The sequence below is a fragment of the Arachis hypogaea genome, chromosome 17, assembly GCF_003086295.3.
Source record: "Arachis hypogaea cultivar Tifrunner chromosome 17, arahy.Tifrunner.gnm2.J5K5, whole genome shotgun sequence".
Lineage (NCBI taxonomy): Eukaryota > Viridiplantae > Streptophyta > Magnoliopsida > Fabales > Fabaceae > Arachis > Arachis hypogaea.
Genome location: NC_092052.1, coordinates 28,924,418 through 28,984,748, shown reverse-complemented (window position 1 = coordinate 28,984,748; position 60,331 = coordinate 28,924,418). Strand labels below are relative to the sequence as shown.

The 60,331-nt window shown below is 33.2% G+C and overlaps 3 protein-coding genes and 1 long non-coding RNA gene across 5 annotated transcripts; 1 reads left to right on the top strand and 3 right to left on the bottom strand.

The window, feature by feature from the left end:
- Positions 1–9,639: 9,639 nt before the first annotated feature.
- Positions 9,640–10,253, bottom strand: LOC112764785 (uncharacterized). Its single transcript, XM_025810561.3, has one exon. The coding sequence runs from the start codon at positions 10,061–10,063 to the stop codon at positions 9,782–9,784; it is 282 nt and encodes a 93-aa protein (XP_025666346.1). The 5' UTR covers positions 10,064–10,253; the 3' UTR covers positions 9,640–9,781.
- Positions 10,254–36,838: 26,585 nt separating this feature from the next.
- LOC140181128 (uncharacterized) lies at positions 36,839–40,143 on the bottom strand. 2 transcript variants are annotated; one of them, XR_011875789.1, is made up of 5 exons: positions 39,684–40,143; positions 38,853–39,056; positions 37,980–38,529; positions 37,279–37,350; positions 36,839–37,142 (listed from the first exon to the last, which is right to left on the bottom strand). It is a non-coding gene; the product is annotated as an uncharacterized lncRNA (long non-coding RNA). The 2 variants fall into 2 exon arrangements; XR_011875788.1 differs by having other exon boundaries at positions 37,279–38,529.
- Positions 40,144–47,487: 7,344 nt separating this feature from the next.
- LOC112766291 (cytochrome P450 86A1) lies at positions 47,488–49,398 on the top strand. Its single transcript, XM_025812200.3, has one exon. It carries the CDS (start codon positions 47,537–47,539, stop codon positions 49,085–49,087), a length of 1,551 nt encoding a protein of 516 aa, XP_025667985.1. The 5' UTR covers positions 47,488–47,536; the 3' UTR covers positions 49,088–49,398.
- Positions 49,399–55,277: 5,879 nt separating this feature from the next.
- On the bottom strand, positions 55,278–55,715 carry LOC140180551 (secreted RxLR effector protein 161-like). Its single transcript, XM_072221774.1, has one exon. It carries the CDS (start codon positions 55,713–55,715, stop codon positions 55,278–55,280), a length of 438 nt encoding a protein of 145 aa, XP_072077875.1.
- Positions 55,716–60,331: the final 4,616 nt, after the last annotated feature.

Here is a 60,331-nt window from a genome sequence, read left to right as displayed (position 1 = left end):
TATGAATGTATATGGATCGAATTTAGTTAGATCTGAATTTAATATTAATATTAATATTTTATTAGGTCTATTTAAAAAAATTCAACTCAACTTTAAATAGATTCGAATAAATTAAACTAAACCAAATTGGCTCGATATAAAATTAGTATATAAAATTTTGTAAAATTTTTATAATAAATTAATAAAATTTTATTTTAAAATATTAAATTTAATAAATAATATATCACATTTATATCAAAATAAATTATTCTAAAACTAAAATAATATCATCTATTATATACTATTAAAATTGAATTTCTACAATTAATAGCATAATTGATGTGACATATTTTTAAAAATATTTTTTGATTTATTTTTTTGATTTATTTAAATGTGTTAGTTAATTTAATTGAGATAAATATTAAACTATTTAATATTTTATTTCTTTATATTAACTATAACTATTTAATTATATTAATTATTTAATTTGACTAGAATAAATTAATTAATTTGTATTTTTTTTGTCTTATATATTTTAATTAATAATTTTTAAGAGTGTCATAATTAATTATTTATTTAATTTGATTAAAATAAATATCAAATTATTTAATATTTTGTTTGACTACATTAACTATAACTAATCAATTATATTAATTATTTGATTTAACTCGAATAAATAAATTATTTTTATTTTAATTTGCATTAATTTTTCATCTTATGTATTTTAATTAATGATTTTTAAAGTGTTAGAATTTTTACATGGTATATATATAAAATATCTTTTATTTATTTAACTTACTTTATTGAGCCAAAAAATTATAATTAATTTATTATATCAATTATTTAATTTAATTAATTCAAATCTATATTATTTAATTTAATTTATTGTCACGTTAATATATATTTAAGTCATTGTTTACCAAAAAAAAAATTTTTCTTTGATCTTAAATATTTTGATTTTAAATTTTATATTTTTATTAATTATTTATATTTATATTTTAATATTAAATCTAATATTTCTATTAATATTTTTTGTAGTTTATTGTCTAATAGTTATATGTCCACCATAAATTATATGATAATGAATATTTCTTTAATTCATTAAAAAATATAATTTCATTCCTTCCTTTTATATTTTAGTTATTTTTGTATTCCATAAATTATTCACCATAAAAAAATCATATATCTTAAAAGAGAATTTCATTTTTTTACCAATTGTTCTTTCATTCGGTAATATTTTTTTCCCCTCCTATGTGATGCATTATTTCTATTCTATGATTTTTTTTATAAATTATCACTTCTATTTCTTTTATTTTGTTTCTATTTATTTACATTTTTATAATTTTTTATTATAATTTTTATCTTTTTTTTTATCTCATACAAGTTAATTTATCATAACTCTTTATATTTTTAGTTTTTTTAATGTTTAAATTATATTCTTTATGTGATTATTTTATTTCTAATTTGGGGATTGAGTGATGAAATAATATCGATAAAGACTATTGTGTGTCTTCTTCTTCGTCTTTTTAGCTTACCTACTCTCTTTTTGAAAGGATTATGATTAATTATATATACAACTGTATTTATGCAAAGAGGGTAAGTATAAATCGTATCCCATCTTCTCTTAATTAAATTTTTGTTATCTATCTTGAAATAGCGAAAAAAAATTATAAATTACTTTGCACCAATAAGTCTATCATCGTTGTGACAAGATATTGTGTATTCATCTTATTTTTAGAAGTTTTGGTAGGTATTTAAACTAATAAAAAAATATAAAATCATTTTTAGGTACAAATATAGTTACTTGAACTCAAGAATAGACAAAATGTGTTAGTAAATTTTAACATGTAACAACTTTGATCATATTAAGTTGATTTCAATAATGAATATAATACTATAATATATAAAAAATAGTTTTAGGTATATTTTAACAAATACAGTTCTCCATAATATTTTTTCTGTTATGATAATAAAAAAGGTAATTCAAAAAAAATTTCATGTCATGTTAAATTGTACTTGCTCAAATCGGATTTAACATAAGATTAAAATAATTTGAAAATTTTACTCATGAATTAGGAAAAAATATCTACAAATTCAACTACTAATGTTATTTGTAGAAATTTTTTAAAAAAGATAGCATTCTAATGTAGATATTCAATTTAATCACAAACTATATATTAATATTAATGAATAATTATTATACTTTAGAAATAAGTAAAATTATTACTTATTAATTTTATTATTTTTTATATTAAAAATAATTAAATTTTAAATTTAATTAAATTTATAAAATTTGTTAACAAAGTTACTATACGTATTTTTATTTAAAAATTTCAAATAAAAATACTTTATATATTTGAATGAAACTTCATTCCGACTCCTGACAATTTTACGAAACCTCTTTTCACTACTTAACGAAAGCATAATCTTATCGCGACCCCTATCCATCACTTTCGTCAGACATTTTGGCCCTTTCGTCAAAGTTTCCGTCAATAGGAGGCGGAAACAATCCTACGTGTCAGGTAATATTCCTACGTATAACAGAACGTTCCTGTCTGTCATTGGATAATTTGTTTAGGACAAATCGACCCCTGATATAGTAAGCAAAACGCCAACGTTTTGAAGAGGCCAAAACGATGCATTTAACACCAACGACGTTATATAGGAAAACTCTTCCATTCTTCTCCCTTCTTCACATTAACAATTACAAAAAATCCTAAGTCAACACTCTCTTTCACGCCAGAAATTATCCAGCGAGGGACACCGTGACAAAGGGCGAACCACGACATGACAGTGCAGTGATGGCGAAGAGCTGACGTCATTGTGACATTGTGGTGACGAGCTATTTGAGAAACACGAGGTAGGTTCTTTACTTTGTTTTCTAACATTTTTCTATGTTTGGTTGTGGTCCTGTGAGTGTGGTCCTGCTAGGTGGTCCTCCTTTATAGCTTCATTGCGTGCAATTTGGAGTTAATGACTTGTCTGGTTGTTAGGGCTACAAATATTTTTTGTTTTAGAATTTAGTAAGGAAATCAAGTAATAAAAATAAGTTAGCAATTTCTAATTAGTGTTGAGTGAGATATTATGTGTTAATTAAAAATTGGTTTTATTAGAGTTTAGTTTAATTTACTATTACATTTGCTACAGATGGCTTATGAAATTGTGTCTATGTTTTACCATGGAGAATGGTTTGAAAGAGATGAAGAAGGTGTGCTCAACTATATGGATGGTAAGGTTCATAAGTTTCCTAAATTGGATATAGACTTTGTGAATTTGAAAGACTTTGTGAAAATACTTAAGGGATTAGGTTACAAACTTACAAGAAGATGTACTGGCTAGACCCATTGCAGGGGATATTGAGTCTAGGCTCTACATTTTCAAAGGAGACAAAGAGATTAAAGATATGTGTGATAACAAAATAACTAACATGGAGACTAATGAGCTGTATATCTATTATGATCATGATGAAAATAATCCTGAGTTATTGGAGGCTACCACTGATATGTGGGAAGAGATACTGACTCATCCAGTGATGATGATTATGAGAGTGCAGATGATGAAGCTTACAAGCCTCCTCCACCCGGGTTTGAATTTGATAATAGTAGTAGTAGTCGTGAGATTTTGACTCCAAAGAAGAAGAGATTAATAACAAAGAAAAAAAATTGACTCCAAAAAAGATGAATATTACTGCAAATAAGAGAAATATCACTCTAAAAAAGAAGAATGTGACTCCAAAAAAGAAGAATGTTAAAACAAAAGAGGTTGTGGGTCACTCTCCTAGTACTTAGAAGAAGAAGGCAATAAAGAGATATGTAGGTAGGACTAAAAAACATATTTCAGCTCAACCAGATATTATGGATAGACAGAATGTTGGGTCTACAATAACAGCAAGCCCAAATGTTATGGAATGCGAAGATTGTGAATTATCAAAGCAAGCCCATTCTGACCATGTGTGAAGATCTAAGGTGTTATCTTACGAGAAAGATGGCCTTACATAAGAAGTTGATGAACTATACTGAAAAGTTAGCTCCAGTTTAACAACAGAGGCTAGATGAAATTAATAAACCAGAAAGTAACAAATAGAATGCTAAATGGACATGTGATGATGATAGAGTCATATTTGAAGTTGAAAGAAGGAATCACAAAGTTGGTGTCAACCTTAGGGAGAAAACATGCACTTGTAATGCATGGCAACTAACAGGTATGAAATTAAGATTTTGTAACTAAAATTCATTATACATGGATTGAAATTGTAGTTTGCTAAACTGTTGATTTTGTTTATGCACATACTGATTGTTTAGGTTTGCCATGCAAACATGCTGTAGCTGCTATTTCTAGACTTCACAAGCTAAATCTTAAACCAGAAGATTTTGTTTATGAGTGGCTTACCATGAATGCCATTCGAAAGACTTATGAGATCACCATCAAGCCTGTGAATGGTAAGGAGAACTGGTAAGAGACATAATTAGCTGACTATAAGCCACAGGCACCATTGATCAAAAGACCTCCTGGACGTTTAGCACTAAGAAAAAAAGTGGACAAATTATTTGAAAGTCAGTTAGTTGAGAATAATGGCACAAAAGTAAAGAGGTCGTTCCAGGTTACATGCATTAAGTGTGGGAAAAAAGTCACTATTACAAAACATGCAAAGAAGCTCCAAGGGATCCAAACTGACAATAAAAAAAGAAAAAGCAAAAGCAAAGAACTACTGACAATCCATCAGGACAGCAGTAACCAGTCCACCAATTGAATAGTAGGTACCATGTAGTGTTAGTATTTTTAGTGTTAATAGTTTTAAGTGTCTTTGTATGAAATTGACAGGGGTTTAAGAGTCAATTATCAAAATCTTTAGGGGTTTAGATGTCTGAACAAAAAATCGATAAGGATTTAATTATCATTGTTTAATCTGTTTGCAACATCAAGATGTGCCTCCAGCAGGCAATGCTTCAGGGCCACACAAAGTTAATTCAGATGTGATAAATGGTGCATTACTGGAGAGTTAAGCAATTGATCCTGTTGTAAGTGCTACTTGTATATAATTTTGCATTTGAAACTTTACAAACATAGCGAGCCTAAACTTTAAGCTTGGTTGTGCATATAGGCTAAGGCTAAGAAGCAGAAAAAGAAACAACAGAAAAAAAAAAAGAATTACAAAACCATCACAACAAAAAGAAAATGAGATTTCACTTTTTCAATCTGCACCACCAGCTGAAGTATTGGAGTATAATATATCAACCATAGTGTTTGTGAATTTAAGAATTAAAATTGTCATTAATTTGACTTGTTTACCAGGTTCAAGAGGCCAATATTAATCCACAACCTAATTCCACAACTTATAATGACATACAACCAAAGATCACACTAATAGCAAGACCATGGAGAGCAAAATAGCCCATTATAAGGCCATGCTTGCCCAATTTGAGCTTTTATGGTGTCAATTTTATTGCTAAATCAGTTGTGACTGCAAAAGCATTCATATCAGCACCTCCCAAACTAAGTAACAACAATAGAGTTTCTATAAAAATATTGACAATCACAAGCTCTAGCACAACAGTAACGCTTTTCCAATTTATCCCAACTTCAGCCCTCAATGAATCCTCGGGCTTAAAGGCACCAACTAACTCCAGTGCGTCAGCTGCTGTCAATCCTCTGAGGAAGAAGTGAAGACTAGAACCTACTTAATTTAAGTTGTTATTTTGCTTTACTAGAATGATGTAGTTGTTTGTATTTATTTTGGATGGTAAGCTATGACCTTTATTGTCATGTTCACTTATGATCATGCTTATTAGGCATTATAACGTAATACTATGGATGCTTATTTTAGTATGTTTAAGTTTTGTGACAATGTAAATTGTCAAAAACTAATGGCTAATGATGTATTGTGCTTTTGGATTATATTGATATCTATCAATGTTACAGTTTAAAATATTGGTCTATTGAGTAAGTTGAAGCAACATTCAATGACTTCATACATAATTCAATTCAAATTACATAATATTGTCATTTGATCAATAACTCCCCAACAAAGTTACAACAATCTTAAATTAAGTCACAAAACTCATACAATTAACATAACACAAACTTCATAGCAACAGTAAAAAAGATTATAAACCCCAACACTCTCTAAAATCCTAACAATGAAAATCTTGTTTCGATTTGCACTCTATTATGTAGCAGCAACTCTAATTTCATGAGTCTCTCTTCTATCTCTGACAATTTGCTTTGCACCTCAAATTCTTGTCTTCCCATGTCAACACCCTCCAATTTGAAATCAATATTTTCTGCAATCATCTCATCAAGCCATTTGAAGTACTTACAGTGCTGTTGTGGAGTCTACAAATATAAAAAAATAAATCTTCTAACATAACACAAGTAGCAAAAATTAGATTCAGAATAATGGTTACTTATCTTAAAGTAGTAGCACCCCAAAACAACCTATTAGGGTTTAATCTAATTCTAGATTCGAACAAGATTGCATAACATCCACAATTGCAATGTGGGTGTTAGAACTTCTTCTTCCTCTCCATTTCAATGGTATCCACCTTAGCTTCTCCACAATACATCAACCTTTCGATAGTCCTCCATAAACGTCGATTCAAAGATGATGATAGCTCTGTGTAGTCCATTCTTCCTTGTTGGGGTTTCAAATCTGTCACAGGAATGAAGACAACGAAGAGAGTATAGTGATTTTAACCCCTTTTCATAACAACAAAATGCAAACATTTTGCTGATTGTGCAGGGGCTAACTGTCCCAAACAAACTGCGACTGACACGTAGGAACATCGTCGCCTCTTATTGCCGGAGAGTTGCACACAAGGGCTAGAATGTCCGATGGAAGTGATGGATATGGGTCGCAATGGGATTATGCTTTCTTTAAGGGATGGAAAGGGGTTTTGTGCAATTGTCAAGGGTCGGAGTGAGGTTTTACTTTATATATTTTTGTATGTTATTCTGTATAGAGCACGAATATATATATTAGTATAATATAAAAAAAATTAATTAAAATATAAAAATATAATATATTATTATGAATTTTACTTTAAAATATATTTTAATTATAAAATATGACATCAAACCAGGTTAGATTTATTCAAATTTAACCCGAATTCAATTCGAAAACTATATTGGATAAAAATGATAAATCTAAACTCGATAGAACATCTTTCATATTCGGATCAGATTTCAGACTCCGTTAGGACTTAAACACCCGTAAATAAGTCTTTATGTATAAAATTTATATAGACATAAAAAAATATTAGTATTTTTAATTTCATAAATAACATAGATAAATTTGTCTAATACAAAATGAAATTATTCTTGTATATCAAATTTTAATGGACTATTTTTTTTTTTTTTTTTGGTAAGATTAATTTTAATGGACTATTTTGTCTCTAATACAGTTCCACCCTGATTATTTTAATGTCAAGTTCTACGTTTACCTACAACTTTAGACCATGACCCCTTTGGCATTGTTGAATGAGGAACTATCATATGTCAGGTCAACTTGTTCACACTAACTAATAGGATAGGAAAAATTTCAAGTCTACCATAAAACACTGATATTTCATTGTTTTAATAGTTGATTTCAATTAATATATATTATATATATTTTTTATAATTTAGATCGACAGTTAAAACAACTGGAACACCAATATTTTCGGTATACTTAAAATTCTTCCAATAGGATATACTCTTTTATAGATCAGATATTTACTATTTGGCAGTAAAAACAGTTGGCAATGCATGTTATTGTACTGTGAGCTTTGAGAAAAGAATGAACAAATTAACAATGGTGCAAATTCTAGTGTTGGTTTCAGTTTAGTGTGAGTGGGTTCAGTGTGATTGTAGCCCCCACCTCACGTTTTTAAATTAGTTTTTCTTACTTCTTAGGGTGTGATGAAGTTTGGACAGGAATGATGAAATCATTCACTTTAGACCAAAAATATATTCCTTCTACAGTTCTACTTATTTTATTTCAATTTTTTTAATAACGTTTCTGCTATCTTTGGTTTTACTCAAACTCAGATACTACATCTACATTACATGGAAAGCATAAAAAAAAGGTGTTCTATGAAAGAAAATGCAGTGTTAGTAATAAAGATGTCAAGTGTTTGTGCTATTTTTTCCACTCCTTAAATGTGCCTCTTTTGGACTTTCTCACCCATCTTTCTGTCATTTTCATCAGTACTTAAATTTCTTCTCTTGTGAACTTGTCTTTGCAATTTTCCCTTTTACAAAAGCTCTTTCATGATTCACATATGCTCAGACTTTGGTACGGAGTAAGAATGCATAGAGATACAAAAAGATAATGTAACTCTCTTTTATTTAAATATCTTTACCTAATAACATTCACAATTTACAGTGTCTCTGTTATGTAAAATTTAATTCTGTACCATAGTAATCACCCCTATAAAAATGCTTTGTTTCTCACTCAAAAGCACACAAAGACACTCCCTCATTACTTAGTTCCCAAACTTCTCCAACATTTTCACCTAAAACTCTTGCAACTCCACATTCAAAGATACAGTTTCTCATTACTACTATCTTCTCTATTTCCTGTAACATATTATCATCATCATGCAAACAAGAATAAGGGCCACAAAGGGAGAAATGGATGAGAAAACAAACCAGTCCTGCAAAAATTCTAGCCAGAGAGCGTCCCGAAACCGGCAGGTAAGGAGCTGCATGTGCAGGATTCCTTGGCAGTCTGAATTCTCCCCTGCTGAGCTTGTCAAGGACATTGCAGAAAGAGTAACGAAATCTTTGCGCTTCGTTCCTATCAAGAAATCCTTACATCGCGGTTCGTCTTCCTTAGGAAGATCGAAATCAGAAAGATCCTCTGTTGATTCTTATAGAACAGCTGCTGTTGAGGACTGCATTGAATTCATCCACTCTTCATTTTCTAGATCCAATTCTTCGACTGCCACGTCTCGCCAAGATTCTATACATGCTCCTTGAGACACTTGATCACAGACCAATAAGGTGAAGGTGTGCTTGCTACTGTATTTTAGCATATATCTTCATGATTTGATTTCTTCCCATAGATAAAAAAGAATGGGAACTTCATCTACTATGTGATCCTTTATCTTTCTGTACAAACAGAAACACTGTATATTCTTTTGAAGGATTTATAAACATGCTTAACACATGATTGAATATCAAGTGTAAAACTCTTTTCACTAACCAACAGTGCATAAAAGTCATTAGTTGATAATCTGTTGGAAAGCCATTTAGTAATTACTCCTAGATGCTGGGCCGAAGCCTTAAACTATAACTTGATTTTGTTGAGAGTGAAACTAATATGCAATGATTCTTTGGGATCTTTATCAAATACCTTTGTCATATATACATAGTTCTTTAGTCTTTGGATCTATTGGAATTTATATTGAATATCAAAGTCATGGACTATTTTGCAAATCTGAATGGTTTTATTGTGACTGTTTTTGCAACAGAAAATAGTACTAATGTTACTGAAAGCAGAGGGATCTTTCATTTCAAGTACAACATTACTTTCCAGATTGAAACTCCGCCCCATAGATGAAGACATTGTATCTAGTTTAGTTCTTAATAATTTTGGGCTTGGTTCAATTCAGTAACATCTATTATTTCATGGAATTATTCCATAAATAAATTGGAGTTCAGTAAAGTAAGGCCAAAACAAACACAAATTTAACAATTTATAATGGTAAAAAATATAAGATTGAAGTCTAAATGGATTGACATGAATATATATAGATAGATACAAATTGCAAATTGCAATGCATGCACTTGGAATTCTTAGGTACTAAAATTTCTTGCTTTCTTATTCATTCTTGGCAAAGAGACCACCAAAGCCACCCTTCTTCTTGGGTGGCGGCACGGCGACGGAGTTCTTGCGGCCGCTGGTGGTGCCGCCTCCGGTCTTTCCCTCCACCTTGTTGAGGATAGGATCAGTTTCTAGAAGCTGGTCCTCCTTCTGCAACCCTCCAAGGATCCAATCAAGAAGACCTTTCTCTTCTTTGCTGCCACCAGCACCCTTTGCTGCTGTTGCTGCATAGACTCTTACTGTTGTTGCTGGTGCAAATGACATGATCATTGAAGCCATTTTTAATTAACAATGAAAGAAAAACTAGAATGAACAGAGTGCCTTATAATGTTTTGGTTTGGATTTTGATTAGTGTGTGGAGGGCCAAGTGCCAATGATAATATATATCACTTCTTGTGGTTCCTTCTCTCAAGTGAATGTGAGCCTTTGGATTGGTTTTTGAAGATTCTTGTATTTTCAAGTTTTGGGTTCTCGCATAATTCTCTAACCTAGCGTGCTAAAGGACTAATCCATGGTAGATCTAAATTTCATTTAAGGACTTGTTATTGCTAATGAATTACTATATACACAAAGAGAATTTTAAATTCTCGAATCCTAACACTTATTTAAACAAATTAGTGAGTTAACTATTAGACTAATCTAACTTAATTTTGTATTTACAAGTTTATTATGTTTTTATTTATATATACTCAGAATAAAAATAGATTTCGTTAAATACATTCATTTATTTATGGTTTAATCCATTTTATATGACTTCATCTAATTTGTATAATTATATTATAGTTAACCATTAAAATAGATTTCGAATAATAATAGCATTATAAAAAATGATCCAAAAAGAAATTGAAATATACAAAGCAGTTTATCTAAATTGTTAAATTATGAATAAATTTAAATAATTGTTTAATAATAATTCACTCATTTTGACTATTTTATCAAACACCATGCATTTTTTTAAAATATTTATCAGTGCCAAAATTAAAAAAAATATCAGTACCAAATCTTTCGCACTCTGTTTATACCATATTTTTTCTTGGTTTAATTTTATTGCATGGTGACATGCGATAGTGGGTAATGAGTAGCATGAGTTCTCCACAAGTGTCTTATCTTGATTGTGTGTGTGTGTCTACATATACATAATTATATACACACACACCCCACTAAAATTTCTTACCGATGAAGGGAAAATGTGTATATGGCAGGATGAGGGGTTCATCACTTCATCCTTACATGTGAGGCCTGAGGTTCTGGATTTGACGTGTGGCACACCAAAGGCCATGGTGCTTTTGCTTGACTGCTAGTGGATACTGGATAGTGGCTGCTATTCTCCTTTTTTAACTTTCTTTTATGGGGTGGGGGTTGGGGCTACTTAAATAAAGAGGGACCTCTAATTTAGATGTTCTCCAAGTCCATTAGAAATTAAAAACTAACAAACGCCACACTTTTGGGTCCGAAAATGAAATGGGTTATGTCCTAAATTGAATATTTAATTAACTTACATAATTGTGCACTTGAAATTATACGGTGGTGGCCTGGTGGGCGATTAATTTTATACTTGCAATCTTGTTCATTTCGTACTTAAGAATACAATTAGTATGACCAAGAAAAAAAAAAGAATAAAATTAGTAACGTTGAGGGAGAAGATCAATAATTTGTTTTGAGGTGTTACCTTGAATTGTTGAAGGTAAATTGGATTTGGAACGAGAGTGATTTAGAGCTCTAGTGTACAAAACAGCGATTGAAAGATAATGTCTATAAGAAATTTCGATACTAAGATTAACAGATGTATAAGTAGGATATTCGTAACATGGTTTTAGACCTTATCTAAGATATTTATAGATGAACCTAATAGGGTTGGCGATTAAGTAGAGTGATCTCCCCTTGAAGTAAATCATGCAATGGCTATCCTGGTGTGAGGACCAAGTCCAAGGCGAGTGGAGAAGGCAAATCCCATTTGACGCACAGAATCTTCTAACGTGATCCCAGAGTCGAGGTTAGGTGATGAGTAGTCTTACTGGAATGATACTCTATTTCTGAAAATTGTGTAATAGATCCAATTTTGTAGGGCTGCACACGGATTGGATCGGATCGGATTGGATATAACCTAAAATTCTATTCAATCCGCACTGTACTCATCGGATCGGATTGGATACAATATCTGCATTTTTTCAGATCAGATCTGATTCGATTAAAAAAATATATTTTAAAAAATATATTTTAAAAAAAATATATTTTAAGATTTTATTTGACTATTTTTACAAAAAAATATCCATAAAATTTATTTTTCACTGTTTGAGCCTATTTACTCCTAAAATATTATCAATAAAAGTTTTCTTGAATAACCAAAAAAAAAATAATAACACAAGATTTAAGTTTAATTATTCTAAGTTGAAGTACAACATAAAAAATTAAAAACAAGATATCATAAAATTCATAAAACAACACACTAAAATTCATATCATATTAGGGTTTACTTTCTTAAACTATGCTATTTATATGAGACGTGCGGATATGCGAATTTGCGGATCGGATCTGCGGATATCACTGCTAAATCCGTAATCCAATCCTACCATAGTACGGATCAGATAATATCTGCAAAATTCGGATCGGATGCGGATAATTACCGCGGATATGCGGATATTATCCGATCCATGTGTAGCCCTACGAATTTTTAGTATGTTTAGACCATCTGTGGAGTGCCTTGCTAATTTTTACTGACACAAATGAGTTCCTGTCCTTTGGAGCAAAATAGAATTGGACCTTGCACAAGGACCAATGGAACAAAGTTCCTCTGAATAGTAACTCTGGAAGTAGCGAATAATAATTTACTAATTGGCAAGTTATTATTTAAATAAATAATTATATAAAATTTTAATTAATTATATTAAATAATTATATTAAAATAAATAATTATATTTTTATTTAATTAATAATTTATATTAATTATTTAAATAATAATTAAATTGTAATTAATTCATTAATAATTATAATAATTAATTAGATTAAATAATTAAATTTCTATTTAATTAATGATTCATATTAATTATTTATGTCATAATTAATATTGAATATTATTTATATTATTATATTAAATTAGCCGTTGTAAAATTAGCCATTTTAAAATTAGTCGTTGAAAATTAGCCGTTATTATGTTACTGTTATTATTAATAAATTAATATTTTATTACTCTATATATACCAGTTAGATACACTTCTATTCTCACACTTTCTACTACTCTTCTTCATCTTCTTCCAAGTTTACGAAATCAAAGCTCTGGTAATATTATTTTTTGTTCGAAAAAATAGATCCAAACCAACTCAACTCTTTTTTCAATTACTTACAAATTTTTTCTCAAATTCCAAATACCCAACCATTGATAAACCCCTTTTTAGGGTTTATCTTGTGTTGAATTTAGAGTCTTTTATCAATCTTTTCTCACATTTATTCAAGGAAATAGCATGATTTTGTGATTCTCCCTTAATTTGTGCTTAAATGTGAAAACATGCTTTTAGACCCTTAATTTGATAATTTTAATCTTTCTTTGGTTTAACTAGATGCCTTGATGTGTTTGCTAGTGATTTCAGGATTGAAAAGGCTAGGAATGGACAAAGGAGTGAAGAGGAAAGCATGCAAAGTGGAGAACACATGGAAAAGCCAAAGAATTGGATGTGCTCATCCACGCGCACGCACACTAGACGCGCACGCGTGGATTGTAAAATTCCCAGGGACGCGCGCGCGCTGTACGCATACGCGTCGGTGCTGGCACGTGATTTTTTAGTGAAAACATGCCCAACAAATTCTAAGAAGCTGTAGGGCCCAATCCAAACCAACTTTGGCGCCAAAATGCTTTAAAGGACCAAGGATTAAAGGGGAATGCATCATCTATCATTCAGTGTGGGGGGTTCCATGATTAGGCACATTAGGATTAGTTTAGAGTTAGTTTTAGAGAGAGAAGCTCTCACTTCTCTCTAGAATTAGGATTAGATTTAGGTCAATAAGCTTAGATCTAGGGTTTAAGTAATGCTTTCTTCTACTTTTCCCTCTCAATTCCTTGTTGTTACATCTTGTTCCTCTATTCTTTGTTGTAATTTATCCTATTTTGTTTTCATGCTTTGTTGTAGATCTACTCTTGCTTCTTCTATTTTCTTTCAATTCAATTTGAGGTAATTCATGTCAATAATGTTCTCTTTTGATTGTTGATGTTAATTCCTTGCAATAATTGTTGTTGCCAATTTACTATGCTTCCCTTTTATACCTTCCAAGTGTTTGTCAAAATGCTTGAGAGGATGTTAGAGTAGAATTTTATGCTCTTGGCTTGGGAAGGTAACTTAGGAATTCTTGAGTTGCTAATGTCCAAGTGATTGATGGTTGGTAGCCATTGACTCTAGCTCTCATTAATTCAATTAGTGAATAGCTAGGACCTATGGACTTGGATTGATATAGCTCATTTGACTTTTCTTTACTTGTTAGAGGATGACTTAGTGGGATTGATCCTTGCAATTGTCATATTGTGGTTAGTGATAAGGATAGAGATCCTTGACCACTAAACCTTGTCAAGACCTTTTTGTCATTTGATTTCCATTACCATTTATTTTTCTTATCTCTCATTCAAAACCCCAAAATGTACATGTCCATAGCCAGTAACAAGAACACTACCCTGCAATTCCTGTGAGAGACGACCCGAGGTTTGAATACTTCGGTTTATAATTTTAGGGGTTTGTACTTGTGACAAACAAATGTTTGTATGAAAGGATTATTGTTGGTTTAGAAACTATACTTTGACGAGATTTCATTAGAAAAATTCTATACCATCAAAATTCCGTTCATTAACCATCTCAAACTTCAAACTCTCAAATTCCAAATCAAAACTTCACACTACTGAATACATTTCAAAATCCAAATACACAAAATCTTTCTAATTTCAATTTTCAAGCTCCTTATAATAATCAATTTCCTATATTCTAACCACAAAATCAAAATTCACAAACACCACATTTTTCATTTTCTTCCATATTTAACCCCTCTATTGGAAATGTTAGTCCAACTTCCTTGCCGTTTCCAAGTCAATTTAGTGCATCAAGAAATAACTCATCTGGTGTTGGTGGCTCTTCTAACCCATCCTCTCAGACTCCTATACAATCTAGTCCAAATTTGCAATATTCAGATTTTGCCAACCCTCGTAGATTAGATGCTATCGACCTCAATGATGATGATATTGAAGATCGGAGGCAAGATAGTATTCAACACTGGCAGTGGAAAGAGGATGAGATGCTGATCAGTGCATGGTTAAATGTTTCAACTGACCTTATAGTTGGTACCGATCAAAAGGGAGAAATATTTTGGAGTCGAATTCATAGCTACTGTGTAGAATTTTGCTCCGACATGACAAGGGGGATAGTTGCATGTAAGAAATGATGGTATAAGATCAACAAGACTGTTGCACAATTTGCTGGTTGCTACGATCAAGCTAGTCGAAACATAAGGAGTGGTTCGAACACTGATGATATAAAGGAGTTTGCCTATAAACTTTATTCCACAAATTATGGTCAAAATTTACTTTTGAGAGGCATTGGAACATGCTTCGGTTGGAGCAAAAATGGAGAAGCCAACTACCTACACAGAGTGGCGGTTTAAAGAGAACCAAGGTTAGTGCAACTGGAGCATACTCATCCTCATCAAACCCAGAAACACCATTGGCTGACGAACCCGGTGTGGACTCTCCCGTTCGCCCACAAGGATAAAAAAAGAGCAAGCGAAAAGGTAAGGAAAAAGCACAAATGTCTGAATATTTTTGCGAAAAGAAATCATCAGTGGTTAAAAAGTTATCTCTCATGGAAGATATTAAGAATGTTAGAGAAAAGGAACTAATGGATAGGAAAAAAGAAAGAGAAGATGAGAGGGAACATAAAGCAAAGATTATGGCAATCAAAGAGAAGGAGTTACAAATTCAAGCGGCAATGAAAGAACAAGAATTACAAACTCAGAGGTATATTAAAGAAATGGAGACAAATGCAAAAGAAAGGGAAATGGAAAGGATGGCCAAGAAAAGGGAAAGGAAAATGGATATGCAAATACTTAATGCTGACACGTCTACAATGAGTGAAAAACGACGAGCTCTTCATGAGATTGCATGTGAGAAAATAATCGCCAAGTGGTTTACTTAATGGTTCCTTGTATTCGTAGAGTCATGTAGTATGTTCTTATTTTTATTGCGTATTACTGGTATGTGATGTAGTTTATTTTATTTATTTCTGATGTAATTTTTTAAATTATTCAATATTATTGTGCCGTTATTGTTCATGAAAGTAACCATTGCAAAAGTAGCCGTTAAGTAGCCGTTGCAGAACTAGCCGTTAAGTAGCCATTGCAAAACTAGCCGTTAAGGAGTAGGTACTTATTGCAGACACACTTATAAATATCAACTATCAATGACTCTGCAACTCCACTTCAACTCTTGTTTCTCACCTCGAAAGAGAACTAAAAATTATATTTCTAGATATGGCTAGAAATTTTGATGATATGTTTAATGAGGCTTTGTATGGCAAAAGAAGACTGCAAGATAACACAATCATAGATAATTGGATCGATGAGTGTTTACTCGAAGATTCAGAAGAAGAAGATATCGATAGAAGCTCTATCCCAACTCCTCATAGATAGATCAATAGAGATCGAGAAGCAGGACATAATCGCCTTTTCCAAGATTACTTTGCAGACGAACCAGTGTATAATGCTGACATTTTCCGACGGAGATTTCGAATGAGAAGACATGTGTTTCTTTGGATAGTAGACGCTCTCTCAAACGTCTATCCGTATTTCCAACAGATGGTTGATGCAACTGAAAGAAGAGGCTTGTCACCACTCCAAAAATGTACCGCTGCGATACGGATGTTAGCATATGGCGTAGCAGCTAATGCTGTTGATGATTATGTGCGCATAGGCGAGAGCACTACAATCAAATGCTTGGAAAATTTTGTTGAAGGTGTCATTTCGGTGTTCGAGGATGAATACTTATGAAAACCAAATCCAAATGACGTACGATGCCTGCTACAAATGGCAGAGGGTCGTGGCTTTCCTGGCATGTTGGGTAGCATTGACTGCATGCATTGGCAATGGAAAAATTGTCCAAAGGCGTGGAAAGGTATGTACATGAGTGGTTATCGTGGGGTTGCAACCATTGTACTTGAGGTTGTAGCATCTTCAGACCTTTGGATATGGCATGCGTTCTTTGGAGTTTCTGGTTCAAATAACGATATCAACGTGTTAGATCGTTCTCCAGTGTTCGATGATATTCTAAATGACCGTGCTCCGGAGGTAAATTATACTATTAATGGTAATAATTATACCATGAGATACTATTTAGCAGATGGTATTTATCCTGAATAGGTGACGTTAGGATTTTTGCCAGTAAAGAATGTCATAAAAACAGTCGCGTTGTAGATATAGTCTCTAAACCGACAAAAATCCCTTCGTACAAACGTTTTAGTTGTCACAAGTAACAAACCCCTTTTTAAATTGATAACCGAGTATTAAACCTCGGGTCGTCTTCTCAAGGAATTGCAGGGAGGTATGTTCTTATTATTGGTTATGAGTTTGTAAATTGAGGTTTTGGAAGTAAGGTGGGAATATGTTATATGACAAGTAAAATAAAATAATAATAACAAAATCTCTTGGCAAGGTGTAAGAATTGGAATTCCTATCCTAGTTATCCTTATCAGGTGTGAAGAAAGATTGGGTTTTAATCCCACTTGGTCATCCTTTATTAAACAAAGGAAGGTTAAGTGGACTGATCAGCTTGATTCTCAAGTCCTAGTCAACTCCTGTAGAGAGACTAGTATTAGAGCAATCCTAGCTCAAGCAAAATCTGCCAATTTCAACCACTTGCTGAGTTTGATAACTCAAGTATTACCAATCACTTGACCAAAGCCAAAAGGGAGAAAAATATCTAAATTAAATTGAAAGCAATCTTAAACAGAGCAAAGCAATCTTAAATCTGAATTACCTCAAATAACATTAATTAAGAAAATTATATGTAACACGGAAGAGTTTATAAATTAAATAAAAATAAATAAAAATAAAGAACCTGGGATTGAGAGCTACTCCTAAAACTAAGAGAAATTCTAAATCATAATCCTAAGAGAGAGGAGAGAACCTCTCTCTCTAAAAACTACATCTACTCCTAAAATGATGAATATGGAAGCGTTCTCATGAATGGATGCAATCTCCCACTTTATAGCCTCTAATCTGTGTTTTCTGGGCCGCAAATTGGGTCAAAAACAGTCCAGAATTCGTTGGTTTCGAATTTTGCCACGCTGGTTTTTCGTCACTGCGATGCGGCCACATAGATCACGCGGTCGTGTTATCTAGCGTCAGGGAAACTATATTATATTATATATCAAATCGAAGCCCCCGGACGTTAGCTTTCCAACGCAACTGAAACCGCATCGTTTGGACCTCTGTAGCTAAAGTTATAGCCATTTGAGTGCGAAGAGGTCAGGCTGGACAACTTAGCAATTTCTCCAACTTCTTGTATTCCTTCCACTTTTGCATGCTTCCTTTCCATCCTCTGAGCCATTCCTGCCCTGTAATATCTGAAATCACTTAACACACATATCAAGGCATCTAATGGTAATAAGAGAGGATTAATAATAAGCAAATATAAGATCAAAGAAGCATGTTTTCAATCATAGCACAAAATCAGGAAGGAAATATAAAACCATGCAAATATTATGAATAAGTGGGTAAAGAGTTGATAAAATTCACTCAATTGAGCACAAGATAAACCATAAAATAGTGGTTTATCAACCTCCCCACACTTAAACATTAGCATATCCTCATGCTAAGCTCAAGAGAAACTATAAAGATGAAGAGGAATGGTATGAAATGCAACCTATGAATGCAACTACATGCTAAATGCTTTTACTTACTTGGTTAAGAGTAAATAAGTTCTCCAAGACAAATACAAACCAATTTTCACTAATTCAAATCAGACAATAAAAAGCAAGTGAACTTGTTAGAAGACAGCTCATGAAAGCAGGGAACATAGAATTTAAGCGTTGAACCCTCACTGGAAGTGTATATCACTCTAATCTCTCAAGTGTATAGGGTTATTCACTCTACTCTTCTCTAGTCATGCTTTCTAAACCTTGTTCTTCATCTAACCAATCAACAAAAATTTAATGTACCAATGCAAACATCATGAGGTCTTTTCAAGGTTGTAATGGGGCTAAGGTAAGGGTGAGGGTATATATATATAAGGCTAAGTGAGCTAACAAAGTGAATCCTTGATTAGTCTAAGATCTCACCTAACATATACATACTTTATATAATTTAAAAATACTTTACCTAGCTACCCAAAATTTTCCCACTTTTGTATTACATGCTCATGTATCAAACTTATTTTTTGAATTTTGTCCCATGTGCATTGAATTTTTTTTTATTTTGCATTTGGGGTTTTTTTTTTCATTTTTCTTTTCTTCTTTTTTCTTTCTTTCTTTTTTTCTTTTTTTTTGTATCCCCTTATTTAATTACTTAATATATTTTTCTTCAATGCGCATGGTAATTTAATTATTTTGATTTCACATGAGCATACTTCCCAAATTTTTAAATAACTTATTCAATTTAATTCCCTACTTTTTCATATCATCCCATGTTCCCATAAAATTTTCCACACTTAAATTTTACACAATATCTATCTTAAGCTAACCAAGGATTCAACTTGGGATTCTTATTTTGTTTTTCTGCTTAAGGCTAGTAATGTGGTTATAAAACAGAAGGGATTTAAAAGCTCAAGGGGGCTAACAAGGGTAATGTAAAAGGTAGGCTAATTTTGGGATAAGTGAGCTAAAATCAAACAATGGCCTCAATCATATGCAAGCATGTAAATACACTAAATGTTGGACATATAGAATGGAACAAGAAAATAGATTACAATTATAGAGAAGGAAACACACATGAATAAAATATTTATGGTTAAATAATGTAACCATATAAATAAGCTCAAATCTCACAGGTTGTGTGTTCTTTGGCTTAAAAACCATGTTCCAAATACAACTTCAAACAAGTTTTAACATAAATTTTTTTTTTCAAATTAGTGAAATGCTATAAAATTTCTTGAAAAAGAAAATATTACTTCAACCAAGTAGTAACTAAATGCATAAAATCAAATAAACATGCAATTAAATATACAAATGCAACAACTAACAAGAAAAAAATAAAACATTGGTGTTTGAGATAGGAAGGTACTAACTCACGGAGATCGGTATCGACCTCCCCACACTTAAAGATTGCACCGTCCTCGGTGCATGCTAAGATGTGCAAGTGGATGGGGGTTGTGGTTTCTCAGCTGGGCTCTTTGTTGTTCCTTTTCTTGCCGGCGGTTTGGGAGTAGCTTTCTCCTATCCTTCCTTAGTGGCCATCCTGAAGAAGGGAAGAGAAAGTAAATTAAATTCAAATAGATATATAGCAAGGAAGAGAATGGAAGAGTGGTGATGGATGCACATTAGGATGTAATTGACATTAACACATGCTCTCGAGTACATGTGAAAAGCCAGGAATGAAAAATTGCCAGTGCATCGAAAGATAAGTGGATGCAGGGTGTTTATTGGCATGCCGGAAAAGGGCATGAGTAGCATAGACCAAGCATTACTTGTAATAAATTACCATGTTTGTATTGACAATTATATTCAATTAAAATAGTAAAGGGGGTTTATGAAAAGCAAGCATTAAATAGTATAAAGTATAAAAGAGAAGTGCATAATGCCATATGGGCTTTTTCACAAACACATAGCATGTATGGTAAATAAGCTATTTGAAAGTATTAAATTGAACATGCAATCATCCTTTAAAAAGTAATATATAATTGTCAAATAATTATGCAATAATCCACAATGACCCAAATAAAATTCCAACACCAGTGAAAATAATGCAATGAATGAAATATGCAAATAAATAAAGTAAAATAAAATGAAAGATAAGAAGAATGAGAAGGGAAAGAAAGAGAGGAGAAGTAAGTAAGAAATAAGGAAGGAAAAGAGAAAATAGGATTTGGGGAAGAGAAAGACAAGATATTTTGGCATATGAGGTTAAGGTGTGCGACGCTGGCGACGCGGTCACGTGGGTGACGCGGCCGCGTGATGCGCAATAAGGTCAGGCGACGCGGACGCGTGGGGCACGCGATCGCGTGACTTGATTTGTGCTAGTGGCGCGAGTACAGCCTCGCGGTCGCACAACTCTCTGTTCAAAACTTAGTATTGCCAAAATCCTGAGTGACGCGATCGCGTGGTTGACGCGATCGCGCGGGTGGCCTTATTTCCAATATGACGCGGACGCGTGGGTGACGCATTCGCGTGGCAGGGCTTGTGCTACTAGCACGGGTCCAGTCCAATTCCAGCATAACTCTCTGCCATACACCCTTTTTACGCCGATTTCAGGTCACGCGGCCGCGTGGGTGACGCGGTCGCGTGGGAGGCCATTATTCCCATATGACGCGGTCGCGTGGGGTGATTTGTGCCATTGGCACGCCTCCAGCGCTGCTCTTGCGAAACTCTCTGTTTATATTAATATTGTCTTCCATCTCCTTGCGACACGGACGCGTCGCGTCGCGTGCTCGCTTTTTTTTTTTTAAGTCTGAAAAGATGCAGAATGCAGTGTTAATATGAATGTGATGCAGAACTCCAGGTTCAATAAAATAAAATAAAACTTGAAAACAAATAAAACTAAATAAAAATAAAAAATGAACGATCATACTATGGTGGGTTGTCTCCCACCTAGCACTTTTAGTTAAAGTCCTTAAGTTGGACATTTGGGGAGTCCTTTGTTATGGAGGCTTGTGCTTGAACTCATCCAGGAATCTCCACCAATGTTTGTGATTCCAATGGCCTCCGGGATCCCAAACTAGGCGCAGAAAGCCTTCAAGCAAGTTAAAGCAAGTGACAAGGCCCCAAGAGTGTTGATTTCTGGGATGAATTCCGGGGTCCCAGACCTTACCTTTGCACCCATCTTCTTGTTGATCATCATTTTTCCACTTGGGTGGTGAACAGTCGGAATTCTCACTGAGACATCCAAACAGCTTCCTAGACCCATTCAGTTGAGTTTTATACCAACCTTTGCATTTAAACTTAAAGCTTCCAACCATAATGAACCTTGCTCGACAATTCTTATCATTGGCCATCTTCCTCTTACTCTTAATGCCACAAAGAGCTCTAAGTTGACCATCCGTCTCCAGTAGCCCATATTCAAGTGGGATTAGAAAGCTATGGGATATGAATTTTACCCACTTGAATGTTGTGAAGGATGATGGCAACTTAGAGGGAGGGGTCTCCAATAACTTTGGCAAGGTGATTTCAAGCTCCACTCCCTTGTGCTCTTTGACTACTTCCACCTCTTTGCAAGTTTCTTCAATTTCAACCTCTTCCTCTTGGTAGCTTTCTTCCAATTCAATCTCTTCTTCATTGCTCACCAAGGGCATGGGAGGTTGTGCTTCTTCTTCTTTAATCTCCATCTCTTGATCAACCTCTACAAAGTCTTCAACCATGATCTGCCTGGGAGGTTGTACGCTCTCTTCAACATCAACATCAAACACCATGGAAGGAGGCTCTGTGACTGGACTTTCCAATGGAGGTACAACATCTCTTAAGTCTGCAACCACTTCTTCCTTTTTAATAATTGCTGCTTTGTCCAGTTGTTTAAGGATAAAATCGTACTCATCCTCGATGATTTTCTTTCCATGACAACTCCTTTCAACTACTCCTTTATCTTCAAGGGTCTCTCCTACCTTTACCCCTAAGGCCCCCTCTAGCTCCTTATGAAGTATAGATTCGCGAAGATGATTCCTTTTTTCCTGTTCCATATCAATAGCATAATTGAGATCATCTTGCTCTTGGATTGATGGATGTGGGTGCTCTTCCATGGATGGTGGTGATGGGATGGAGAGATTATTCTGTGGTTGACAAGGAAGTGCACTAGAACTTGAGGGTTGATTGTTGAAGGTATTTGGTGGTCTGATTTGGGTGAAGAGAGCTTGTATAGTAGAGTTTAGATCGGCAAGTGCTTTCTCCATGGAGGTTTGGGGTGGATCTATGTATGGTTCATTTGGTTCATAAGGTGGTTGGTATGGTGGATGTGGGTTAGGGTCATATGGAGGTGAATGGTGTAAAGGGGCTTGTGAATATGGTGGTCCCAAGTTGTGTTGAGGAGGTTCATAGGCATATGATGGTGGTTGTTGATAGTCCATTGGAGGTGGTTGTTGCCATGAGGGTTGATCAAATCCTTGTGCCTCCTCCCATCTTTGATTGTTCCAACCTTGATGCCTGTTCTCATTGTAATTTCTTCTTCCTGCAATATAATTGTAACCAGACTCATAGCCAAAGGGGTGAGAGTTCATAGTAGAAAATAAAAATTAAAAAATGAAAATAAAAATAAATTTAAATTAAAAGGTTATTTAAATTTTGAATTAAATTTTGAAATTTAAATTTTGAAAATTTTTAAATTTGAATTTTGAAATTTGATTTTTGAAATAAGATAAGATAAGATAAAAATTTTAAAAATAAAAATCTGAAATTTTTTTTCGAAAAAAATTAATTAAAAATATTTTTGAATTTAATGAAGAAAGAAAAAAACAATAAAATGGCACCAAATTTTAAATTTTTAGATCAAAACGAAGAAAACAACTAAGAACAGCTTGAAGGTCAAGATGAACGTGAAGAACAACTTGAAGATCAAGATGAACACTAAGAACAAATTTTTGAAAAAAAAAATTTTTAATAACTAAATAAAAACAAATAACCTCTTAACTTAAGAAAAAAAAGCAAAAATAAAAACAAAAATAAAAACAAGCAAAAATAAAATATTTACAATAACCAATAATAAGGCACACGTTTGCAATTCCCCGGCAACGGCGCCATTTTGACGTTAGGATTTTTGCCACTAAAGAATGTCATAAAAACAGTTGCGTTGTAGATATAGTCTCTAAACCGACAAAAATCCCTTTGTACAAACGTTTTGGTTGTCACAAGTAACAAACCCCTTTTTAAATTGATAACCGAGTATTAAACCTCGGGTCGTCTTCTCAAGGAATTGCAGGGAGGTATGTTCTTATTATTGGTTATGAGTTTGTAAATTGGGGTTTTGGAAGTAAGGTGGGAATATGTTATATGACAAGTAAAATAAAATAATAATAATAAAATCTCTTGGCAAGGTGTAAGAATTGGAATTCCTATCCTAGTTATCCTTATCAGGTGCAGTGGCGGAACCAGAAATTTCATAAGAGGGGCCAATTAAATATAAATATAACAAAAAATTAACAAAATATGATTTGTAGCATATATATCAAAAAAGTAATTATATTATATAAAAGTCAATGTTCAACTACATACTTTAAGATTTTGATATTTTTAAACTTGCTCGACGATGCTTCATAGAACTAAAATCATCAATTATCATCTCTGAAGTGAATTTTGAAGCTATTTCCTTTTCAATATATACAATCATACAATCTGCTAAAAATTCATCTTCCATCTTGTTTCGAAGCCTTGTTTTAATAATCTTCATAGCTGAAAAGGCCCGTTCAGTTGTTGCTGTTACGTTGTCACAGGAAGAGTCAAAACAAGATGAATTAATCTATCAATTAAAGGATATATATTTGATTTTCCTGTCTCTGTCAATTTTTGACACAATTCAGCAAGAGTAGACAAATTCTGAAAATCTGGAGTTTTAACCACATCAAGTTCATAATGTTGTAACTCATAATCCAATTGAATCTTTTCTTGCTCAGAAAAATCTAAAGAATAGAAATTCTTTACAAGATTGCATATGTTACAAACACTGAATAACTTGAAAGCATCTTTAGGATCTAAAGATGTACTCAATATGAGGAGCTCGGTTGCTTGCTCACTAAATCTACTATTTAGCTCTTTCAATTGAAAATCTATCACGCTAGTAAAAATGTCAACACGATAGTGGTGTTCAACAGTGACAACATCCTTTTTACGGACGCTTTCTGGGATCACGCATCAATGTATCAATATTAACTTGATCTATTTCAGTCCTTGTTATTTTGGAAGCAGGGGGTTGAATATCTTGCTCAACAAGTTGTGTCACAGGTTGTTCAATAATATTTTGAACATTACTCAAAGAATCTGAAGCTGAATTTTGTTCATCATATATTCTCTTTTTTCTCTTGAAAAATGAGTGAATTGTTTTCATCTTTGACATTTTTAACTTAACTTGAACTATTTAACAAAAAAAAATAAAAATAATTGCATATATATTATTTTCTTAAAAAAAATATTAAACCTATTGAGCAATAACAAATAATTTTAGAAACACAAATATATAATAACAAAAAATAAAGTTATTGATTTACCTGATTATTTTTTTGTTCCAAGTCTCACCAAAAAATAATTCTATTGAGTTTTGTCCTCACTTCAATCTTTGAACACTGTCCATTATAAAAAAAATAAATTAATTATTTTAAATAAATAATATAAATAATACTTGACATTGTTATTAACTTAAAAAAAATTGAAATATACCTCTTTGAATCTTTGTTGTGCATTCAATGGTTAATATTTTGCTGTTCATTTCTCTTCAATGGTTTTTCTTCATATGTCTTGTTTTAGTATGGAAGGAAAATTAGAATGAGAAGAGTAGAAGACCAAAAGTTTGGGAACCACTAAAAGAGAGAGAAAAGTGGCGCTGATGCCTCTGATGGTTTGAAACAAATATTTGAAAAATGTACTAGGGTTACTTTAATTAATAGTATGGGTTTGGACTAGTATAATAGAACTATTTTTATTAATTATTAGAATGGGCTATTTGTTAACAAGAGCAACAATAATTCAAATATCCAATACATAGTGCATTTTTTAGTTATTTTAATTTATAAAATTTTGTAAAATATTATATATAAAAAAATTTAATATTATTAATTATTACTATTTACTATTTTTTTTTTAAAATTTTGGGGGGGACCATGGCCACCTTAGGTCCCCCCGTGGATCCGCCATTGATCAGGTGTGAAGAAGATTGGGTTTTAATCCCACTTGGTCATCCTTTATTAAACAAAGGAAGGTTAAGTGGACTGATCAGCTTGATTCTCAAGTCCTAGTCAACTCCTGTGGAGAGACTAGTGTTAGAGCAATCCTAGCTCAAGCAAAATCTGCCAATTTCAACCACTTGCTGAGTTTGATAACTCAAGTATTACCAATCACTTGACCAAAGCCAAAAGGGAGAAAAATATCTAAATTAAATTGAAAGCAATCTTAAACAGAGCAAAGCAATCTTAAATCTGAATTACCTCAAATAACATTAATTAAGAAAATTATATGTAACACGGAAGAGTTCATAAATTAAATAAAAATAAATAAAAATAAAGAACCTCGGATTGAGAGCTACTCCTAAAACTAAGAGAAATCCTAAATCCTAATCCTAAGAGAGAGGAGACAACCTCTCTCTCTAAAAACTACATCTACTCCTAAAATGGTGAATATGGAAGCGTTCTCATGAATGGATGTAATCCCCCACTTTATAGCCTCTAATCTGTGTTTTCTGGGCCGCAAACTGGGTCAAAAACAGTCCAGAATTCGCTGGTTTCGAATTTTGCCACGCTGATTTTTCGTCACTGCGACGCGGCCGCATAGATCACGCGGTCGTGTCGCTTAGCATCAGGAAAACTATATCATGTTATATATTAAATCGAAAATCCGGACGTTATCTTTCCAACGCAACTGAAACCGCGTCGTTTGGACCTCTGTAGCTAAAGTTATAGCCGTTTGAGTGCGAAGAGGTCAGGCTGGACAGCTTAGCAATTTCTCCAACTTCTTGTATTCCTTCCACTTTTGCATGCTTCCTTTCCATCCTCTGAGCCATTTCTGCCCTGTAATATCTGAAATCACTTAACACACATATCAAGGCATCTAATGGTAATAAGAGAGGATTAATAATAAGCAAATATAAGATCAAAGAAGCATGTTTTCAATCATAGCACAATCAAGAAGGAAATATAAAACCATGCAAATATTATGAATAAGTGGGTAAAGAGTTGATAAAATCTACTCAATTGAGCACAAGATAAACCATAAAATAGTGGTTTATCAATAGGCCACATTTGTCAAATCAATCTCAAAGCCACAAGGAGAGAAACACAAGTTATTTGCACAATACCAAGAAGGGGAAAGAAAAGATGTGGAGCGAGCATTCGGAGTGTTGCAAGCACGCTTTGTAATTATACGTGGTCCAGCTCGCTTTTGGGAAAAGAAGAAGCTTGCTAACATAATGAGAGCTTGTATTATATTACGTAATATAATTGTTGAGGATGAAAGAGACACTTATGCAGGAAATTTTGCTCAAGATTTAGAGTATGATGATGTCGAAAATGGCTTATCACAACCACAGCTGGGAGAAGAAGATTTTGCACCATACCATCAATTTCTCCAAAGAAATGCCCAACTTCGAAATAGGCAGCAACATAGACAATTGAAAGAGGACTTGATTGAACACATATGGCAATTTCACAATGCTTGTCGTCAACTATAGAGCTTAATTATATTTTTCATTGTATTAAGTAATTTTACAAATTAGTGTAATCCTGAATTATATATTGTGTATTATTGTTATATATGAATTTATTTAATATTAATATCTTTTAATAGTGAATTATTTTTAAATTCCTAAATTTAAATTATATTATTGAAAAAAATTAATTACATTAATTTTAAGTATTTTAATTAATTATTTAAGTGGGACCACAACAGGGACTAAAGTTAGTTCCTCCTAATGGAGAAGAGAGAGATGCTTTGAGTTCCTATTTACTGTTTATGACGCTGATAAACCCCATTTGGAGGGTTTATCTTGTGTTGAATTTAGAGGATTTTATAACCTTTTAACCCACATTTATCCAATGAAATAGCATGGTTTCATGATTGTCTCCCAATTTATGTTTAAGTGTGAAAACATGCTTTTTAGTCCTTAATTAGCTAAATTTAATTCATCTTTGATTCCACTAGATGCCTTGATCTGTTTGTTAAGTAATTTCAGGTTGAAAAGGGCTAGGAATGATCAAGAAAATGGAGAGAAAAGCATGCAAAGTGGAGAACACATAAAAAATCCAAAGATTTGGATATCTTCATCCACACGCACGCGCACCGTACGCACACGCGTGGATCGCGAAAACGCAAGGGACGCGTACGCACACTGTACACGTACGTGTCGGTGGCCGCACATGATATTTTAATAGAAAACGTGCCCAGCGATTTTGAGGAGCTGTGGGGCCCAATTTGCAACCAACTTTGGCGCCAAAATGCATTTAAAGGACCAAGGATTGAAGGGAATCAACACTTAGCATCATTTACACTCATTAGGATTAGTTTAGAGTAGTTTTAGAGAGAGAAGCTCTCACTTCTCTCTAGGGTTAGGAATTAGGATTAGGTTTAGATCTTAGATCTAGGTTTTAGTTCATGCTTCCCTCTACTTTTGCTTCTTAATTCTTTGTTGTTGCAATCATCTTCTTCTACTCTTTTGTTGTAATTTTCTTTATGTTGCTTCTATACTTTGTTGTAGATCTACTCTTGCTCCTTCTCTTTTCTTTCAATTCAAGTTGAGGTAATTCATAATAATTGTATTTCTTTTGATTGTTGTTGTTAATTTCTTGCAATAATTGTTGTTAGATTTCATTCTTATTGTAGATTTCATATGATTCTTTTTATGCCTCTTATGTGTTTGATAAAATGCTTCTTTTAGCTTTAGTATAGATTTTGTTCCTCTTGGCCTAGGTAGAGTAATTAGTGACGCTTGAGTTATCTAATTCCTTTGTAGATTGATAATTACAAGTTACTAATTGATTTGGATACCACTAAAGCTAGTCTTTCCCTTGGGAGTTGGCTAGGACTTGTGGAATCAAGTTGATTCATCCACTTGACTTTCCTCCATGGTTAGAGGTTAACTAAGTGGTAGCAATGGACAATTGTGGTCACAATTGAGGAGGATAACTAGGATAGGACTTCTAGTTCTCATATCTTGCCAAGAGCTTTTCTAGTTGTTAGTTTAATTTCCTTTGCCATTTACATTTCATGCCTAAAACCTCAAAAACCCCAAACATAGCTCCATAACCAATAACAAAGCACTTTATTGCAATTCCTAGGGAGAACGACCCGAGGTTCTAATACTTCGGTTTATAAATTTAGGGGTTTGTACTAGTGACAACCAAATTCTTGTATGAAAGGACTATTGTTGGTTTAGAAACTATATTGCAACGAGATTTCATTTGTGAAATTCTAAGCCACACAAAAGTCTAATCATCAGACGCAAAAGCTGTTGTGGAGTTACTTTTTATGACAGGTGGGCCATAAACAGGAATTGGGATGAGTTCCCTATTGGAGATGGTCTTATGATCACACTAAAAGTTATGCGTTACTAACTCGCTTCTCTAATTATTACCTAATATTTAACATATAATTCAGATTCGTTGTTAAAACGTAATTGTTTATATAGAATAATTAAAATTTTTTTGAATAACATTTATTGATTTAGCCTTGTAAGCCATATAGGAATAATTAATATTTGAACATAAATAAAAATAATAGAATATACACATCTCATATCATACATTCAAAAGATATACAATCATCAGTAAAGTGTTTACAGATCCAGTCAGTCTACACCCATATTATAAATATGTACATAAATAAACATAAGACATCCTAGGTTTTGGCCCATATAATAAGCTGCTAACTGGTATTCGAACTAGAGTAGTATTCTAAACTCTCCTAACCTCTCTATGTGCTACAAAAGTGAGAGATTATGCAGAAAATTGTACTAAGCTAGAATGCTGCCAAAAAGATGCCAACAGATGTCCCCTTAGCCGGAATCATATATCGTCGTTCGGCAGACCTCTGTGTGGCTGGCTTAAAAACGCATGCTCCCTGAGGAAGGTAACTCCTCCTCCAGATCCTCCTCTGGATCATCCTCTTCTGAATCTTCTTGAACCGCTACTCTACTAGAAGAATTACTGCTTCTGTTTCCGCCACCCAGCGGTCCAAACTGAGCTTGCAACTACTCTATTGGGGAGAGTGGTGCCTGTAGCGCTGGAGGTATGATCACGTCTGAAGGTGGATCAGGTATGTACGCCTTATCTACATCAGGCTCAGGAGCCGCCTGATTGAGAGGTTGAGCTGGGATAGGTGGTCTAGAAAAAGGATGGCCTGGTGCGTCAGGATGAAGCCAAGAAAGAGAAAAATCATATGACATGTCTAGGTCGAAGTCTGGGCTATCCAACAGGTGCAAGAAGGGTCTGTCACGCAGTATGTACAAGCGGATACAAGGCTCCCTACAATAAATATAGTAACTCCCGAAGGTCGGGTTCTCGTATATAAACGGATGCTCCACCTCATAGAAGAGAACTCCTGTCTCCATCTAAAGGGAAGAGTTGGGGGTAAGAACTTGTGGGTTCTTAGTAAGATTAGGGTTATTAGTTAAGCTTATTAGTTCTTTATTGTTTAGCACACAAACAGCAGAATACAAAAATATTATACAGATAGAGAATACAGAAAAATATCACATAGAAAGAGAATATAAAAAATACACACATCCATGCAGAATACATAATAGAAAAATATGCGCAAACTGTAAGACCCCGGATATTTTGGAAATAAATTAATAAATTATTTATGACTTATTTTATTTATTCAAGAATATATTTTTAGATATTTTTATATTAATTGAGTACTTTATTATTATTGATTTAAAACTTTAGAGATTGAAAAATAATGAGAGTTTTATCTGCTTTAATTTGAATAATTATATTTTAAATTTTATTTTATGATTTAAAGAAAATAATTTAATTATCTCTAGTTATTGAATAAGAGTAATTATTTGAAAATAAATTTATAAATTAATAATTAAATAGTATTTTTATAAATATTAGTGTTGGATTAAAATTGATTTTTAATTTACTCTATTACCCCTAAATTTTATTAAAATTACTTAAACTACCCTAATCCTAATCCTAATTTCAAAAACACACACACGAAAAATCCTAACCCTAGCCGTCATTCCCCTTTCCCTTCTTCCTCACAGCACACACGCACACACTAACGCATAACACACACACAACAGAGAGAAAGAGAGAATCAGAGGAGGAGAAGATTGCGCCGACCAGGGAAGGCCGCCAAGCACTCTACCCTGTCTCGCGTCGCTGCCAATCTGCCTTGAAGTCGCTGTCGCAAATCAGAACTGAGGTGAAAGAGAGCTCACGTTGAGAGAGGAGGAACCGTGGAGCTGCCGCGTCTCATCCAGGCATCGCCATCATCGTGGTCGCTGAGAGGGATGACGACGCACAGGGAAGAGAAGGTCATGGGCCTTGAAATGTTGCGCCACTACTGCGAGAAGCCGTGCTGCCGTGTGCGGTCGCCATCGAGCTTCGGGGAGAAGAAAGGGCTCGCAGAGAGGGAGAAACACGATGGTGGTGGGTTGTTTTATCCACCCCTGCTGCCGTCGCTATTGAGCCACTACCGAAGCTCTCTGTCGTCGTTAGTCTCACCACCAGACGTTACCGTCGGAGCTGCCACTGATTCGTTCTTGGTTCCTTTTTGTATGGTAGGTCTTTTGCTCTAAAAACCCCTCTTTATCGTTGTTCTGTTAGATTATTGAGTTTTACACGACGTTAATGTCTCAAGGTTGAGCTATGATTCATGCGTGCTGTGCTTAGAAGCTGTGACTGTTGGGGGGATGGTTAGATTTGACATCGCCACTGCAAAATCAGAGTTTTGTTGAGTTGGTTGTTGTTGGACTGGTTTTCTTGAATTTGGTTTTTGAATTATGATAGAATGATTTGAGAAGATTGGAGTTGATTTTGTTTGATTTATCGAAAATAATTTTGAGAATTGAAAATGATTTGAAATGGATTTGAGGAATGTTTGGATGGGACCTGAAAAGGGTGGCAGAATCCGAGTTTTAGAGGAGATGCTGCCCAAATTTTTATAAAATTGGAGATTTCGTTTGAAGTGCTTATTAGAAAGATTTGGATTTGTTTAAGGATTTTATAATTTGATTTTGAGTTATTCGAAAAGGATTACGTTTTGAGTTTACTTTATTTAGAAAAGAATGAATTGGGGTTGAAGAAGTGCGAAAACGATGATGTGTAAATGAATGAGATATGTGACCCTGGGTAAGAGGCAGTGGCGTTGTCCACTTGCTCCGAGAAAGAGATGAGAAAAAAGAATGATGAAAACTGAGTTTGAATTATGAAATTGAATGAATATGATAAATGAAACATGATTGTGGTTGATTGATGATGAGTATGTCTGTGTTTTTTCTCTGGTTATAAGGGTGACAGGGCACCTATTCCCTCTAATAGTGATAGGGTACGTAATCCCTCTAATGGTGACAGGGCACTCTCCCTCTAATGGTCAGTCGATGTGCTGAGATATTTATACACAACAGAGAGACAATGCCCGGTTTAGCTACCCGGCATGTCGGGTTGGCTGTATAACCGACAAATGAGCTCATTAGCCATAGGACAGATATGCATCATATGCATTTGTATGTTTTGTTTGAGCTTGAATTTGTTTTGATTTGCCTAATTGCTTATTTGTTATTAACTGCTATCTGAGCTATTTGCAGTATCTGCTTCTTAATTGTGTTTTCTTTGTTTGCATTGTATGTGTTTGAACAATTGAGAGATCCCTTACGTTGGTGGTGGTGAAGCTGAGGGTTGTTTCCGAATGTGATGTTGATTGTTATTGTTGATTTGATTGAATTGCTTGGGTCGAAGGCCATGGTTGATTATGTGATGGGCCGGAAGCCGTGATTGGTTTTTGATTAAAATTTAGTAAAGTATGAAATATCAAGCCGGTTATTATAGACTTAATGAACATATGTTTGAAACAGGTTGGTCATTCATACTGTTAGAAAAGGCGAGTTTTGGATTTCTGAATAATTAACTGATTTCTTTTAAAAAGGTTTTAAAAATTTTTTGGATGGTTTAGCTGTCGATTTTCAAAAGATTCACAAGACAACAATAATTACTGAGCTTGAAACAGTTTTCTTAATAAATATCTTCTTATGACAATTCTGAAACTCCGTGGTGAGACCGTGTGGTTAGGTTCTCACCCCCTACAGCTTTGTCTTTTCAGGAAATGGATGAAGAAGCTTACGAAGAGTTTAATTGTGTTTTGCTTATGCAATTTTGTTGTTATATTAGTTAATTGTTCTTTATTTATCCCTCGCTATTAATATTGTATCTTGTAAAGAGGGTTAGGAGTTTAGAGTTGCTAATGCTTCACTAAATATTTTTTAATTCCTAAGTTACTAATGTCATTTATATTAGTAACTCATATATATTACCCGTATATATTATTACTTGTGTTTTAATACATTCAGCTTTTATAATTATTCGTTTAAGATATTTATAACTTGAGCCACTGATTCAGTAGCTCCAAAACTTAACACCTAGCCTATGATCACCAATAATTATAATCATAATCTTTGTTCCATTTAATTTACTTGGCCGAAGCCATAAAGGAACCAAGAGAAAAGAAATAAGAAACGTGGCTTATATGTATACATATATAACCGTGACACCTAATAAGCTTTAACACCCTAAATCATCAAATAATTACCATCAGCCTTTAATTATCTTCATTATCACCACCGAATTGAACTTGGAAGGGAAAAGAAAGAGAGAAATTGAGTGTTCTTGAAAAAGAACCGTAATACCCATGATTTTTGGCTTCGATTTCTTGTGATTTGTAACTCCAATAAAAAATCTAATCCAATAAAGGTATTTTTATCTTTCTCTTCTACAAGTTGGTATCACTTTTGATCGGTAAAAATTGACAGTGACGTAACTTTCCTACTCCTTGAGCTCGGTCAATTGAAGTTCTAGGAGGCACAGACGATTTCTGACGTTCTCTTCTTCAGCAGCTCGGTCAAAAAGCTTTTCCAAAATTTTCATTGTTTTGATTTTGTGCAGAAATAGGATTTTGGTAAAATCTCACCGATTAAATTTGTGCTGAATAAGTAAATAGTTGTTGTGATTGATTATTGATGAAATTTGATTGACTTTATATTGAATTTTATTGATATATTGTTGTATGTGATTAAGCTTGTGGTTCAGTCATTTTGGTGCTGCCCAAACCGTGATGATGAGGCTGATTTGGGACTGTCATTGTGTTAGCTTTTGAATAAAATTGGTGAGGTTTAATGGCCAAAAGATTATATTAAAATTTACGAAGAATTGGTGATCGAAATGCTCGAAAACGGATAAAATCTCAAGTTAGTATTTTGATAAAAATTGAAATAATATTTCGGTTTTGAGAAGGAGAAGAATTCAGTTAGAAAATTTTATTTTGAAGGGTATAATTGTATTTTTATTGAGATATTGAGGTTAAATTTGTAATTATATGAATTTTTGGGTATTTCGGATAATAAATAATGTACAGGGATAAAATGGGTATTTTATAAAAGCTCGGTATTACTTTTATAAACATGAAATTCAATGAGGTTCAAAGTATAATTTTATAACAGTCTTGGGTTAGAAATAAAATATTTTAAAGTTTGTGGTTTAAATATAATTAATAAAAGTTTTGGAATTATCGTTAAAAGGAGTTAAGTTTTCAAGCAAAGCTTTACATATTAAATATTAGCTTATCTAAATCATTTTAAAGTAAGTTACTATTATTATTATTATTTAGTAATAATAGCATTTTTTCTTAATAACAGAACAGAGAACAGTAAAGAAAAGCACCCTTAAAAACTTCAGAAAATATAGAACTAATATAAGAATCTTTTCATTCCCATTCTATAAAATACTCAGAGGAAGTTGTATAAAGATGGGCTTGCCCCTTAATGAAAGAGAAAAAATAAATCGACACGTGTGATTATGAGAATGATTGAAAGGTCATGAGAGGGTGACGAAAAATAAATAGTTATGGTGCCGATGTAAAAATTTTAAGCCATGGGCTATGTATATGAATGATTGTGCGGGGATGCCCGTAAATATGGAATGGCTTCCAAGAGAAGGGGTCACATGCTTCAGCTGGAGAAACAGTGCCTGCAAGTACTTGCAGAGAACATGTTCGACATACTTCAGCTGGAGAATCAGCGCCTGCAAGAAGTAGAAACTTGCAGAGGTTATGTCGCTGGAATGTCTTATCTGACTTGCGAGTTGGATTGCGTTGGGTGCGGGTCGAAACCGACAAATGAGCTCATTAACTGCAATAGGATTAAACATGCATCATCCGTGTTGTGCATTTGCATTTTACTTGATAATGTGAAATTGTTTATGATTGTCTTCTTGTGTTTGTGCATTCCTTAATGGTATTCTGAATTGTTGTGACTGGCTATTTTTCTGTGATTCTTGTATATTTGGCTGTGAATTAATTGAACTATGATAATCCTAACTTAACTAACTACTTCCGACCCTACTAAGAACCCCTCAGTTCTTACTCCTTCCTTCCTTTCCCATTAGATGTGATTGTGTTAGCCTAGTTTTTGTATTTAGTCTCTCACTATTGATTAGACTCACTGAGAGAGTAAGATGTATATAGTGGACTAGGTTAGTTTTTGGGCGCCAGCTTAAAGGCTTCCTGTGTGTGTGCGTGCGTGCGTGTTATTTTATCATACTTACTTAATTATTTCAGTTTTCTGAAAATTTGATCGCGCACTAATACTATTACGGGCTTAAAAATAAATAATTAGTTAATGTGTCTATTATCTCTATCTCTCATATTTGTGTTATTTTATCGTACTTACTTAATTATTTCAGTTTTCTGAAAATTCAATTGCGCACTAATACGATTACAGGCTTAGCTTAATAATAAATAATTAGTTATTCTTTAGGAAAGCAAATTGGTGACGCTTGATTTTCAGTATGATTATGACGTACTGAAAATTGGATCGTTACATATTGAATCAACAAAACCTTTTTGCATAAATAAGAATCTCTAACAAACTTCTATGATCATAGCATCATTGAATTTCATTCATTCAAAATAAAAGATCAACATAAAAGTGTTGCATGCTTCTCCATAAAGAATAAAAGAGAAAACAATGGGATGATCAACATAAATCCAAAATTAACTAAACAAAAACCAAACAGAAATATCAACTTTCTTAGCATAGCATGTAGGATGGGTATCAAATCCCATAGAGACATTTTCTTTTTCGAAAGTTGAGTTAGTTTATTACTTCCTTAGAGATGGAGTGAGCAGCAGACTAGCCTTTATTTTAAGGGTTAGAGTTTAATTAAGAATCAAGATAGTTAGTGTTAATGTCACCTACCTTAGCTTCTTCCACTGGAATTTTTCAGATAATACTACTTTTTGCAATTTATTGAATTTTCTCTTCCTCATTCAAATATTCCGACTAGCTTAAAAAAGGACATGATCCTTATTTTTGTTTATTTGAAGCTAAATTTAAATGACATATACCTAATTTCTTTGTTTGGTGCTCTCATTTTTAGTTAGAAAATCAATATAAAGTACTAGCTACAAACAGTTTAAACTATATAAGAACGTAGAAAGGCTAACCACATCGTAATGAAATGTTATTTCCATCAAATAATAAAAACTGAAATAGAAAAATAGAGAAAAAATAGCAGACTGAGACTTGAACGTAACTAGAGATGACATTGACAGAAATTTAATCATGTAGAACACAAAAACAAATCATATAACACTACAAGAAAATAAGCTTTCTGCCACGCTTTTAAAGCGTGCCGAAAAGTGCTTAAAAACGTGCCGATAGCTTTTCGCCACGCTTTTTAAACTATCACGCCACGCTTTTGTAGATCTATCGGCACGCTTTTTTTTGCCATATCTATTAGCGTGGCCATATCTATTATCCTATAGCCACGCTTTAAAAGCATACCGAAAAGTGTACATATTGCCACACTTTTGAATTGTGCCTATTAGGTTGATTTTTAGTACGCTTTGAAAGTGTACCAATAGAGCACATACAGTCACACTTCAAAAGCGTGGTTTGCCAGCTAAAATCTTTTGCCACGCTTTCAAAGCGTGGCCTATTCCTTTGTCAAATTAAAAAAAAAGGAAACAATTAGAAGGCATAAAAAATTAATTTTTTATTGATTTACATAAATTATTTACATGCTAAAATTATAATTAAAAAATTACAATACTTTAGCAAAACTAATAATTGAATTAGGACAAAATAAGTTCATCATTAGAACTTAGGAGATCATTAGAACTATAAAATTTGTGGCCAATTCGCAACCATCACAATACATATTTAATAAGCTAAATCTTGATTGAGAAGTGGTGATTCAGTAATGGTTATGTACCTGAACTCTTCCTTCATAAGAAATCAAAGTGCCACCCTTCACATCAGCCAATGTTTTGGGAGTCACCTGCATAACAGGCACCAAAAAATATAAGTAAATTAATCAAAATAGGGATAGTTACAATTCTTAAAAAGAAAAAAAAGGGTGAAATATAAGACTTTGTCCATCTATAAATAAAAATAAATTGAGTTCTAGTATAAACCTGTGACAATAGTGCATCAAGTTTTTCACTATTCAGTAATGATGGGAAGACATCTCCATGGCTAAGAGGTACCTATGCATGAAGGAATTACTCATAAACCAAGCTTATTAGGAAGCTATGAGCAAAGACATGCTCAAAGGCCAAAGTTATGGCGGCTGATTAATGAACACATGATACATTCCACAACAACAACAAATACACTTGTTTAAGATGTACTTGGAATATGATATTACTTAAATTTGATAGATATTTTATGTCAAAGTTTGTGCCTAATTGTGTCACATCATATACAACTCGGGGTACACTAATAACAGCCTTGAAACAAAGATGACTGCCAAAACAAAACAACTATATAAACTATAAACGTTTCTTCCTAAGCATGAAAAGTCAATTTAATTCAGATTGTTATTTCTAGGATTGCTGAAACATGACATCGAAATGCCCTAGACAAATCACATACCAAAGTGTAGTTAATTGACCATAGATTCATATCCTTCTGAATCTGAATAGCGATCTAAATGGTAGTTTAAAGGATAGTTATGCTGTGTAAGTATCTAAATCAACCTTTGATTCATCAACAAGCTATATTTATAGCAGTCCTGGACTTCCAATTCAAAGAGAGAGAAATACATGACTCGAGTGAAACTAGTTACATCAATGCAGTTGAATAACAAAGGCAAAATACACAAATGAAATCATACCACACGTCTCTGCCAGTCTGCCCTTTGGATGGGAATGGCAAAAAGTCATCAACAAATAACCAAGCTACAAAACCAATCGAAACGCCTAGTGATATTCCAAATTCTAGTCAATAAAATTTATCAAACTGATCATTGCGATAAGCATCAAAGAAGCACGTACCAGTAAACAAGTAATTACATACTGAAAATTCCGCATCTAAAGTAAGCATAAAAAAATACAAATAATTACAATAAACAAGTAAAATAATAAAATCAGATTCAGCATACTTTGGACCAGTGCAACCCATAATTGTCCCCAAGCCTCCATTGAGCTTAAGCACCACAAGCTTGTCCCAGAGGCTCTTCACATCGGAAGAGGTTGCACCAGTTTCAGTTCAGGCAACAAATACATTGATTAGTTACATTAGATTTAGACCAACCAATCAGACAAAAGAAAAATGCAAAAAAGAAACTTACCTTTAGGAGTTGGAGCTAGACTGTCATAAGGCACAACGACTTCATCTGTAGGCGCCTGGATCTTGCTCCACTCAAACCAGAGAGCGGCATTGACCTGAATAGAAATAAAGCTGGCAGTTACAAAAATGAAGCTGTAACAAGAAAAGCAAGCAACAATCATAAAGGAAAAAATTTGTTGAAGGTTTAAGAAAACGATGTATCCCATGTTTGAAAATTCAGAAAAGTGGAACTAAAAGGTGATTTAAAATGGAAATGTAAAATTTTCACATAGCATACTTGTGGCGGTAAAATTCAGGGAGTAATATACCATATGATATCTTTTTTCAAAATAAAAATAAAAAAATATCACTATAAAGTTATAAAAAAAATTTTACCCAAATGCAGCCATATTCAGTATAAAATTTTAAACTAAGATACCTCAATAATTTGTTCACCGCTCTTGAGACAGTTTCTACCAATTACACAAACCGTTCCACCAGAACCTCCACCAGTGATCTTTGCTCCACATAATGTTGTATCTTCTGCTTTAGAGGCTGCACTATGTTGCACCTCCTGCAGTAAGTGTACAAGCCTATCTGTTGCGTCGGAGCCAAGTCAACAAGCACTGTAGCTATAGTGACACTGCAAATCATAATTAGTTAGAAGCCAAACTATACTCACACTTTTTATTTTAGTTTTCTTCAATTCAAAATTGAAAATCATCAACTAAAGTCTCATTGTCTCATGTAACAAGTAACAACTCTCAAGTCTCAAATACAACACCCAATCAAAACATGTACTTCTTCTAAAATATTCCTATTCATATCCGAAAAAATTAATTAAGAACCTAATAAGATGTTGACCCGTATTATGTTAAGCAAAGTAGTTTAGTCAAACATATCAAACTATTTAACAGGTATTAGCTATCATCTTCACAAGTCACCAACTTGATATTCTATAGCATAACACATTTGCCACAGCAGAAAAGCACTCCCCCAAAACCCTAAATTCAATGCACCAAAAAAAATCATCTGACAATTGGATCCAGTACCATCCCTTAAACTATTATAAGTATAAATCTCTATACAATGATTGTAACCATATCAATAATATCATATCATAACAAAAGCAGCAACAATAAATCAATAACAGATGAACACTTTTAACAAAAGAAAATATAGATTAACAGCAACAACAAAAAAATTAATAAGAACTTAGGAAAACCTAAAAAAATAAATCAACAGAAACAAAAATTTTTAAAATACGAACCAGAGGAGGTAGCAGAGTAGCAATGGCCAGCAGAGCAGTTTAGCAGCGGAAAAAATAGCAGTGGTGTTTTTCGTGTAATAAAGCCTAAAATTAAAACAAGTCACCCATAGAAGGTCACTTCCAATATCAACTTGCACCCAGTAATCAGTACCAGGAGTGCCGAGCTTGATTTTCATGTAATAAAGCCTAAAATCAAAACAAAAACAGAACAGAATAGTGTCGATGCGTTGATGGTGCGATAAAGAGAGGGCGAACGATTGAGAGGGTTGGGTTGATGGTGCGAGGGTTGGGTCCCAGGGTTACGATGGTGGCGACAGAGAGAAGGCCGGGTGCAAGGGTTAAATGAAGGCTGTGCGATGGTCATTGAGGGCTCTGCGACGTTCGTTGATGAAGATGGCGATGAAGGCTGTGTGATGGTCATTGAGGGATGGGTGCGATGAAGATCGATGAATAGCGATGGCGCGGCTTCACTTTTATTTATGGTTAAAAGGGAATTTGGAAATTGAAGGTAAAGTATGATGTTGTTATCACTTTAGTTTAGGGTTAAAACTGAAAACTTACAAAAAAAAAAAAAAAGTAAAGTGTGGACAAAATAGGTGGAAAAATAAATTTTAGGGGAAGGAACTCTATCGGCACGTTTTTGTAGGGTGTCAAAATAAATATAGGATATGGGTACACTTTAAAAAGGTGACTATTGGAAGACAAATTAGTCACGCTTTTCAAGCATGCCAGTTTTCCTCTATGACCACGCTTTTCAAGCGTGGCAAAAAAAAGCGTAGTCAAATTTCAAATTAGTGGACACCCTCGAAAAAGCGTGCCAATTTCTCTCAAAAGCGTGGCAAAAAAAAGCGTGGCCAAATCACAAATCAGTGGCCACTCTTGCAAAAGCGTAGTCATTGACTACTTTTTGCCATGCTTTAAAAGCGTGGCAAGAAAAAAGTGTGTCGACAGACCTTTTTTCTTGTAGTGTAAGCATCAACTTGCCACAATGGTAAAAGGAACCGAAAATGCAATAACATTATTTACTTTTTCTTGAATTTGGATACATTGAGAACACAATGCGTGACTATGGATACTATGGCAATCCTTTTAACAAATGACACTAAGAGAACTTAATTAAAAAGGTGAAAAAAGCAAGACTAATTAACTGTAAAGAGTCTAGTAAGTTCATGGTGAGTGATATAAGTAGTAAGTGCAACTGTTGATCCACCTCATTACAACTTTAGTTTTGATGATAGACTAAAGCAAGGGAATTACCAAAATCAACTTAAATTTAAGTTAGAAGGATACTTAACCTATTAAAGAATGATTAGTTAGTCTAAGATCAATACAACTTGCTAATTAGCTTAAAGATCCTAAAGCAACTAATTAAATAAACAGTTATGCTACGTGTACATTAAAGTCAGCCACCAAAGTTAGCCACTAGTATAAAATACATGCTGGAATATAAATATACATTAAAAATAAATTAAACCACACATGTATTCAGGGACGGATCTATATATTGTGTAGTGGGGGCAAGCGCTCCCACTACAATTTGAAAATTTTTTGAGTAGTATATGATAATAATATTTATTTGTCCCCATTAAATTATTGAATTTGATCCCACAATAATTTTTTACTCAACTTTTGGTACTTAATAGTCAGTTTAAGAATTTCATATTAGATGTTTATTAGAATAATCAATTCTCAATTTAAATAAGATTGGTGTTCTTTTTTAGAAATGAACTCAAAAGATATTTTTTTTAATTAATTTTAGTTTTTTCTATAGTAACTACATTAATTGATGAAAAAAAATTTTCAACTATAGATATCAGTGAGAGTTGACTTTTGATTGGATGAGAAGTGAATTTCAAATATATATATATATATATATATTCAATTTTTTTTAAATATGAAACCTAAAAAATAGAATTATAAAATATATATATTATTTAAATTATTATTTTAATATTTTAATTTATAAATTATATATTTTGAAGACTAATAATATTTTATAATAATAAAATATAATTATAACAATAATTATGCTATATGTACATAAAAAGTAACTATCTGTACAGAATACATATTGAAATACAAAATATATATTGAAAATGAATTAAACAATAAATATATTTATACACAAATATGTAATGGTTAATGAATAATTTTATAACTGATTTTTATGCAATATAATATTTTTATTATAAAAATTATTATAGTTTATTTATCTTGTGTCCTAAAGGCACATATTTTAAAATTACAAATTGAGAATATTTTTGTTAAAAATACAAAAAAATTAAGTTTTTAATGTATTTATCATACAGTTATCAAATGAAAAAATTTAAAATACTCTACTAATAATAAGTTTGTCATGTGTCTTTAAGACACATATTAGTTAAATTTAAATTAGTATTATTATGTTATATATATTTTGTCCTCACTATCAAAACTTTATGAATCCGTCAGTGCATATATTTATACACAAATACATTGGTGACTGATTTTAGTAACTAATTTTAATGTACAAATAATATTTTTGTTAAATAAATCACTAACTTCTAATAATCTTGAAGTAAACTAACTGGCACAATATCCAAAATTACCACCGATAATGTATGCTCATGAAATTATCTACTAACAAATATTACTTCATGACCAAATCTGCCTGGTTCTGAAAATTTGAAGTTCATAATTTGGGAGAATTTAATTGTGCAACCCCTTATATCAGAAGTCCTTTAAAGTAATATGTGATTTTAATTAAGGGTGGCAAGTGGAGAAGCCCCTTTTTTTTATGGACTGGTCCTTTTTGCCTTGTCTAATGAAGTGGTCCTGAAATCTCACCTGCCTTGCTTAATAGCGGGCTGGCGGACCAAGTTCGCTAAATTTTTTTTTTTTTTTTACTATTAAGTATTAAATAATATATAATTTAACAATCATTTTAATAAATTTATAATTTCTAAAGACAAAAAAAAATTATAATTTCTAAATTCACAAATATTAAAGTCTTTATAATTATAAATATATAATAAACATAATCATAAACCAAATTTTTTGAAACAAAATAATAAAACCAACATTATCTAAAGTAAAATAAATATTATCCAAAACATATAATTAAACATCTACAAGTTTAGAACATAATCAATCAAATGTAAAACATAATTCAAAACACTAAATTAGAACATCTTCAAAAAAATTCTGAGTCCGGCGGAAAAGCCCGCCTCGCTCCGCCAAAGCCCACAGTTTAAGCAGTGTGGGTTAGACGGACTTTTGATGTGTGACGGTCTCAATTTTCCATCCCGACCTGCCTTTTTTAATGGATTACGCAGGCTAGACTGGCAGATTTAGACCCGTTTGCCACTTCTAATTTCAACCTTCTTTCCAATTATCTATTATACAAATAAATAGAATGAAAACACAGTTATAAGAATTAATAACTAGACAGAATGGCCAGTATATACTGTCTTTAAAAAGGAGTCACGATTTAAGGATAACAGTTTTCACATAAGTTCCATGAGTTATGGGAAAGCTGAAGTGTATGCCTATTGTGTGACTAAGAGAAAAAGTCGACAATAGTACATGATTGAAATTATATTGAAAAATCAAAACAAGAAACAATAACCACTAACATGTGCATTGTTGCATTATGAAAATCAAAATCAAATAATGTATAATTTGAATTCTGTCTCTATTATGAAAAATAGAAACAGCATGCTTTGCAAGCTCAAAAATTTGTAATCATAATCATCATTGTGTTCGTTGATGCAATACAAAAATTATTAAAAAATCATAAAATTAAAAGAGAAAAAAACTGCTTACTTTAATATTATATTCTTGTAAAACTAATTCCACCATTGACATGGAAAGAGAGAGTAAAATTTTGAGTTGTTCTACAGGCGAGAAGGAATGAACGACAGAAAAGAGGATTTGTATACAAGAGTAAAAAAAATCGATAACTTGTGGGAATGTCACATCCTACATTAATCGAGACCTTCATCATTTTTCTTTTGGAAGAGTGCAAAATAGCAGTGGCATCGACGATTTAGAAATCGAACAAGTCAAGTAGAAAAATTGCGATCTTAAAGACGTGAAATTTGATAACCTTTGTCAACGAAACTGCGAATGTAGAACGATGCTAACTGTCGACAAAGAGGCTACAAGCTGAGAGATTCATCTAGTACCTTGGAGAGAATCATAAGAGAAATCTATTTGTATTATCGTATCTTTTAAACAACATAAGTGAGACTTTTCATATTATAATGGTATAAAAATACTTACTGACTAAATGATAGATAAATTTTTATATACTTGCTTATTTCTAAAAATTTTTACATTTCTAATATTATAATATACTTTAGGAAAATTTTCAAATGATCCAGTGACCTTTATTGGTTCACCAAAGATCCAGGTACGGTAAGGTAACAGGTTTTAAATTTGTCTCGTAGCACGCTATATAATATCGTTAATGTCCCTGAAATAAAATGAAAAGTCACCATAGGGGCAGTACGATGTGATCAGCTTAAAGGAAAAAGATAGCCAAGTTGCATTTGAGCCAGCTGCTATATGATTTGGCGTTGTTGGGCCTTAGGTGAATTTTTTTGTTCAGTGAGGCAATGGGCCTAACATGTGCAACATTTAAGGAATTAGCGCTGGCATAAAATTTGAGAATGTTTTGTTTAGTGTGGGCCTTTAAGAAATCTTTGTTGGCACTGTTGTAGTAATAATGGGTTTAGTGATATAGTTAGGGAAAGTAAGTGAAGCCCGTTATACATATGACACATGGAGGGTTGGTGGGAAAAGTTGAAATTGTGTTATAGGTATGTAATTCAAAACGTGGTCGTTTTGAAAACCCGAAGTTCCGAAGGTGACGTTGCTGGCCTCACCCCCCAGCGTCTCTCAGTTGCGTTTGTGTCTTACTTGACACTGGCTCCCAGAACGTATGTGACGTCTATGTCGGCGGCTATCAGTGTCGCATGCGGCTATTGGTGGCTCCAACAGATTGCTTCTTCTGACGGCGTGATCCCCCGCTCGTCAGTGAAGGTTGTCATTCGCCGCGGTCGAGTGAAAGTGGGCGAGGTAGGTCGTCAGCGTCGGATGGTCAGTCGCTCCCTTCCTGCGGTCGATTTCCTGTCAGGCGGCATTCGAGAAATCCAGCAAGGCATCGTTTGGGTGTTGGTCGTTGCTGTCTTGTGGCCTCCACCGTCAGTTCAATAGGTCAGGTACTCCGGCCATCAGGTGGTTCCGATCCAAGTGAGGGTCCTATGTGGAAGTCTTCGTTACTTAGTTCCGATTGTCAATCCTGTGTCTTGAATTGGTGGGTGAATGTTTAATTTGTGTAATGACATGTCGTAGTTGAATTGGGTAATTTTTGTTGTGGTTCAACAGTAGCATAAATGAAGGTGTTGAAACTTGTAAAGACCTGATTTTGTTTCCATGAAATAAAATAGTGAAACAACCATCAATACTTAAATCTCACAAAGCCCAATCAATCTCTATGCTTGTCAAAAAAAACAAAGACCCATGCCTTTTAGTCCAAAAAAAAATCCCTGACTACTGCGGCTCCATTTGTCAACCGAGCGCACAGTTGCGGCTACATATATTCACAACACATACAACATCTGCCTTCTATGTCAATATCCCAGTTGTTTTTCAGGTCAAGTTTTGAATAGGTATAAGGAACAGAATAGACTATTCTACTACGATTTTAGTGTGTAATAATTACAACAAATCTAAACCGTCAAGATTTTTAATTATTTATCTCTACAGTACTACAGGCTGGATCTTTGGTGAACCAATAAAAGTCACTGGATCATTTGAAAACTTTCTTATACTTTAAATAATAATATTCAATCAAAACATCATCCCCATTTTCATATTAAAAATAATTTTCGCGAGAAGTTTTCGTTTTTTGGTCGATGCAATTGATTGATGCGCTTTATTTTCATTATTATTACTAGCCCCTCTATATCTGCCACGATTCAATTAATGAAAGTAATGGCAAACCCAAAAGGAGCATGCAGAAAACAAACCGATATAACTGAGAAACATATGAGGATGGTAACGTACACTTTGGTTTTTACTGTGCCATGATGATGATGAATTGATGATGGTAAATATAATTAAATAAGAGATTTTTCGTTTAAGATCATATTTCCTCTTTTTAAAATATATATTTTTTATGATAAAAAAATTTATGTTAGATATACATTAAACTTAATCACCAAAATCAATTATATAGACAAATATAAAATATATATTAAATACAAAATAAACAATAAAAATAAACAGTAATTAATTTTAAAATACACATAATATTTTGTAAAAAAATATATTAAAAAATGTAATGAAATGACAAAATTAACTATAATAACTTAAAAATTTAATGAGAGAGTCAATTTTTTTTGTCAATATCAACCAATTTAATTATTTAAATTTTTAATTTTTAATTTAAATTTTAAATATTAAATTCTAAATTCTAAAAAATAATGCTACATAATTAAAAAAGAAGCCACTCAAATAAAGACGTTTAAAATATTTTTTTTAAATATATTTTTTAGTAATTAAATTTAACACATATAATTGATTAAATCGTGTTATTTTTGTTAAAATTAGGCCGGACAAATTAATTTGACAAAAAAATGGTGAATTGAATCTTGAACTGGTCTAAATTAATATTATTTTTTTAATAGAAAATGACTATAGTTTAGACCAGTTCAAGATTCGATTCACCATTTTTTTGTCAAATTAATTTGTCTAATTTTGACAAAAATAATACGGTTTAATTGATTATGGGCTTGTTTGGATACTATTTTTAAAAAAGATTTTTTTTAATGATTTTTTAAAAGATCTTTTACAAAAGTAAAAGTGATTTTATGTTTAAATATCTCATATAAAAAAATCTTTTTATCTATCAATTATGTTTGGGTAAAATAAGATAAAAGTAATTTTTTATTCATTTATTATGTGAAAAATATTTTTTTTAAGGAAAATAGATCTTTTAAAAAAGATATAAATTGTAACTTCTTAAAAAAGATCTTTTTTATTTATTTTTCTAATACTTTTACTATTAGAAATTTGCTAAACACATTAAAAAAAATATTTTTTATTGAAAAAGATATTTTTTATCGATTTAATGGTGCCCAAACAAGCACTATATATGTGTTAAATTTTAATTACTAAAAAATCTCTTTAAAAAAAGATATTTTAAACGTCTTTATCTGAGTATTTTAAACGTATTTATCTGAGTGACTCCCAACCAAAAAAATAATCAATTTTGGCCAATATTTTATCAATACTCTAAATTTTAATACTCTAAACTCAAATAAGTACTAATTTTTTAATCATAAACTCTAAATTTTAAATTTTAATATTATACAAACAAAGAAATTAGTTAACTAATATTAATTAAAAATATGGCCTCTTAATATTTTTTAAGCCTAAATTCTAATTTTAAATCTTAAATTTTTTAAAAATTAAAATAAAATTTAAAAAATATTTTACAAAAAAAATGAACTAATATTAACTAAAAATTATGTGACTTAATTACATAATTAAATATTTAAATGATAATACAAAAATATATATTTACCATCCTATTTAAATTAAATCATAAGAATATATATAAACTTATTTGCGTGCAAGAAACTCTTCATCTAGTAGCAATACTACAAGTACCGTCACTATTGATCAATATCCGAATGATCCACCTAATATTGACCACTCTACTAGACAAGAAAGAAAGAAACAAAGATTCCTAACAACTCTTCCTAAACCTTCTCATATGTCACACTCCCAAAAATATATAAACAAAGAGTGTTCTTCATGCAAAGTCCAACTTAATTAGTGTCCTTTCATTACTGCATCATATCATGCAAATGGAAACCCTCCCACTCCTCCTCACCCTAGCAGCAGCACTATCAGCTTACTTCCTTTGGTTCAAACTCCTTTCCCAGACCTTAACCGGCCCGAAGGCCTGGCCATTCGTGGGGAGCCTCCCGGTCCTCTTCAAGAACCGGAACCGTGTCCACGACTGGATAGCCGACAACCTCCGCGCCACCGCTGGAGCCACGTACCAAACATGTATCATACCATTTCCTTTCTTGGCGCGCAAGCAAGGGTTCTACACGGTCACCTGCCACCCGAAAAACCTTGAGCACATACTCCGAACCCGGTTCGACAACTACCCTAAGGGCCCTAAATGGCAAACGGCATTCCACGACCTCTTAGGACAAGGGATTTTCAACAGCGACGGTGACACGTGGCTCATGCAGCGGAAAACAGCTGCCTTAGAGTTCACAACACGAACCCTAAGGCAAGCGATGGCACGGTGGGTGAACCGCACCATCAAGAATCGTCTATGGTGCATCCTAGACAAAGCGGCAAAGGAGAAGGTTCATGTAGATCTTCAGGACCTTCTCCTTCGCCTTACATTTGACAACATTTGCGGCCTTACTTTCGGGAAGGACCCCGAAACCCTCTCACCACATTTACCAGAAAACCCTTTTGCCGTGGCGTTCGACACCGCAACGGAAGCTACAATGCACAGATCCTTGTATCCAGGTATCGTTTGGAGGTTCCAGAAGCTTCTGTGCATCGGACAAGAAAAACGGTTAAAGGAGAGTCTCGAGATAGTTGAAACTTACATGAACGACGCCATTTTGGACCGCAAGGAATCCCCTTCGGACGACTTGCTCTCCCGTTTCATGAAGAAGCGTGACGCTAACGGAAAACCGTTAAGCCCAACTATCTTGCAACGGATCGTTCTGAATTTCGTTTTGGCGGGAAGGGACACGTCATCCGTGGCGCTCAGCTGGTTCTTCTGGCTCGTAATGAACCACCCCAATGTGGAGGCGAGGATCGTGGCGGAGATCACGGCGATACTCAACCGGAGCCGCGGCGGAGACCGACGGCGGTGGGTGGAGGAACCACTGGACTTCGACGAGGCGGACAAGATGGTTTACCTGAAGGCAGCGCTGGCGGAGACGCTGCGGTTGTACCCGTCGGTGCCTCAGGATTTCAAGCAGGCCGTCGCCGACGATGTGTTGCCAGATGGCACGGTGGTTCCGGCGGGTTCGACGGTGACGTATTCGATATACTCGGCGGGGAGGGTTGAGTGTGTTTGGGGAAAAGATTGTTTGGAGTTTAGACCGGAGCGGTGGCTTTCGATTCGTGAAGACCGGTTCGAACCGCCAAAGGATGGGTTTAAGTTCGTGGCTTTTAACGCTGGACCGAGAACTTGTTTGGGGAAGGACCTGGCTTACCTTCAGATGAAATCGGTGGCTGCGGCTGTGCTTTTGAGGTACCGGCTGTTGCCGGTTCCCGGTCACCGTGTGGAGCAGAAGATGTCACTCACTTTGTTCATGAAGAATGGGCTCAGGGTGTTCCTGGAACCAAGGAAGATTGAGGCTGTGAATCTGTGATGTTAGGGGTTGGTGCCACGTAAGCACATACATGGTGACTTGGTGAGGGATGTTTTCGTCATTCAGAAGGGTGAATTTATATTTATATTTTAATTATGGATGAAAAACTGTATATGTTGGTTTACTACATTTTACTTACTATTTGCATTTTGTTTGGGGGTTGGGTCTGTTGGATTGGGTGAGTGGAAAATTTGATTATAGTATATAGTTGCTCAGCTAAAGTGGGGGGAACTGGTGTTTGTTTATATTTCTATATATGTTGTGTTAATTATTGTCCTATATCAGGATATCAGAGATTTCACCAAAAGAAACATGAGAGATTTAATCTTGTTTTCTTTTTATTTGATTAATTATCATGATAAATTGAGAGTTTGTGCCTCTGTCGTATAACTATTGTAAAGCAGGAGTAGCCTTTGTTTATTTTTTTAAGTGCTTGGAATTTAAGTAGGAAGTCAAATTATTGTAGTAGACCGATAAAGACATTAAAAATATTTTTTTAAAGACGTTTATATGTGTCATAATATTATTAGACATTTTTATTAAATCGATTAATAATTTATTTTTTAATAAATTAGAATAAAATCGGTTTATTATAGCAACAATAATAAATCTAACAGTCTGTTTGGACACCTTTAAATGATGAAATTAGAATTCAATTCCATCAAGAAATGAATTCCTAAAGAAATGGAATTCAATTTTATAGTTTGGAACAACTAACTCATTTAATGAGATAGAATTGAATTCCATTATTTGGAATGACTTGTTGATGAATTACATTATTTCTCTAAGATATTTTTACCCCTCAATAAATATTAAGTATAATTTTATTTATTAATTAAATTAGATAATATAATTATATAAATCACTTATAAGTAAAATTAGTCTAACACAACTTCACCAATTAGATCCATCTCACCCATGAATTTCACATATAATTAAATTCTTTCTCCCACTACTAAAATCCAAAAACCTAAGCGAATTTCACATAGTTTTAAATAACAAAACTTCACACTTTCACCCTTTCTATATACATATCCAAACACCCATAAACCTGCCCTCTCGTCTTATAAACTAAATCAAGGCATTGAAGAAAACAACGAATGAATGAAAGACATTCAGCTTCACAGAGCGATTTCCAGAAACCCAAAAATTTCAATTTCATTCAATACGTTGTCGTTTCGATTCACTTCAACCTTAAAATATTCACAGAGAGAGAGGAACCTGTAATCGAAGGGAGGGGGAGGTTGGCGTTGTTGAGAGCTTCGACGGCGTCGGTGTGGCGCTGGTCGTCGTCGAATGTGCTGCCGTACTCGCTCTTTATATACCAGGAGTCGGCGGCGACGGAGCGGTCGTCGTCGGAGACCAGATCAGCGGCCACCGCTCGAGCTTGTTGCTGTGAGGCGTCAGAGTCCTCTGGCTGCAAGCGGATTCCGGCCATTGAAGAGAGAGAAAGAGAGAAGGAATGAGAAGAAAGTGAAGGGATTATGAAATATTATAATTTGGACAGGGGTATTTTTGATATTGCACCATTTAAGTAAGATTTAGGTGAGAATTGATTTTGAAATCAGACCAAAGTATGTCTGATTTGTAAATGGGGGTAACACCGGAATTCAACTTCATGTTTTTTTTTTTCTATTCCAAAGCAAGGAATAGAATTCAATTCATCTATGATTTCAAATCAGATGCATTCCAAACAGGTTGTAATTGTCCGCACTATAATTATTAGATCTGATTTGATCCAATCGATTTACACAATCTAAATCGAATCATGTTTAAATTTTTTGATAAAAAGATAAATATATCTCTGATTTTTGTTTTAAAAAAAAAACCATAATCCATTGGGTCATGTAAATTGGTTGGTTCGACCGGATATGATAATAATTGGGTTTATTGTTATTGTTATAAAAAAATCAATTTTATTCTAATTTGTTAAGAAATTCAAAAATAACTGATTTATTAATACATCCAATAATAATGCAATACATAAGTATTTTTACAAAAAGACATTTTACGCATCGTTATGGGAGCACATCCTCCATTATTTTATTAGCTGATTAAAGAATTTAAATATAAGGATAAATTATAAAAAATGCATCGAAATAATTTTGTTCGTTGACAAAAATATATTTGAATTTTATTATCAATAAAAATACTTTTAAATAATTTAAAAACATGACAAAAATATTCAAAAAGAATATTTTATTTTAAGTGACAAACAATTTTTATATTTGACAAATTGTTTATGCATTTGATCCAAAATTATATAGAAATATTTAGATAATTGTTTAAAAATACACACAAAAAAATAGGATAAAAATTTGATCTATATATTTTTATTTTATTTTTTAAAAATATTATTGGTTGGTGATAAAAAAAATTACAAAAAATATATATTTAGTGAAAAAATATCAAATTTTAAAGATAAAAAATATCTTATTTTTTTAATCATACTTGCAAAAAGATGCATCAAAATTCAATCTATAAAGTATTTTTTGAGAATACATATTTAATATTTGGTATTTTTGTCACTTTTTAAAATTATTTAAAGATATTTTTGTTGATAAAAAATTTTAAATATATCTTTTTAATAGATAAAATTATTTGAATACAATTTTAGTGGTTTACTCTAAATATAAATAATGGTTTTACTAGGAAACTAAATAAATGATAAATTTCATTAGTTACGTTAAATAATAATAATAATAATAACATATATAGATATACATAGTACAATGACTAAAAATTTTTGTTTTCCAAGACTTTTCGAGTTATTTATAAGAACGATAATTTTAATGTGAATTTCATTTAGCTAGAACAAGTGAATTGTGCAATTTTATTTACTTTTAGGGAAAAACAATGTAGCCAAACTAGTATAAATTATTATTTTTAATTAATAATTAGTTAATAATATTTAAAAGTATTAATTAAAAATATAAATTAAAATAAATTATGGTTAAACTTTTTTCGGAAAACTGGCAGTTAAGATCTTAGGTTTTACCAGTATTATATTAGACGTGTAATTTCATTTTGGATGAAGTAACATAGTATACAACTTAGGTAAACTATAATTGACTGCCTACTCTATTAGGGTACCTTTCCCAACTCTTTGAAACATCCTACACAATGAAACAAAATGATCAAGTTTGGTGAAAGAAAAAAAAAAAAAAGGAAGGAAAGTAAAATATGGAGGGGGTACGGTTCCTTCGGTCATGGCATTTAATACCAAACCAAACAAAGGAAATAAAACTGGCAGGCAGGAAATTGGTGACAAAAGCATATACGATGATGTATTAATCTTGAATACTTTTATTGAAGGATTTAGTTAGTAACGTTTTAACGTTTTTTTTTTTAAGGAAAATGGCATTAGAGTCTTTATCAGTGTCATTAAACCGACCGGTTCAACCAAAAAAATTAATAAACCAAATCTTATATAGATTCGGTCTGATACTTAAGCAGCAGAGATAAAAAATCGATGTGAACCAGTCAAATTCAAAGTAAACTAATAAAAACAGTCAAATTTGGTAAAGACCCATGCAATCGAATTGGTTAAGATTTAAATTTTACCAAAATGTTGGAGATAGGATTCAAACTCCTCCCCTCTAGAAAAGTAAGGCCACTTACAGTCACACAAGACTGTCATAATTCTTATTAATATATATATAAATTATATATATATTTTATTAAATAGTTTATTTTTATTTAATTTATTTTAATTTTAGTTATAAATTTATTTATTTTTAAATTAATTATATTTTTATTTAACAATAATTATAAATTTATTTTTTTTATAATTATATAATATTTATTAGTATTATTTTTAAATAAATACTTGTAATATATAATAGTGTAATAGATATAAACTACTTAATAAATTATTGAAATTTAAAAATAATTGTTATTTTAATATAAAAATAAAATAAAAATATTTATGATAGCGTAAAAATAACAAAATACTTATTGTTCCTGATCCATATTATTTTAAAATAACTTGATATTTTTAAAATATTAGTGAAAATATATATTTTAAATTTTAATTTTAAATTTTTTTATTATTTTTATTTTTTATTTACATAGTACTGAATTAACCGATTCAACTTGATCCATCGATTGAACTAATTATCCAGTAACTTAATAATTTGACCGATTCGATTACTAGTTTGATTTTGATAACTATGATCTTGATAAAGAAAAAAAATTATTATTATAGTAAAATATTAAAACTAACCATAAAAAATTATAATACTGATAAATTTAACCATAAAAAAATTAAAACTAATTTATACTTATAAAAAATAAATTTTCACAAAATTACTTAAATTTTAAAAAATTATTTAAAATTCTCATATTATCTCTCCTAACTTAACTAGTCTCAAATTCTAACCCAATTCCATCGTCTAATCTCTCACTTTTCACTGCTATCACTCCAACCTCATTTTCCAAGAACGTCTCGGCTACTCTCCTCGTTGCCAACCTAGCTAAACGATTCTTGTTTTCTAGCACAATCCTTTCTATGATGGTCGACGACAGCAACGCCGTCAGCAGGCACAAACCTACGTGTTACAGTAGGGGGCACTTGCCCCACTCTCAATTAAATTTTTTTAAATATATATATATATAATATTTTTTATTTTAAATTTTAAATAACCCCATTACAAATAAATTAAGCCTAATTATTTAAAGTTTTAAATTTATTTAATCTTTCTATCATTTTGATTATTAGTTAATCTAATCAAATTTAATACTTTCTCATTTTTAAATCCCAGTCGTCACCACTCTTTTATTCTTTTAAACCCTCTTTTTAATTTTATATTTTCAACCTTCTTTTTCTATTCTTTTTTAGTAGTCATATTTTCTTTATCAAAAAGTAAATTTTAAATACTTTTTTTATATAACTCTCTATGACTCTATATATCTTTCAATTTTATTGTTTCTCTTTTTGATATTTTTAATTGTAAATTTTAATTCAAACAATTATAGTTTAGGTATTAATCTAATTTTTTATTCTCTTCATAAATTTATATATTTTATTTTATTCTCAATTTAGTGATCTTATTATTTATTTGTTTATCTTTCGTTCTATTTTATTTTATGTAATTATGTTGCATATAAATTTTTAAATTTAATTGATCAATTTACTAATTTAGAATATATATTTTTTATTTTTAGAAATTATAATAAAAAATATTTTTTATCTTATTTTATTATATGTAATTTTTTATTTTTTTGTATTCGAATAATTAATATACACTTTTATTTTTTAAATTTGAATTAATATATTTTTTTGATAGTAATGTATATTATTGTTTTCTTAATATAAATTTCTGGTCCATTACTGGCCATCAGCATTGGTTTCTACAGCTCCGCCAAGCGGCGTTTTGTCTTATCTCCATCGCACTCTTTCATTTGATGACTTTGATAACGGTGGTGCTACTGCCTTGAAGAATTGATGAATAAAAAATTAAAGATAAAAAAAATTGAAGAGTGATCCAAAAATTTATAAATATTTTATTTACAACATTAAATTTATTTATGATTATTTACAATTTCATTATTGCACCAAAGTAACCAACTTATTATGGAAAATGTTAATATATAAATAATATGATAATTAATTTTAGAATTAGATTTTAGCCAAAATAAGGTTCGGACAAATACAATAAGTATTGAAATGGTATTGGTAACTCAGAGTGTTGTGAGAGAGAAAGATGAAGTTTAGATGAATGAATGAGAGAATGAGAATGTGATTATTATGTAGCAGCTACAGTTAATAGGAGTTTATATACATATGTTGAAATACGTGACTTGCTGCACCTATTGTCACTAATTAGTTACTAACTAATTGCTAAGTGACTCTAACAAACTTTCATTATTCTGTTCTATTATCCTATCATCCCCCCCTCAAACTCAACGATTGAGGTTGCTCAATTTTGAGTTTGGACCGAAAGGTTGCAAACTGTGAAGAGCTTACTGCCTTAGTCATGACATCGACAATTTGAGCATCTCCAGGGATATGATGAATCTGGACTCGCCCTTTGGCTACATGGTCTCACACCAAATGGAGATCAATCTCAAAATGCTTTGAGCGAGAATGAAGCACAGAATTTGCAGACATTAACACAACACCTGTATTATCACAATACACTTTGGGGGTAGGTACAAGAATGTGAATTTCACAAAGTAAATTTCGAATCTAGAGCAGCTCGGCTACCACATTAGCAATGCCACAGTACTCAGCCTCTGTGCTGGAACGAGATACTGCAGCCTGCTTCTTTGAGCACCAAGAAACAGGGTTTGGCCCAAACATGACACAATAGCCAGCAGTGGATTTGCGATCCTCAATGTCTAAGGCCCAATTAGAGTCAGTATATCCTGTAAAGATCAACTCAGTAGGTTTGCATAGATGAATCCCCATGGTCCTCGTGCCTTGCAGATACCTGAGGATACGCTTTACCGCCTTCCAATGCTTATCCAGCGGAGCTTGCATAAATTGGCAGACTTTGTTGACACAGAACGCAATTTCAGGCCTGGTGACAATGAGGTATTGGAGGCTTCCAACAGCAGATCTGTACAGGCTCACATGCTCAAATGGCACACCATCTGTGGATATCAACATCAAGTTAGAAGTCATAGGGGTAGCAGCTGTAAACCCCGATTAATTAGTAGATAATTAGTCAATAAATTAGTTTTTAATAAGGAAGATTAGAAATACGAATATTATATCAAATTAGGATAGAGCTCATTGAAACAAAAATTTTAACACTAATTTCGAAGAAAACGGTCCAAGATTGGACCAAACGGGCCAAACCGATTGAACCGGACCTGAACTGGGTTGTTGGTCCAACCGGACCAACACATTAAATGAGCCCGAAAGCCCCTTTCTTCTTTATTTCACTTGCAGCAGCGTGAAAAGCCCCAGGGAGAAGAATACTCCCGAACCCCCTACGGCAAATTTTCAACTCCCATAACTTCTCCGTCTGAGCTCCAATCGCCGCACCGTTTACGGCCACGCGTTCACCGCGTCGAGCTCTACGTTTCTACTGGAACAATTTCATAGGTAACTTGTTATTTCACCTCGGTCTCTTCTTTCCCCCAATTTTTGAAATTTGAGAAGGAATGTTGAATTTCTTTAATTTCTGGTGTTTTAGGATCCAATTAGCTTGAGGGAAATGTTCACTCTTGCTTATGTGAAGCTTGGGTAAGGTGAGAATACGATAATTCTATTTTATTTTCATTGAATTTTAGCTTTGAGTATTAAATTGGATATATATGTGTTATGAATGTGTATTAGGTTGTGAATAAATAATTGGAGCTTGAAATTGTGAATACTGGAACTTGGAGGAAGCTGACTAGTTGAATTTTGAGAGGCTGTCTTGATTTTGAATAAATAGCTTTGGTCGTTACGTGGAAATCAGCCAAGGTATGGTTTAGGTTTCTTGCATTTAACATATAATGTTGTTTTAAACTTAGGGTAGATGACCATAGGATAAGTTGGAATGCAGGTGTATATTTAATGTTTAGTAATTGGTTGATGAACATGCTTGGTTTGGTTTGGTGATTTTGTTTGTAAGATGATATTGGTTGTTAGATGGATCTTTGAAAGGATATGTGATTGAATTGTTAATTGTATGGTTATATTTTGGTTTGGTTGAATGGTGATTGATGAAAAGATATGGAGCTTGTTGAGGATAGTTGTTGGTAATTTGAGTTGGTGTAATAGGTTTGAAAATGATTGGAATGGAAGTTTTGAATGAAAAATGAGGTTTTGAAGAATTTACAAAAGTTAGTTTTTGGCCGAACTTCGACGAGGTATAACTTGGCCTTCGGACCTTCAATTTGTTTCTAACTTGTTTTAAAATAAAAATTGGGTTTATGATGTTTATGCCACTCAAAGAACGGTTGAAAAATGTTGCAAATCGAATAAGTTATGTTGGTTGGAAGATTAAGTTTATAAACAGTCCCTTAACAGGATTTTGCAGCTTTGTTTCCTCAACTCTGCTACTACATCTGCTTCTGGGTTTTTTCAAAGAACATACGCCCACGAGTACGCATGGAGTGGATTTTCAGTGATGCGTAAGTCACGAGTCCATGCATGCGCGTAAGGGATAAACAAGCATGTCCACGCGTACGCGTGACCCACACATACGCGTGACATAAAGATTTCTCCTACATGTACGCATGACGAGGGACACGCACGCGAGCTGCGTTTTTACAATTCCATGCGTACGCGTGGCACCTTTTCCAGCAAACATGATTTTAAGGTTTTTGAAACCTATTTCAAATTACAAAACCTTTATTTTCATTCCATTGGTCATAAATAATAGTGTTAAACTTGATAATCAGATAAAGCTAGGAAATAGGGATAACTTGAAGGTGAAGTAAAGTTGAAAAGAGATGAATTGATTATGAGATGTTATGGATAAGTCATATATGATACTTTACTAGATGTTCTGATGAAAGATTATGTATGAAATTTGGCTTGAATGATTTAATGATCTGAGATACGAGATTCCCTGGATAAAGTGTCGTGACTTGCCACCACGTGTACCAGGTTGAAAACTCGATACTCTGTTGACCTTACGACGTAAGTGTGACCGGGCACTATATAAATTCCCGGGAATGTTACCCCCATTGAGCAATATTGATTATTTGAGAAAAAGCTATGCATAGACTCTTGGGGATGCACGTCGGGGGACAGTCTAAGTTCAATTCAGACTTGTCGGGTTGGCTGGATAACCGACAGATGAGCCTTATCAGCGATAGGACAGGCATGCATCATATGCACATTACTTGAATTACTTGATTGTGCTTTAATTGGGTGTGCCTAGATGTACTTGCCATGTTAAATGTGTATTTGTTACCTGTAATAATTGTAACTTTCTTGTGCTTGCCTTTATCTATTTATTTGTCTGTGAAAATGCATGATGAAGTTGGAGGTATGTAGGAATGGCAGTATGGGACTTAGATTTAAGGTTAAGTTAAGTTAGGTTTAAATATTCTTAGAAAACCACATTTTATGGCTCCTGTTTAATACTTTAAGCTCTATAATCTGAGTGTCAGCGTTCTAGGATTGCCTCTGGCATTCCCAGGACCTTATATATTATGTGTGTGACACCTTTACCATACTGAGAACCTCCGGTTCTCATTCCATACTATGTTGTTATTTTTCAGATGCAGGTCGAGAGACATCCCGTTAGGCGCTGGACCTCTGAGGCGAAGTGGTTACTGGGTTATTTTGTTGTGTAGTGATGTATATATATGTACTTAGCTTTCTCTCTGCATAACTTATTCTTTTGATCCTCTTAGAGGTTTATGGAGAGACAGGATTGTGTATATGTACTTTTGGGTTTTGGATATGTATGTATATATATATATATGTAAATATTCTCCCGCCAGTCTTAACTTCGCAGGCTGAGTTAGGAGCTTGTTGTTTTGTATGTTTGGCACTCTATTCCTACTTCCATTACCTTATATTTAATAGTTAAGGTTTTCTTAGCACGCAAGTTAACTCGTTTCTTGAGCGTTGCGCTTTTATTTCGTGATTTCTATTTCCTCTATTCTTTAAGGCTCCTAGCATATTATAATTCTTCTGCTATTATATGTACTCGTTTTATTTTGGAGGTCGTAATACCACACCACCCCTGTTTAACGACTTAAGCGTAAAGCTTAGTGTGGTAAGGTGTTACATTATGGTTTCAGAGCAATTCGTTCCTATAGAGCCTTGAAGATAGGCTGATTGGGCTTCTGTGCATTCTCTGTATATGTGTTTATGTGCTATTAGGATATCTGACTGATATATATGGCGTAAACATTTGTGAGCATGCATTTGGAACTTAAAGCATTAGACTTGCGATATTGAGATTGATTAACTTAATATCACTTGTTTGGTGTGTATAGGGACCATATGTCGACTCACGGACGCGGTCGCGGGCGAGGTAGAGGTAGAGGTAGGATAGGCACCGTTACTCCTGCCCCCCACAGGGACTGATCCAGTAGACTTTATGGTTGCCTTCGAAAAAATATGGCTGCAGCTATGTAGGCAACTACTGAGGCACTGGGTGATCAGATAAATCAGGGTAATCATGGGAACAATAATGATGAGGACTGTCCTATGACACTTGCTGCATTTCTGAAAGTTCACCCTCCAACTTTTAGGGGAACCTCAAATTCCACTGATGCAGATAATTGGATTCAGGCTATGGAAAGGGAGTTACAGGGACAACAGTTTCCTGAAGAGCAATGGGTTGAATTTGGAACTTATTAGTTGCAAGGTGAAGCTCAGTATTAGTGGCAGGGAACACGGCGTATCCTACAGCCTGATGGTGCTGCGATTCCTTGGGAGGTTTTTCGGACAGAATTCTATAGGAAATACTTTCCTAATTCATCCAGAAATACTAAGGAACTTGAATTAATGCAATTAAAGCAGGGACAGATGACTGTTGTTGAGTATACTAGTAAATTTGAAGAGTTATGTTGCTTTTCTCGTATCTGTCAAGGTGCGCCTGAAGATTTTGCTGAATGGAAGTGTATTAAATATGAAGGAGGTCTTCGTAGCGATATTCTGAGCTTCGTTGCCCCAATAGAGATCAGGGTGTTTTCTGAATTGGTGAATAAGAGTAGGGTGGCTAAGGATTGTGTGAGGAAGGCGGCAGCAGAGAAAGGAAGTTTGAGGGTGCCATTTCTGAGGCCTTCAGGGAAGAACTTTGCTCTGAGAGGTAGGAATTTCAAGTGTGGAGGCTTTGTTCCGTAGCAAACTCAGGGTCAAGGAAATTACAAAAGGCCGAATACTAATGCTAGTCAAGGAAAACAGTTTGGGAAGCAGCCACAACAGGATCTGAATTGTCAGAAGTGCGGAATGTATCATCCTGGAGTTTCGTGCTGATTAGGACTTGGAGTATGCTATTCCTATGGACAGCCCGAGCATATAGCCACTAATTACCCGGGGAAGAAGAAGTATGAGACTGGTAGGGTGCAGCAGCCGGGGAGAGTGTATACCACTTCTACAGTAGATGCTGAGGGATCTGAGACACTGATTAGAGGTAATTGTGAAATGGCTAGTAAAATCTTGAATGCTTTATTTGATTCAGGAGCAACTCATTCATTTATTGCATTTTAAAAGGCCAATGAGTTAGGACTGAGAATAGTGATTTTAGGTTATGATTTGAAAGTATATAATGCTACTCATGAAGCTATGGTGACTAGGATAGGATATCCACAAGTTTTCTTTCGAGTACAACAGCGTGAATT

Coding starts and splice junctions, on each gene's coding strand:
- LOC112764785 (XM_025810561.3), bottom strand. CDS start 10,063: ATGGCTTCAATGATCATGTCATTTGCACCAGCAACAACAGTAAGAGTC.
- LOC112766291 (XM_025812200.3), top strand. CDS start 47,537: ATGCAAATGGAAACCCTCCCACTCCTCCTCACCCTAGCAGCAGCACTA.
- LOC140180551 (XM_072221774.1), bottom strand. CDS start 55,715: ATGACTTCTAACTTGATGTTGATATCCACAGATGGTGTGCCATTTGAG.